The sequence below is a fragment of the Osmerus mordax genome, chromosome 14, assembly GCF_038355195.1.
Source record: "Osmerus mordax isolate fOsmMor3 chromosome 14, fOsmMor3.pri, whole genome shotgun sequence".
In the NCBI taxonomy this organism is placed as follows: Eukaryota; Metazoa; Chordata; class Actinopteri; order Osmeriformes; family Osmeridae; genus Osmerus; species Osmerus mordax.
In genome coordinates, this window is record NC_090063.1 from 13,937,133 (window position 1) to 14,009,221 (window position 72,089).

The 72,089-nt window shown below is 46.7% G+C and overlaps 2 protein-coding genes across 3 annotated transcripts; one reads left to right on the top strand and one right to left on the bottom strand.

Moving 5' to 3' along the window:
- The first annotated feature begins 431 nt into the window (after nt 1-431).
- On the top strand, nt 432-4,150 carry naf1 (nuclear assembly factor 1 homolog (S. cerevisiae)). 2 transcript variants are annotated; one of them, XM_067250795.1, is made up of 9 exons: nt 432-485; nt 886-1,336; nt 1,434-1,557; nt 1,671-1,764; nt 1,863-1,945; nt 2,164-2,324; nt 2,424-2,475; nt 2,664-2,778; nt 3,495-4,150. In XM_067250795.1, exons 2-9 carry the CDS (start codon nt 972-974, stop codon nt 3,857-3,859), a joined length of 1,359 nt encoding a protein of 452 aa, XP_067106896.1. In that variant the 5' UTR covers nt 432-485; nt 886-971; the 3' UTR covers nt 3,860-4,150. The 2 variants fall into 2 exon arrangements, with proteins under 2 accessions (XP_067106896.1, XP_067106897.1); XM_067250796.1 differs by having other exon boundaries at nt 438-485; nt 857-1,336.
- A 6,666-nt stretch (nt 4,151-10,816) lies between these two features.
- On the bottom strand, nt 10,817-28,186 carry vegfc (vascular endothelial growth factor c). Its single transcript, XM_067250767.1, has 7 exons — nt 27,711-28,186; nt 20,616-20,829; nt 20,057-20,247; nt 18,029-18,168; nt 14,482-14,615; nt 12,481-12,802; nt 10,817-11,759 (listed from the first exon to the last, which is right to left on the bottom strand). The coding sequence occupies exons 1-7, from the start codon at nt 27,828-27,830 to the stop codon at nt 11,651-11,653; spliced, it is 1,230 nt and encodes a 409-aa protein (XP_067106868.1). The 5' UTR covers nt 27,831-28,186; the 3' UTR covers nt 10,817-11,650.
- Between the last annotated feature and the right edge of the window lie 43,903 nt (nt 28,187-72,089).

A 72,089-nucleotide genomic window follows, 5' to 3' on the forward strand; every position in this document is an offset into this window, starting at 1 on the left:
TATCGTGGTCTCTTCTGGGAGTACACCAAACCAGCCATAATAACATGATGTGTCTTCAAAACACACTGTTTTGAAGACACTGCTATAGCAGACACGGTCATCATAATCACATACAGCTCGAATAAAAACATCGGCCGAAAACGTGAGCTCTACTTGGGTAGTGATTCTAATGTGAAATTAAATGATCGGAACGGATGTATTACAAATGTGTCTGATATTGAATCGTAATAGACCGGAGTTTTGGCACCCCGTGGCGATTGATATAATTACAGTTCAGCGCTCCGATTCAGGGATATGGGGAACCGTGGCTTGTTAACCATGGTGTTAACGACCTCTTGTGGATTAAAGTGGTGTTGCGCACAGGCCGTTTTTTTTTTTTACTTTATCACGCTGTGAAAGCCCAGGTTGTGCGCGGCGCACACCCGGAAGAAGCCAACGATAACATATTTCCACGTGTGGTCAACTGGAGAGGAAGAAACAACGAGGTGAGATGCATTCTAATCTGAAGTCGAAACATTATGTTTGAGTTAAGATGTGTCCGTTAGGTTGTTAGAAACATTCATGCTTGGTTTACGTGGACTAGTTAGATAACTAACTAGCTACGGCATTATTACAGCAACAGGGTAGCAGACAGGCACGAACAGATAGCTAAAGCCGTGTTCCAGTTTGCTGTGGTTTTAACCTAGTTAGCTAGATAACGTTAGTCCAATGATTTATATGGTGAAAGTAATTGTCTAGCCACGGCAACATGTTTACCGTTTATTCTTTGGCCTTAGAGCCTGTTGGCCCGCTGACGTACATTGTTGTGCAGATCGTAAACTAAGTTCACAAACCTTGTCCGTTTTATTTTGTCCAGCAAAGCCATAACTTACTACCCTTTAACAGTCACTGGAGTCACTACTTTAACGGACACCGACCAGAGACCGTCACGCTGTTCGACACTGTCCCTGGAAACTGAAAGAACCACGGGCATGGAGCAACCCACGAGCATACCGGACGGCGGTTGTAACGAGGCCGCCTGTCCTGAGATCGATGGGGTTGAGAACAGGACTGCAGATGGTGCAGAAGTAGAAGTGACGTCAGTAAAGTCAGAAGACGATGACATGGAGGTGACGGTGACCTCTCACCCTGAGAACCTCCATGTTACAAACGGACTATCACACACACACACCGCAGAAACGGAGGCAGACACGCACGCACACACCGCAGAAACTGAGGCAGACACACACACACTCCCGCCGGATGACACACACACTCAGGTGATGTTGGTGGAAAAGGATGATGTGTGTGTTAAGAAAGAGGGGGGCTACATCTCCGAGGACTCATCATCGGACAGGTAGGTACGCACGCACGCACACACGCACTCACACACAGCTCTACAGTAGTCTCTCTCTGCATCACCAAAACCTCCTCCCCATCTTCCTCCTCCTCAGTGACTCCTCCTCTTCCTGCGTGACTCTGGCCGCTGTGCTGGGTGAGGATGACGATGACGACGAAGGCTTCAGCCAGGAGAGGAAGCCCGTCCCTATCAGAACTATCGATGAGGTCCTGCCTGAGGTGAGTGCACGTGTGTTCTGATTGTGTCCTAGTAGATGGTGTTCTATTTATGTAGCCTACATGGTTGTGTGATAGAACCTGTATATTGTTTCTTACTGTGTCTGTGTGTGTAGGACCTGCCAGCAGTAGAGGAGATATGCATTATCCTCCCTGAGGGGTCGGAGTTACAGCCAATGGGAACCGTGTCCAGCATCATCCAGCAGCTAGGTGTGACACAAACACACACACGCATTCACACACGCAAGATGGCTTTCTCTCTCCTCTGACCTCTTCCTGTCTCTAACCTCTTCCTGTCTCTTGGCCAGTCATCATCCAATCTCTGAAGGACACCCCGCCCCTGAGGGAGGACAGCGTCATATTCAACTCTGATAGGCAGGCTATGGGCAAGGTAGGTGGGGGCCACACAGATGAGGTTCCACCTGGACATGCCTTTTAGAATGGACTAGAACTCTGGCTCTCCTTCTTCCATCTCTCTCTCTCTCTGCTCCCCCCCCTTGCTCCCCATCCCTCTCTCCTCTGCTCCCTCCATCTCTCTCTCTCTGCCCCCCCCCTTGCTCCTCATCCCTCTCTCCTCTGCTCCCGCCCCCCCCCCCCCCCCCCCCCCAGGTGTTTGAGGTGTTCGGCCCGGTGCTCAGCCCGTTCTATGTGTTGAGGTTTAACTCCGAGGAACAGATCACCCAGAAGCAGCTCCAGCTGCAGCAGACGCTGTACTGCTGCCCCGCCCATCAGGACTACACAGAGTACATCTTCATAGAGCAGCTCCGCCAGTATGTGCACACACACGCGCCCATGCAGATGTAGATGTGACAGACTAACATCTAAGACACTTCGCAGTCCCAACTCTCTGATGCGTGTCTTTGTTTCAGGATGAAAGGTTCTGATGCCTCCTGGAAGAATGACCAGGAGCCTCCTCCTGAGGTGAGAACACACACACACACACCCTTACACACACACTTACATACACACACACACTTACATACACACACACACTTACATACACACACACACTTACACACACACTTACATACACACACTCGCTCGCCTTCTGTCTCTCTCTGTCCGTCACCTGCTCTCTCACGCCCCCCCCACCCCCCCCCCCCCCCCAGGAGCTGGACTTCAGTGATGACGAGACCGAGCACATGGCCAAGAAGAAGAAGAAGAAGAAGAATCAGAAGAAGAGAGACTTCCCTCCAGCGGACGCCGCGCCCCCCCCTCCCCCAGGTCAGTCCCACCTTACGCTGGCTGTCAGTGCCAGTAGAGGCTCTGCCGGCCTTGTGAGAATTAAGGTTGATGGCTTTTATTTATATTTTCTAGCTGGGCCTGGCACAGCCGTAGGTCCAGAAATATCCAGCAAATACAACAAAATAATTGGCTGAGATGCATGTGACTATTGCTTATCTGTTGTTTCTGAACCAAAAATTGGGCTACTTTTTGTGTGTAGGTGCTGCAATGTCCATAGTACTAAAATCGGGGAGATTGACTTCATCCTTGCACCGAGCTTGCTACTAGCAATTTATTATAAAAATGTCTTGCTTTAGATCATTGCTGCTGGTGTGAAGGATGTTCAGATTCAGTGACCTGGCTGTGCCTGCGTGTGCGTGTGCGTGTGTGTGTGTGTGTTGTGCATTTAGGCCCAGCAGCTTGGCTGGACTCTGTGGGGAAGCTTGTTGAATCCTAATGGTGTTATTTGTCTTTTCCCCACATTTGCTTGCTTGCTTTGCTGGTCGTAAGAGTAAAGAGGAAACGGCTGTTCTGGTTATTATGTTGCCAGGTCTATGCAAAATCCTATCATACTGGATTATACATTCAAAGGGCGGTTTAATCGCAGGAGGATAGCACTGAAGGGTTCGGTGTAAAACACATGACCTGCCCCTCATATACACACGTGTTTATTCCGTTACATACGTGTGCATGACCTCTCTCTCATTGTCCTCCAGGTGGTAACCTCTATGGCCGACCACCAATATCCCAGAGGCCTTTGCAGCAGCGAGACCACAGGGGTTTCGCACCACGGCGTGAAGGGACTCCGTTCTACCGCCACCAGGGCCCCCCCATGAACCCACACCCTCACACACACCCTCATACACACGCTCACACACACCCTCACGCACACCACGGACACACACCTCCACACACCTACAACCCCCACCCCCAATACCTGCCCCCTCCCTGCCCCTACCCTCCCCCCTTCCAACCCCAGGGCTTCCCCAACTATGCCCCTCCCCCTCCCTGGCCTCCCTACCACACCCTCCCCTTTTCCCACCTCCCCCCTCCTCCCCCACCTCCTCCACCTGGGCAGTGAGCCTCAGGCTACTCAAACACACACACACACACACGTGGATACACACACACACGGCCAAGAAATGTATCATAGGTTCCTATTGTTGTATTCAGTTTTAGTTTCTGTGTAGATATTCTCCACCTTTTGACTCCACAACTAGTATCATGCTTTGATAAAATGTGTATTTTATGGTTTGGTCTGTGTATTATGTTTTTTTGATTGATTGGATTTTTTTTTCTACGTCCTCTGCAGAGGGCTGTAATTAAGGACTGTAAAATAAGACTTATCTGAATAATAAAATCAACATGTATTTTGGGGAAATGAAACTTCTCACTAGCTTCAATTGTTATTTTCTGCAGAGAAGTATAAAAACTGTTCTCTGGTTACAGGTGTCAGATGTGTAGTTTGCCATCTTGTGGATTAACTGTGTCATTGCAACACCGCCAGTAGTTGGTGCATTTTCATCTGGCAGGAGTGTCTGATTATAGAAACTGTTAAAAAAGAAATGTTAGTAAACATTTTACGTTTGGTAAACTTAATGAGAAGGTTAGGCAAAACCCAAAGTACCTAGATAATTCCTGCTTTAACTATCCTGCATGACCACAAGGGGGCGCAAATTCAACACCGTGTCTGACTCGGTAATGCGTTCCAATGCCATCGAAAGAGGCAGAGCGAGAAAAGAGGCAAAGAGGATGACGGAGGGGGGTAAATAATTAATGTCGTTTTGGGGGAACCGGGTTGGCGTTCTCACCTCCCAGATCCCGTCTGGCACCCTACAGCCTTGGCTGCTGCACATTCGTTATGTAATTACTGCGTGGGCAAATATTTGCATTCAGACGGCTTGATCTAATCTGGGAAAATAACTGGAAAATAACAAGTGAAGGTAGCTCTGTGGGTGTAGAGTGGATTGGAGAGTTTCTTGTTCCGCATGCACACACACACACACACACACAGAGCCTGGAGAAATATACAACAATCTGGTTTAAACTTGACAGTGTTTTATGCATAAAAGTGTCTAAATGATATGGATGAAGAGAGGAAAGGTAGAAAGAGATGTAGAGGAGGATGGAGTCAGGAGTAAAACAGTCTAAAGATACACAGTGAACAGAGAGATGGGAGGAGAGGGGGGGAGGTGTGTGGCTGTCTATGCCTGTGTGTGTGTGTGAGAAGAGAAAAAGAACATATTCGGGGAGGTAGAAACACAGGAAAAGACACAAAAATGTGGAAAATATCCCATTGTCACAGACTGCCAACAAGGTCAAACAGGTGTTTCTATGTGTTTGTCCTTAAATGAAGAGGAACAGATCCAATGTCAGCCATTGTGTTCCAGCTGTGACTCATCTGCCCTGCTGCTTTAGGCATGTGTGTGTGTGGAGCTCTGTGTGTGTGTGTGGATCTCTGTGTGTGTGTGGAGCTCTGTGTGTGTGTGTGGAGCTCTGTGTGTGTGTGTGGAGCTCTGTGTTTGTGTGGAGCTCTGTGTGTGTGTGTGGAGCTCTGTGTGTGTGTGGAGCTCTGTGGGGACTAACGCAGTTAGAACTGAATGGAAGTCACCGTTGATGACGGCACCACAGGGACATTCCAGGAGTTCCTTTCAGATCTCTCTCACACACACACACACACACACCTTCTTTCAATCTCCTACCCCCCCCCCCCCCCTCAATTTCTCCTATTTGTTATGTGGCCATGAATGTAAGCCATCATCATCATCATCATCACCAGTAGACTCATTCTTATCAGATTGGAGTACTATCAAAGTCTGTTTGCACACCTTGTTCTCCATTCCACTCGCACACCCACAGAGAGCACAAACAGCTTTCCTCCAACTCTACAGACCTCCATCTTGGTTTACAACCAGAGGGACCCCTGGCCTTACACACACACGCACACACACACACACACTCAGAAACTCTGCCAGCTCAGACAGCAGCACGGCACTACTGAATCTGGACTCAGGGTTTGTATTTCAGTATGATCCTGCATGTCTAATTCAATATCAGTCAGTCAAATAAACTCAGATTAGAGATTATTAATAGAAATATACCAGTCGTAGGACCTTATATTATTAGATTATGTTAGGAAAATAATCAGGGCGAGAAGCAACACACACACACACACACACTTCTTGAACCCTCCATTGTTGTTGTAAGTACCAGACACAACTCATTTACACGCACACACACAGACACACACACACTCTCCTCCAGGTCATAAGTCATGCTGCATTTGAATAGCAGGAAAGCGCTATACAGGGTGAGACTGTGAGAACACCTCTGTGCCACACTGCTTATCTACCCTGCCAATTTGATCCTACACATCCTGGAGGAGAGGAGGAGGAGAGGAGGAGGAGAGGAGGAGGAGGAGAAGAGGAAGAAGACAAGAGGACAGGAAGCGGAGGAGGGTGATGGAGATTGAGGTAAAGGTAGAGTAAAAGGAACGAGAAGGATGAAGGCCGAAGAGAAAAAGAGGTTTAAAAGGGGAGAGGAAGAGGAGGATGGTGGAGAAGGGTAGGGGAAGGGGAACAGGAAAAGGAGGACGTTGGCAATCCTTAAAAAAGCTTGCGTGCGTCAAGACTTGTTGTTGACGAGGCGTAACCACGGAGACAAGCTCACAACACAGTGCAATGGTAAAGGAACGTTATGTATTCGAACAACGGGCGGAGAGAGATGTCGTACCCTCTCCTCCGGCCGTCCCGGCCCCCTGCCCCTTACTAACCTGGTGGTCCTGCATATTAAATTCTACTGATTAATATTACTGCTCAAACTGGAGAAAGGGGGGGGGGGGTGTGACAGAAGTACAGAGAGAGGGGAAAGGAGAGCGAAAGGGGGATGAATAGTGAAGTATGGAAGGAGAAATGGAGGGAGACGAAGGTAGAAGAGAGGGGAGTAATAGGTAGAGAAAGAGAATAGGGAGGGGGGAGTGAGGGGGAGGGAGAGGGAAGGGGAGAAGGAGAGAGTAGGGCAGACTGTAAAAGTCTTGTTTGTAGAACAAACCAGCAGAGTGGCAGAGGGTCTCCTCTCCTCCTCGACTCCGACAATTGGCAGCAGAAGTCATAAAACAACAATGCATGGAGGCTGTTTACAGGCTGTAGCCCCGCCCCCTCGTAAACACACCACACGCCTCCCTCCAAACACCAGCTGGGCTGCACAACTCTTTGTTCTGTTCTGGTATTCTTCTCTGTTCTGTTCTGGAGCTCTCCTCGCTTCTGTTCTAGAACATTCCTCGCTTCTGTTCTAGAACACTCCTCTGTTCTGTTCTAGAACTCTGCTCCGTTCTGCTGTAGAACTCTCCCCGGTTTTGTTCTGGATCTCCCACGTTCTCTCATTTTGTTCTCGCACTGCTCTGTTCTATTGAAGAGAAAACCATCAGATGACCAGGAATATTGCTGACAGCATGGATATGAGAAACATACACACACACACACACACACACACACACACACACGCACACACACACACACATACACACACACGCACACACACACACACATACACACACACACACACACAGCTCTATTATAAGAGCAGTAAACTATAGTGTAATGTAATATACCACTGCAGTAGTATTCTGCCCCTCTCCACAAGGCTATGTTTCTGTGTAAATGGCTGGCTGGTTTGGCTTGGCTGTACATATGTTTTTCCAGCCTTATCACTGTCTACTGCACAAATTCACAGCTTTCATGCTGAGCAATTTTTGTGTATTTGGACATTTAATCAAATGATTTTTTTATGATCCAAAAATATCATTGGTTGAAAGAGGTTCTTATCTTGGCAAGAAGATCATATTGTATTCCCCCCTCCCCCCTCATACATACACACACACACACACACACACACACACACACACACACACACACACACACTCTGGACCTGTCTTGGACTGGCCATTTGACAGTTCAGGCTAATGCCAGATAGGTCGGTTCACTTTTGGGTCAGTCTGACTGTCAGTCCAAAAACGCAACAAATAGGCTTTGGGGAAACATATCTTTGCCAGGCGGTGATTGATACATTTCTAAATGGATTAGCAGTTAGGATCCCGCATGCTAACGTTGTATGCTTGTCAATCACTGCTGTTCTCTGTATAGCCCATTTAACATACAGTGAAATGGTATCCTTTTATCAGGACAGCGGTGAAGAGTTTTTATCCAAACGGACAGGAAGTTTCAGTCTATCTTAAGTGCTGGGTCGTTTTCAGTTCATGTTCGAAGCCAGCATGACTGTAGGTCACCAACAGCCTACGTAAAATGATGATTGCGTAGAGGAAGCAACACATGGACAGGCGTGACCATCTCATCTTGGAGGACTCTCCCAGCCCGGAACTAATGGTTTTTATAACAGGTTATCAAAATTGCCAGAGAAGAACACATTTTCAAAACAGGAAACAATACAAGCAGTTCAGATTTGACACAAACTCTCATGCCATTGTGGGAAGGGGAGGAGGTCGAAACTAATGATTTGTTTTCTTCACAGGTGGATGTACGCATTCAGACAAAAATGTATTTCCCTTTCTCTTTCTCTCTTTCCCTCTCTCTCTCTCCTGCCTTAGCCAAGGTCCACATCCTCTGTTTTTTACTTTGCAGATTAATTTTTCACCCCTTAATGGTTTCCCTTTCCCACAGGCAAGGATCAGACAGACTCCTGCTCTCCCGGGCACACACTCACCAACCCCACACACACACCTGCATGCACACACACAACACCCACATAAGCGCACACACTCCCACACACACAACACACACACAACCCCATTCTCTTCCAAGTCCCAGACATGGCTGAAGGCTCGTGTTTAACTGTCTCACTGGAACCCAAACGTGCAGCTCACCAACTCCTTAGAGCCAGGCCAGGTCTGTAACCTAACCGTTCACAATGAGACATCATTGGGTCGTTGTCAAGGAGACTGACATGTCGTATGGATCCAGTAATTACTGTAGCAGGAAGGAGGGAGGATGTTCTGAGCTGGACCAGCAGAGGTGTCAGCACGAGGGACCAGCAAGGGTTTCACACACAGCAGATAGACTGACCACCTGGTATAATACCAGACAGACAACCTGGTACAATAAAAGAAAGACACCACATCACAGACAGACAATCTGTTTCAAAATACTGGACAGTTGAGGTTGTACAGAGCTCTCAGACCGCACACATACATACACACACACACACACACAGACAATGTTATACCATATCACATATCTGCCTGTCTAAATGTTATGACTGTCTGACTATCTTAGCTTTGGATTCCTAATGGTAATCTAATTTGTATCATTTCATTGTACTATTTACTGTATATTTATGTGATAGAATTATTTATGTTTTTCTATGAGACATGTCTATGTCCCACTCCAGACTGTCCTGAGGCCTGTGATTCTCACCTTAAACAAGCTTTACACATAACAGGAAGGAAAGATTCAACTGCAGAAACACACACACACACACACACACAACCAGAAATAACAAGCAGGTTTATTTAGACGTCCGTCCAGACGTGTGTTTTTGTTTCTCGCTCGGTGGAACACACAAACACCAAACGGATGCTGGGTCCCATGGTGACCATGATACGGCGGAACCTAACCGTGACCGCAAATCACGGTCAGAAAGTCAAACAGGCCAGACAGCTCAACATGGAGAGAAAGCCATGTTTGCTTTCCATCTACCCCCCCTCTCTGTTCCTCCCTCTCTGTTCCTCCCTCTCTCAACCCCCCCTCCCTCTCTGTTCCTCCCTCTCTCAACCCCCCCCCTCTCTTTCTCCTTTCCTCCCCCTCACTTTTTCTTTATCCCTCCCTCCCTATCCTTCTCTTTCCCTCTCTCTTCCTCCTCCTCCCTTTCTTTCCCTCCATGTCCTCTGTCTGTTTCTGGTTAGCAGGTTGTGTTTTCACGGTTAATGGTCACATAGTTGTTCTCTCCTGAGTTCAGCCAGAGACACACACACAAGAGCGCAGGAGATCCAAGATGGAGGGCAATCCACGTGAGCGAAGACATCTAGTAAACCTCAGAGCCGCACCACAACACAAACAGACACGAAATAACCCACGATTTATTATGTTTACAGTTAGTGCTGTGAGTGACTGTCTGTGTATCAAGTATGTGTGTATGTCTGGCAGGTGTGTGTGTGTGCGTCAGGTGTGTTATAGCACAAGCTCTGTAGCTTATAAACACACATCTATTACTGTGTGTGTGATCCCTCCCAGTGGTGACAGGAGGGTAGCTAACTGGCTAGCTGTGGCTGACACACACACACACATACACACATACACACACAGACACTAGGCCCACAGCCAGATAAAGTCACACCAACTCTCAAGTCAAATAAACCCTGACGCTTGGGCTCTCCATCTGCCCTTCTCCTCTCTCCTCCTCCACATTTTCCCTCCTTATTGCTCCTTCAACCCAGACATCAAACCTCACTTTTTCACAAAGTTCGTTCTGATCTCTTTACAAACCAAGGAAGCATACATGTTGATGTCATCCCGTTCAGCATCCACTTCCAGAACACTCATCCAATACACAGTTCTTCCCGCTCACAAAGAAATGACACTTTTGAGCTTGTGTATATAATATCAGACATCCCAACCTGCAGAGACTCATTTCCGGGAGGTGGCTTCTCCACCCCCCCCTCCCCCCCACGGGACGCAATCCGCACGCATGATGTACCCTCTCAACCAGCACGTACACCCCACCCCCCCCACCCCACCCCCCCGGGACGCAATCTGGACGCGTGATGTGCACCTGTTTCGACCGTAAATGGTCATTTACGGTCGAAACAGGTGCATATCTCGCGCTCGCTATAAATACAAAATCCCTGATTTCCGGGAGACTGTATAGTATTTGCGGGCGTCCGGGAGCCGCTATTGAAATGCGGGACACTTCCGGAACTTCCGGGATGTCTGTGATATAATCTGTCAACATGATGATGATATGATCGTGCACAATACGTATTTACAGCCAACCACTTTCAACCAGGAGACACACAGTCAACGTTCAAATGCTTTATTGTATAAAAATATGATGTAGAAATATTTTGCATAGCTAGTCCAGATATGGGATGAAGACCCGTACCCCCCCATCAGGGGTCAGGGTTCAGGGGTCTGTGGGCGGGGGGGGCAGTAACAGGAAACTAACACAGGTGAGCCGCCATATTAACCTGACAGGTGTTCAAGCTCATTGGTTGATGTTAATGAAGTGATTTGGTGAACGCCAAGAAGACTTCCTGGTTGGTGATCATGTGATGGTGTGCGTTCTGCTTGGTCTTCCTGGACGGTGATCATGTGATGTCTTCCTGGTTGAACTTCAGCAAAGCTTTATCACTATAATTCAACATTATATACCAGGTTAGAAATAAGTTAACATTATATAATACAAATTATGTTTCATTTCAAGGGACAGCACTAGATACAAAAATAATGATCACAGTGTATTTTCTTGGAAAAGACTGATATTGCAATGAAGAAGAATAAAGTTGAAAAAACAACATTTGGTGGCAATAAATTATATAATCAATATCTATCACAACAAATAAAAACCATAATACAAAATGACACACACATTTAAAACCACAGTCTCTAGCTTCAAAGTCTGTAGGAGGATCAGGGTGTGACAGTTGGGGTCTTAATTCTCCAAAACGTCAGAATATCGTCCCCCAAAACCCAGAGACAAAACCACTCGGTCTCTCCACACCCTTCCATTCTGCCTGTATCTGGCCATCTTCACAACTGCTTCTGGAGACACTGATCGCCCCAGCTCATCCTCCCCCCCCTCTCATCCTCCATGGTGTGTTGTGGTGGTGGCTGGAGTGGCTGGCTGGCTTGGGCTCCCAGGGCTAGTCCAGTCTTCTCCAGTATGTGGGTATACAGCGACACACCTCCTCACTGAAGTAGAAGCCCTGCTCGCACCTCCTCTTCCTCACATCACACGGAGGTCTGAAACAACTGGATGATGGAGGGATAGAGGGAGGGAGAGACAGAGAAAGAGAGAGAAAGACAGAAAGAGAGAGAGACAGAGCGAGATGGAGAATGAGAGAAAGAGACATTCCAGGTGTTAGACCGGACCCTCCTTAGACATAGTGACCCTGTTCGTCCCAGTTCAGACACTGGATACTGACTGGTCTGTCATGGTCATCAATCATGCTCTACAAGGTCAGACAGGGTCACCTATGAAGGGGTGGGGTGTCTGTGTGTGTGGGCAAGGGTGGGGGTCAGTGCTAAAGAGGAAATGGTTAACTGGCAGCCATAAGTTTCTATTGGCTGGTCCGGTCAGTCAGAAGTCTTGTATTACAGTCATGGGTCAAAGTTTTTCAGAGCTGTAAAGTGGAAGTGTGTATATGCGTGTGTGTAAGTGTCTGTTTGCTGGAGTGTTAGTGTGTTTGTGTGCATGCAAGAGTGTGTGTGTGTGTGTGTGAGAGAGTGTGTGTGTCTACAGTACTTAAAAAATGAAACATGATGCACACGTTCACACACCTCATTCTCTACATGCCCTCCAGTCTCCCTCCCTCCTCGACCCCCTCCTCCCCCAGCCCACCCTCTCCCTCCGTCCTTGCCCCCCCCCCTACTCCCTGTGCCCTCCACCCGCTCCATCTCTCTCTCACCTCCCCTGCTCCCCTGCACTCCCCCCTCTCCCTCCCCCCCCATGCCCTCCCTCCCCCCTTCGTACCTGCACGTAGGCTGGTGAAACCGGCGTCCCTTCAGGAAGCACCTGTTTGGTGACTCGTTGCACTCGCAGGCACAGCGGGCCCGGTCCAGGGGCTGGTGGCGGGGGCAGGAGCGTGTGCACACGCAGCTGCACGTGTCCCTGTTGAAGGTGTGGTGGGCGGGGCAGGACGAGGGCGGGGTCTTGCACACGCACTGACAGGTGTTCCTGTCCAGGTGGCGCTGCAGGCCACAGGCCACGCCCCCCGGGGGCCGGCGACAGACGCACTGACAGGTCTCCTCGTCCAGTTCTCTGTCTGGACCGCACAGGTCCTCATCGAATGAAGCTGGGGAAAGTGGAGGGACAGGATATGATGTCAGCAAGATGACTAGACAACAGGAAATGGATCAGTGCCTGAATCAGCATTGGGAGGTTGCAGCTGACCGAGTTACTAAGATGGTACTGGAGATGACTTCAACGCCACACTAAGAGGAGATCCCAGTCGCGTTAAGATGACATCACTGCCATGTTTAGGCATGATGTTGTATCAGGCTGAACCTCCCATCAGGAAACTGTAGTGTTTACACATCCTCCCTCGGATATGTGCTAACTGCAGATCTGATGCTGGGGATTTCTTGGAACTCTTGGTGCAGTGCGTGTGTGCTAGCGTGTGTGTACGTGTGTATAAGTATGTGTGTGTGCTGGTGTGTCTGTATGTGTGTGTGAGTGCGGGTCCTCCAGGGTTTATGTAAGCTGGTCTATGAGTGGACAGTTGTTTCCTGACATCATAGGTAAAGTATGTAGTGAGACATTCAGCTCTCCATCACGCCCCCAGCAGCTTCACCAGATGTTACCCCTTCACTTTTGGAGAACAAGCTCCATCACAGATAGAGAGAGAAAGAAAGAAAGAGAAAGAGTGTGTGAGAGAAAGAGACAAGGAGGCAAGCAGGGAGATATTTACAGAGAGATCTATCTGGCGTCTGCTCTGCATTCCTGTAGTTTGTGTTGGTTTGTTTACTGATAAACAGGCCACGATAACAGAGGGAGCGAGAGGGAGAGGCAAGGCGTTCTGCTGGGTCAGTTTGTCTAAAAACACTAACACACTGTCTTGTTTATGGGAGGCTTTATGTGTTGAATCTGGAGCTTAAAACATGTTTCTCCCAGGTTATAAACAATGCCGTCACCACAGTGACTGCTTGCTTCTGCTAGTGCTGTTCATGTTCCTATCACCAGTTCCTCTAAGGGATCTGATGCCTATTATGGGATATAGTGTTTGATCGATGATACGTGATGTGTGTGTGTGTGTCTGATTATGTATTTGTGTGATGATTTTTGTTTGATGATGTGTGTGTGTGGGTTTGTGTGTTTGATGGTGTGTGGGTGTCTGTGATGATGAATGTGCAGGTTCAGGCGAGACCAGAACCATCCATCATCAGCAGCGACAGCTCAGAGATCAGAGACCACCTCAACCTCAAGCTTTCACACCTCAAACTCGACCACTAAATCCCTTTCTCACCTCAACCTCGAGTCATGGAGTGTGTGTGTGTGTGTGTTTGTGTGTTCTTATCAGAGAGCTTGTGTAGGGCTTATCTGATGAGGGAGGAGGGCCCTGGATTGGGGAGGGAGGGGTTAAAGTTCATCTGATTGTAGGTATGACATCAGTGTAGAGCTGTCGGCATGGTAGATGGTGAAAAACAACACTTTCACCTCCAACTATTTCACCTCCAGAGTGAAATAGTGTGTAGTACTGACTTGTGTCTGTCTGTCAGGGAGTCAGATGGCTGAGCGGTTAGGGAAGCGGGCAAGGCACTTCACCCTACTTGCCTCGGGGAGAATGTCCCTGTACTTACTGTAAGTCGCTCTGGATGAGAGCGTCTGCTAAATGACTAAATGTAAATGTCTGTGTCTGTGTGTGAAGTTTGAAATCTCTGGTCAGACTGCAGATAGTGATATACGTCTCTACCCGAAACACACACACACAAGTGCACACACACACACTGTGAGTGTGACTACTGGAATACTCACCAGGGTGTCGTTGCGAGGATGAGGATGATGATGATGGTGATGAAGGAGGATGTGTATCCAGCTGGGGTACACATCTACAGAAACGCTCGCTCCAGCTCAGACTACGAGGACACGTCCTATTGGCTGTCGGGCACCTGCAGGGGAGGGACCATGGGCGATTCAAACCAATTGAATATCATCAATAAGCCTCCCCTAATTGCCTCCGTTACACTGCCTTTAGAGTCACGTAGTAGCAAGGTGTGTGTGTGTGTGATTAATTATAGTCTTTACCGTTAACACAAACTCACACGGACTGGACCAGACCAGGTCATTATCCTGGGCAGTTATCTACCACCAACCAGGAACACGCTTCTCACACACAGTTAACACCAGGGCTGAAGATCACTTCAGGGGCTGAGGATGTCATCTCATAATGTCATTCATTTAGCAGACACTTTGAACCTGTGATCTCTTGACCTGCAGTCAAATGATCTTCCACTGAGCCACATTAGTCCATTATGAGGCTGCCATTCCACTGCAGGTCCAGCTACTCCCCAGTAGAAGATCAAAGCCATTCTCAGATGGCCTAATTGGATGAGTCAATCGGTAGACTTTTTATGACATAAATAGTGTTATCTAAAGATAAGAAACGGTGACTCCTCCTCTTCATGCCCATCAAGGAGATAAACTCTCAGAGCTGATGCTGTCAGATGAGAGAAGAGGGAGAGGAGAAAAGGGAGGAGGAAGAATGAGGTGATAAGAGAGATGGAGGGATGAGAAGCTGAGGAGAGAGAGGAGGGGAAAAGGGCAAGAGAAGAAACAAAGTGACAGAGGAGAAAGAGAGAGGAGTTCTGTTCTATTTTCAGTCTAACTCTATACACATGCTGAGGCTGGCAGGGTTGACCATCTTATACAAACCACATGGCACACACACACGCACACACACTTAAATGACTGATAGTTGTGGACAGAATGTTTCACACACTCACAGACCCGAGCCAGACCTAAATAGGGCTGCTTGTTTTGGTCTGTTGTGGATATTATCAGAGCTCAAGCTCCAGGGCAGCCCAGACTCCAGAGAGTCAAACCAAGTGTACCTTCCACAAAAAGCCTGGCAATAATGTCATAGTGAGACCTGATCTCAACGTGTTCTTCCTTTCTTTCTTTAGTTTTACATTCCTTCTTCTTTCTTTTGTTCTCTTTATTTCTGTCTTTCTTTCTCTCAATTAGTTTCCTTGTTTCCTATAATTTCTCTCTCTCTCTCTCTCTCTCTCTCTTTCTTTCTCATGGTTACCCTATTTCCCCTCCCCCTCCTCACCCTGTCCTGAGGAAATGCCAGTCATAGGTGAGCCCTGGAAGAACAGTCTAGAAAACTTTCTACATTTTCTCTTGGAAGTCAAACAACAGTTCCCTCCCCTTCTCTCCCTCTTCCTCCCCTCCTCCACCTCCTTCTCACTTCCTCTTCTAAGTTCAGTCTTCAGAGGTAGTTATTGGTTGATGTATGACCCTGCTACAACATTCTGTCATTTGTGTGTGTGTTTGGGTGTGTGTGTGTGTGCTTGTTTGTATGCGTGTTCAGGTTTGGGTGTTTGGGTGTGTGCATGTTCAGGTGTGTGTGTGTGTGTTTTTTTTTTTTGGGGGGGGGGGTGTTCAGGGGGCTTCATAGAGAAGTGGTACTACAGGGAGAGGGAAAGGAGAAGCTTGGAGGGAGGGTTAAGGGAGAGGGGGATGTGGGGATGTGGGGATGAGGTGAGAATGAGGGTCGTGGTGAGGAGGGTGAGGAGGGGGAAGAGGGTGAGTGGGGGGGAGGGGGTAGAATAGGTCCCTCAGAGCTACATAACAACCTTAATATACATAAGACCACAGAGCTACATAAGAACTGAGGTATGAGTGAATGTGTGTCTGCTAAGCTGTAAACACAGCAGCTGCATAAGAAGCAGAACCAACCCTCTCGGTGTGTTTAGACAGCGTGGATTTCTAATGAGTGTTCGTAACTATTGAGTTGAGTGGTTGGGGATGGAGAGGGGGAGGTGTGTGTGGGGGGGGGACTTGTCTGACTGTCTAACTGCCGGCAAGGACTAAAACAAATTGCTAAAGTCATTCGGAGACGGCTGGGAGACAGATCTGCACGTTCCAGATCGACAATGTGTTCTCAATTACCATCCTACCTTCTACTGAGCCTGAAACTGTGTGTGTGTGTGTGTGGGGGGGGGCTATAGAGGAAGAGAGAGAGAGGGGAGAGAGGGAGAGAGAGAGGGAGAGAGAAAGAGAGAAGGAGGGAGAGGGTGGGGGCGGGGGTAGAAAGAGAGAGTGATGAAGGGAGGGAGGCAGGGGCAGAGAGATAGTGATGACTACCATGTGCTGGTGCACCTTGTATAACTCACACCATACGTGTACGTTCTGATGCAAGTGCAGATGATCAATAGACACGATAACTCCACCAACACATGTGACTCACCCCCACGCATGACACCTAACATGTTTTCCTTTTGACTACTGCTGGGTGTGTGTGTGTGTGAGATTTCACCATCTCTCACTCTCAAACTTCTCTCTCCACCTCCCTCACTCTCTCTCCACCTTCCTCACTCACTCTCTACCTTTCTCACTCTCTCTCTCTCTGCCTCTCTCTACCTCTCTCACTCTCTTTCTACCTCTCACTCCCCCCCATGTCAACCGATTTACAAGGCAGATCTATGAAGTGTGCATTCCAGATAACACACGTCAGCTAGAGAAACAGAGCTCAGCTAGACAGCGCTTTGTCCTGAAACTCTATCCACTAGTCGCCATGACAATGTAGCGTATGTTTCTGGAACCCATCGGACGTTGATATAAACGTCAAAATGCCTCTCCTCTCATTTCCCTCTCCTCCTCCTGTCCTCTTTCCCCCTTTTTCCCTCATCCACACCCTCCTCCTTCCCCTCCTCCTTCCCCCTCATCCTCTTCCCACTCCCCCTCTCCTCCCTCCCTCCTTCCCTTCCCCTCCCCTCTCATTCCCCTCCTCCTCTCCTCTCTGCAGGTGAATGCTGCTCCAGCAGTAAGGTCTTAGCAGCAGAGTGTATTATATTAAGCTGCTTGAGGTCTGAACAATACCTGTTACATAAACTATAACATTCTAACTTTCCTCACACTCTGAAGTGGTTGGGACTCTCACACACACACACACACACACACACACAGACGGAGAGGTCATTAGGACCTCCTGCAAAGTGTTTCCTTTTGGCCCCGCCCAGAGCACCACACAGACAGGAAACTGTCAACAACGGACAGGAAATATAGGTGTCCAAGCTAATTATCCATTAGGAACATGTATATCCTGTGTAGAACACTTCAGCCAAGAAACACATACCCCTACACACACACACACACACACTCCAAAGAGTGTCAGCATTCTAGAATCCCAGCATGCTTGTGTGTGTGTGTGTGTGAGTTCGCATGTGTGTGTGTTTGAGTGCGCGTGTGTGTGTGAGTACATGCTTGTGTGTGTGTGAGTGCGTGGGTTTGAGTGCGTGTCTGTGTGTGAGTGTGTGTGTGTGAGTGCATGTCTGTGTGTGTGTGTGTGTGTACTTACTCTGGCAGGGCTCTTCTTATGATGGAGTGGACCTGTCTGTAAACGTCAAGCTTGGAGAGGCACCGACACTGAGTGTGGTTGGCTACACTGATGGTGACAGGCTTTATGTTCTGGGTCATAGGAACTGTGATTTCAAAGAGCTGTAGGGCGGGGGGGGGGGGGGGGGGGGGGGGGAGAGATATAAGGATAAATTGAGAGAGGCATACAGAGAATTATTCAAGTTTTTAGTTGAGGCTGCAGTCAAACAGTACCTAAAATACACAATACTAATCTTATCCATCCATTGCTCAATCCCTCCCTCCCTCCCTCCCTCCTTCCCTCCCTTTATCCTTCCCTGGTTGAATTAACAGCAGTAAAAGACTGCTGTTGGAGATGAGAGACTGTGATAACCGTGAGCCCTCAGGCTCTGGAGGAGTAATGTTGTGAATAGAAAACCTCATTGACACAGTGTCATTGACCTGCATCCAGACTCCTTCACTTAAATAATCCCTCAGCTGGCAGCTGGGGATTACACTGACCCAGTCTCCCCTCACTTCAACACAGACACCTCTTAATAAACCAGTGAGTCTCCATGTCTTAGACCAATCTCTCCTCTCCAGGTATTAGACCGGTCTCTCCTCTCCAGGGTGATTAAATCTGAGTCTCCCTGACCCGGAACGCTGGTTGCCATGGCAGCCAGGGATCACAACCTCCCAGGATTGGGCCAGACTGAGCAGCTTTCCTTTCAGGAAACGCAGACGAAGCCTCAGACCAGCACAACCCTATGACAACCCAACAACAACCTTATCACAACCTTACGACAACCCAACAGCAACCTTACAACTCTATATCAACCGTGTAACAACCTCATAACCCTATAACAACCTTACAACCCTTTTAAAGCTTCATAACAATCTTTCAAGCCTTTTAAAGCCTTATATCAATCTTACTACAACCCCATAACAACCTGACAACAGCTACCAGAAACTGCCAGAACTGTAACTGCATCAAGTAGAAGAACATTCCGGAAACCTCCAAGCCTCCACATAACCACTGAAACCCCAACAGATATAACTCAGGGAGGCTTTAGAGAGCAGAGTCAGAGGAAAGGAGTGAGTGAACCTTCATCCTTGGAGAGGAGAGAGAGGGGGGGAGAGAGAGAAACAGAGAGAGAGAGGGAGCGAGGGAGAAAGAGAGACAGAGATAGAGAGAGGGAGAAAGAGAAAGAGAGAGAAAAGATGAACAGTAGGTGAAATAGATGGGTGGAATGGGTGTCACACAGCGGCCAAAGCGTGATGCACAGATGATTCTCTCTCTGATTTCTTCCATCCTCTCCCACCTCAGTAGGAGTAACAGTAGGGGAGTGGTGCTTCCTTCCCTCCTTCCATCTCCCCCCGCACCTTCCTCTGCCTCCCCTCCCCCCCCCCCCCCCCCCCTCCCATCCCCGTCTTAATGTACTCTACAATAGACTTCATTTCCTCCTCCCTCCCCCCTTCCTCCTCCCTCCCTTAAGGAAACAGCCAGTAACAATGTCCTGGCAGCCAACCCCCTCCCTCCCTACTGTACAGACCAGTTCATCATCTCCAGCCTGTTTAAACGGTGCCTGACCCCCCTTGCTCTGGGAGGCAGATCCAGTCGTCCACTCCCAGTGCTGGGCTATTGTTACAGCGACTCAGCGCAGATCCTATCTAGTGTGTCCTGCCGGGGGGAGCAACCTTGATTCAGGTCACCTTGGAGATCGTCCTATAGCATGTGCAACACACACACACAAACAAGCACACACACACAGACAAACGCACACACACACACACACACACAGACAAGCACACACACACAGACAAACGCACACACACACACACACACACACACACAGACAAGCACACACACAGACAAACGCACACACACACACACACACAGACAAGCACACACACACAGACAAACGCACACACACACACACACAGACAAGCACACACACACAGACAAACGCACACACACACACACACAGACACACACACACAGACAAACGCACCCCCCCCCCTCCCCCCTCACCGTCTTGCTGATGTAGGAGGTGGAGATGTTCATGCACTGGCGGTCTTCGCTGTTGCAGCACCCTCCACATCTGTAGACAGACACGCAGGGGGGTTTATAGAAGGTGTTTGTGGGCGCGCCAAACTCCCTGGCCACATCTAAACAAGCCTCTCTGGGCATGCACAGGATCGTTCTCCACTCAGTCTCTATACCTGTGGGACAGTGTGGCAGGAAGGACGACACGCGTTAACACAGTCGCACACAACACCCCAAAACACACACAACACCCTAAACTACACACAATACCCCAAATTCACTCCGTAAGACAATTATGATATTATTCTACCCTGCATCCCTCACGTAGGCTACAGTCTGTCGGACCACAGGGGTCCGCAAGTTTGCTGTCAACAACAGCACCAATGAGACTCTTGCTATAATCTCATGACCAAGAAGCTAGCTAAAACCACTATTATCAGACAACTACACACATACCAGAGAGTGTAAACACTACAGGGACGCTAAACTAGACACTGATGCTCCCCTGGACAGTTCAATCAAGTTCCCTGTGAACGTCTCTTACTCTTTAGCACGTCCATGTTGAGGTAGGCAGCGGCGAAGGTGATTGGTTCGTCGGTGCGTGTCTCGGACGAGTGGGCGTGGCTGGGGGCGTGGAAGCGCGAGCCGCGTTTGGAGCGGCACTTGAGGGCCGTCCAGTAGCCGGGGTAGACCAGGCGCAGCAGCTCGTCCACGCTGCCTGCCGACCTCAGCTGCAGCTCCACGTCTGGCTCAGACTCCTGGAGGAGGACAGGAGAGGTTAGGGGTGGAGGAGAGGTTAGGGGCGGAGGAGGAGAGGAGAGGTTAGGGGTGGAGGAGGAAAGGAGAGGTTAGGGGCGGAGGAGGAAAGGAGAGGTCAGGGGCGGAGGAGGAGAGGTTAGGGGTGGAGGGCAGAGGAGAGGGATGGAGGGAGGAGAGAAATGGAGGGGGAAGAGGGGAGGAGAGAGATGGAAAGAGAGGGAGGGAGGAGAGGAGGATGGGTTAGGGATGGAATGAGGGAGGAAAGGCTGGGAATGAAAGGAGTAGAAAAGGAGAGGGTTGGGTTGGAGGGAGGGAGGGATAGGTATGGTTAGTAGAGCATTTGACCGCAGATCTATGCGTCACAGGTTCAAATCCCACTGTACATAGTTTGGAGGGAGGGAGGAGAGGAGAAACATCTGTCTTCTGTTACAATGCTGCTCGATGTCCCACACACCACACATACACACACCACACACCACATACACACACCACACACACACGGGTCGGTCGTGTGTGTGTGTTGTTCGAAAGGGATACACCGACACGTCTCGCATGTTCCCTGCTTCACCACCGTGGGGAAAAAAAACGAGTCTCTGGACGTCATAAATCTGCTTTCGAGACAGACACAGACTATACACAAACTCAGATCCAAATAAACCTGACGTAAAGCACAATGGAACCACACGAGAACAGGAATAGAGCCCATTGTTGCTGTGTGACAGACAGGGAGAACGGGGCTACTCAGGACTGGGCTGTCCTCTACAAATACACTGCACAATGATTGGTCTCTAACAAAAGACAAAGAGAGAGAGAAGGGGAAAGAGAGAGATAAAAGGGGGGAGAAGAGAGACCACATATTTGACGGCGAACTGTCATGTTGCAAATTATAATATCAGTTCAGTCTGTTTATTTTTCTTGCTCTTCTTTGTACCCCCCTCCCAACCTCCCTCCCCCCTCTCCACCCTTCACCTCTCTCTTCTTCCCTTTCTTCTTCTCTGGATAAGTTAAGATCCGGATGTTCCTCATAGGTAACAGAAGTCTGGAATAGCACTCACCTGAGCGAACACACACGCACACATGCGCCGGTTCCAACTGAACCTGCTGTCTCAGACTCACTGATAGTCACTGAGCACACAGCAGCTACAGTCTGTATGTGCTGTTGAATGAATATGTCAACACACACACACTTACACACACACACTTACACACACACACTTACACACACACACTTACACACACACACTTACACACACACACTTACACACACACACTTACACACACACACTTACACACACACTACCACTGTGCCTGTAATTGTTCCAAATGGCAAATAAATGTAAAAGTTGAAATTGAACACACACACAGAATCAGGGGAATCAGGGAAACAACATTAGGATATTTCTCGGTAATGTGTATGAATGTGATTCCTTCTGAAAACTTTTCCCACTGCGCCAAGTTAACTGACAGGATTTTTCCGTTCGCCTCGTTTTTCCAAAAACAAAGTCAAAATCAATAAGACAGAGTCAAAATAATAAAATATTATAACTCTGCAGCATTTTGATTTGATTTGATTTTTTTGCTTGAATAAATACAAATTGAGTAAAAATAAATACCAATCAGAGTCAGTGATGGTGAAGAGAAAGGTTCTAAGCCTGAGGTCACCGCGATTGTCAGTCAATTCAATAACACTCAGGAATATTTTATGTTTTCTATTTGCGCCATGATAAATAAAACATCACTTTTAATGAGATCAACTGTAATCTAAATCTTGTCAAACACAGGATCTCCCGCAAAGACAAAGCAGGGATGAATTCTGCCTCTCTCTCTCTCTCTCTCTCTCTCTCTCTCTCTCTCTCTCTCTCTCTCTCTCTCTCTCTCTCTCTCTCTCTCTCTCTCTCTCTCTCTCTCTCTCTCTCACACACACACACACACACACACACACAGCTGGTCCATACATTTGTTTTCATCTATATTTACGGCTCCAGGAGGACCAGTTCTGAGGTTCTGAGAGAGACCGGCTATGTTCTGCTGGACCTGCAGTGCTGACCTGAACCCTAACCAGGAAAGCAAGAAGGGGTGGAAGGGAGAGATGGAGAGAGAGATGGAGAGAGAAATGAAGAGAAGAAGAAAGGCATGGAGGGATGTAGAGAACAATGGAGAGATGTGGGAGAGGGAGAGATGGGAGGGAGGAATGGAAAATGCAGGTGAGAAATGGAAAGAGGGAAAGAGGCATTGAGAGACATAAAGTGACATGGAGAGGTGGAGGAGAGAGATAGAGCGACATGGAGAGGTGGAGGAGAGAGATAGCGTGACATGGAGAGATGGAGGAGAGAGATAGAGCGTCATGGAGAGGTGGAGGAGAGAGATAGAGCGACATGGAGAGGTGGAGGAGAGAGATAGAGTGACATGGAGAGATGGAGGAGAGAGAGATAGAGTGACATGGAGAGATGGAGGAGAGAGATAGAGCGAGGGAGACGCTCCTCCAGAGCTGGGTATGTTTACGGGCCCTGTCTGATGTCACAGTAGAGTGATGCTATTATGATGTGAAGCTATAGTGGTGCGGAGTCTAGAACGTCATAACACCCATAACATTGTGTTGGTGCTACATGTACTTTTTAAATGACCATAACTTGCTAAATTTTCATTCGATTTTGAAATGGTTTGGTTTGTTATCAACGTCGTTATGCCACTGCATAATGACGTAATGACGTTGATAACAAACCAAACCGTTTCAAAATCGGTTGAAAATTTAGCAAGTTATGGTAAGTGGTGCTTCTGTGCAGGTGTGGTGCTACAGTACTACTGTGATGCTACAGTGATGTCATGCTGCTGCGATGTCAAAATCAGTCAAAATCAGAATCAGAATAGTGTTTAATCGCCAAGTAAGTGGTGTCATGCTACTGTGATGCTACAATGATGTCATGCTACTGTGATGCTACTTTGATGTCATGCTACAGTGATGCTATTGTAGGGGAAGCACCAAAATGTTAGTTTAACACACACCACAGAGTCATTACTGTGCAATCAAGGCTTCCATGATTTTACACACACACACACACACACACACGCACACACACACACACACACACACACACAAAGCGGCACGCGCCACACATGTATATATTTGTCAGAATCTCAGCCCATAACATTACAGTTGATGTTGGAGATTTGTGGTTAAGGCTGGCAGCCCTGGTGTAAACTGAGGAGTGTGTGTGTGTGTGTCTGTGTGTACGTTTACACCAGATATGCAGGTCACACTCCAGAACCTGAATGAGCATACACACTCACGCGCACACACACCGCAGCCCCCTGTCCTGTCTAATCAGCCCTGGGTTTAACAGGGGAGTGATGGATACCTCCTGCTACTGAGTAGTAAAACACATGTGAGGCCTCTGCTACTTGTAGAGGAGAGGAGAGACAGAGGGAGAGACAGAGAGAGAAAGGGAGAGAGAGAGAGAGACAGAGGGAGAGAAAGGGAGAGAGAGAGAGAGACAGAGGAGAGAAAGGGAGAGAGAGAGAGAGACAGAGGGAGAGAAAGGGAGAGAGAGAGACAGAGGGAGAGACAGAGAGAGAAAGGGAGAGAGAGAGAGAGACAGAGGGAGAGAAAGGGAGAGAGAGAGACAGAGGGAGAGACAGAGAAAGGGAGAGAGAGAGAGAGAGACAGAGGGAGAGACAGAGAGAGAGAAAAGGGAGAGAGAGAGACAGAGGGAAAGACAGAGAGAGAAAGGGAGAGAGAGAGAGAGACAGAGGGAGTGAAAGGGAGAGAGAGAGAGAGACAGAGGGAGAGACAGAGAGAGAAGGCGAGGGGGAAAGAGAAAAAGTGAAGGGGAGAATGAAAGAGAGGTTATGAGGGTAGAATTATCAGACTTTTTCCATCCAAACTTGCCATAGTAACTATAGTAACGGGACTACGAGGTAACTAAACCTGTGGACATTAGGATGCAGTGGAGCTGGTTGTGAGCTCTGACCACTCTCTCTCGCTCTCCATTCTCGCTCTCCTTTCTCTCGTATCTCTCTTGTCTCTCTCAGTTTGTGTTTCCTCTTTTAGTCTGACTCTCTCTCATCTCTATGTCTCTCTTTCTCCTTTCTCTCTCTTTTTTTAGATGCAATCTAATAGACATAGCTGAGCTTTGAATGGGCTTGTAGTTACATCAGCCAGAGCAGAGGGTGATCAGATGAAGCTACACACACACACACGCATGCATAAATACACACGGCCTGCAGCAGTGTTATACTGCAGTTGTCATTGACCTGCCTAAACACCTGCAGTGTTTGAACAGGAAACAGGACAAACACTATTTTCCCCCGAGACACACACAGTGTGTGTGTCCTGCATGTGTGGGGAGGCAGTTGAGTTTGCTCTACAGTGTGTGTGAGCGTAGTTGTGTGTGGGAGTCCTGTCTGGTGAGGTGCAATTGTGTGTGTTCAGTGTGAGTGTGTTTTCTGTGCGTGTCAGTGCGGTTGTGTGTGTTTTATTTGCAAGTGTGTTCTCCTAACCTCTCCACTAGTTACAATAACACCATTACAGTCTGGCCCAGGCTCAGATACTTGCCATAGTTGTTTCACAACCGTAGGGGGGAACGTTAGCCGGGCCATAAAAGAACATTTTTTCTTAGACTGTAATTGCAACAGTTGCTTAACTCGGCTCAAAGGACGCCGACAAACTTTTAGCCCCTTGGTTCTCTGTCTCCTAACCTAGAAGGTTAGGTCACGGAGTCATCGCCTCTTTGTAACCAGTCTGACGCCTGTTGTTTCTGGACAGAAACTGAGGAGACGTTGAGAAACAGAGACTATTTGGCTCTGAATTGAAATGCTAAGAGGCTGACAGGATCAAGGCGATAGAGAGAGGTAGAGAGAGAGAGGTAGAGAGAGGTAAAGAGAGAGGTAGAGAGAGAGAGGTAGAGAGAGGTAGAGAAAGGTAGAGAGAGGTAGAGAGAGAGAGGTAGAGAGAGGTAGAGAGAGGTAGAGAGAGAGGTAGAGAGAGAGAGGTAGAGAGAGGTAGAGAGAGAGAGAGGTAGAGAGAGGTAGAGAGAGGTAGAGAGAGGTAGAGAGAGAGGTAGAGAGAGAGAGGTAGAGAGAGAAAGGTAGAGAGAGAGGTAGAGAGAGGTAGAGAGAGGGGAATAAAGGGAGCGAGGGAGATAAAGAGAGAGGGGGCAGGTGGATAGTGGTTAATAGAACAGATGTGTCTTATCTTCTCCACCTGGAGATGATCTGCAGGGTTTAGAGAGGACATGGCTCCGTGTTTTCCCCCGCGCGCTCCCGCCCCCCTCGGCAGCCCGTCATCAGTCTACTGCCCCAGCCTTCAACCCCACTCCAGTCACTTACCCACCCCCCAACACACACACACATACACACACACATACACACACACACACACCCCCCCGGCCTCGTTCGTCTGGCGCTCCTCTGCTGTCTGCCTGGGAGCCTCACACCTCAACACCTTATTTCACACAGCAAGAGTGTGTATGAGAGAGACAGAGAGAGACAGAGACAGAGACAGAGGGAGAGAGAGAGAGAGAGACAGAGACAGAGACAGAGGGAGAGAGAGAGAGAGAGAGAGAGAGAGAGAGAGAGAGAGAGAGAGGTATACTCTTTCATTGCTCTACGATTGATATCTCCCTCTTGGATTAAAGAGCAACAACATCACTAATTTACAGACTACTACACACACACACACACACACACACACTGACACACACACACACACACAGGAACGACACGTTAATTACGACTGATTTCTTGGACGCTGCGGCTAGGGGTTGGTTAGGAGACGTAGAAAAACAGTATAGCCTAATTATAGGACACACACACACACACACACATGCACACACACACACACACACACACACATGCACACACAACACACACAGTGCCTGACCTGTAAATGCCGGAGGAGCCAGAACTCATGGAGACTGTAGACTGTGTTCTGTACATCGTGTGTGTGTGTGCCAGAGGCATAGAGAGTGTGATGTATGTTAGCTCCTTGTGCTAGTTCTTGTTAAAAATGACAGATTTACAAATTCCTATGGCACACAATAAGACACACGCACACACACATAACACACCACACATTTCCAAACAATGGTAGTTCTGCTATGGTGTGTGTGTGAGAGAGAGAGAGAGAGAGAGAGAGAGAGAGAGAGAGTGTGTGTGTGTGTCTGCTCCTCTATTCTAACCAACTCAAGAAGGAACTGCTGGAGAGTGTAATCCCACTAATTAAGTGTATTCATGATCAAATAGCCACGTGTTTTAGCTGATCCCCTAATATCCTACTTATCTTCTGCTGCTGCAACCGGCCAACACACACACACACACACTTTGACACCTGCCAATAGACCCTTTCTCCTGCTAATTTGAGAACTAGCCTATATAATCCCCCCTTTCTTTATCTCTCTGACTCTCCTCTCTCTTCATCTCTGCCTCTCCCTTCCTCTATCTCTTCATTTATATCTGTCCCAATCGTTTCATCCCATGGGTTTTCCTTCCTATCAGTCTATCCCTCCTCTCTCTCAACTTAGTTTACCTCCTCATTCTCCCTCCCCCCTTCCCTCCCTCTCACCCTCTCTTTCGCTCTCTCTCTCTTTAAGTATTTTGCTTAGAGAGCAGATCTCAGTTTAACTCTCCACATCCCACACCATTTCAATAAGGTCCTGTCTGGGTGAACATTAAATAATAATACATATTCTCCATAATCTCGAATGCTGTGTTATTCCCGTGTAATACTTTACACATACAAGTAGCCTATATAAGAGTTAGATATATTTAATTGTCCGCTATATTCAACTCGTAAATTAATATATTATTGAAAGTGATGTACCATTGTGTTTTTCCAAAAAATTAAATTTTGTGGTGAAAGTGAAAGGTTTGAGGCCATACGTACTGTCGGAAATCCATGGTCTTGCTCATGATCATCATAATCTTGACCGAGTTCGTGGATGAATTCACTCGCGATGAGTAAAGCAGAATAAGCAAGGACAACAGATATTCCAAAAATGTGCATGTTTGAAAAAAAAGTTTATCCCGATAAAGTGCGCTTTAGTTGGTTAATCTGTGTACAACGGCGATCCTTGTTCAATCACAGTTGTACTTGTTTTTGTTTTTTTTACTCAAAACTAATATGCGCATCAGGTAGCCCGTATGAGTTCTCTACAAGGGGTTGGGGGGGGGCAGCTTTCCAAAGAAAAAAAAAAGAAAAATAACTCAGAGATGCTGTTGGCGGGATCCCTTCAATCTTTTACTTTCCGTTTTTCAGTTAGCAAAGTTAGTTAGTTCACGGGCATTGAACTCCTGCGGTGGAAGCATCTGAAAACATCCAGCGAGTGGCGGAGAAGAGAAGAGGAGAGAAGTCAGGGTGCGGGAAAGGGCTGCTAGCGGAGAATGGCATGTTTAATGCAATTTCACGGTGTCACTGAGTTTCCTCCTCCCCCACCGAGTTTTTTTTTCTTCCTTCGTCTTCCACTTCAAACCGCCGCTCCTCTAGCTGCTCACCCCTCCAGCTCCGCGCGCCTGGTGTACACTGTCGATTTCGAAGCCGTGTGCGTGCTGCGGATGCGTGTTTGAGTGGAATCACCTGTGTTCTGCCCTTGTGTTCAAATTATTTTCTATTTTTCCTTGTGAGATACTTTTAGTCTTAATTAGAAAAGCGATCTGAGTCACCAGTCTTTGCAGTCCCAAGGAAAATATTAATTTCCCAATAATATTTCATACAGCTGTAGCTGGAGATATAATGCGGTGACCACAGGTGTAGTGCATAGGTTGAACATATTATGTTAGCTGTTTAACAATCCCAAGTGTGGGTTATCAAGGAAACAATCCAAGAACTTAACACAGTCATCTGGCTCTGATTGAGTTAATACAGAGTTATTATGGTAGGCTATGTACTTTACCCCGGGGCCAGTTAAACACTGAACTGTAGATGTGTCTGATATAAAGCTCACTTGGTTTGGTTGCTTTCAATGTTTGCCTTAAACTACTGACATAGAGTGACTTACTATGGCATGTACGTGTGTCTGTGTGTATGTGTGTGTTGTGATCTGTGGTCTGAGTTGTGCAGTGACAGTAAGAGCGAAAAAGAGTGACAGAGAGGGAGAAACAGAAAGAGAGAGAGGCTGGGACAGAAAAAGAGAGAGAGAAGCAGAGACTTGGAGAGAGTTCTACTCCACAGGGGGTCTCTCTCTTGGAACTCTCTGGAATGCCAGACACTCAAGGATTCCATACCCACTTTGAGCTCGCTAAGTGGCCCCTCACGCACGCACATGAATCCACGCACGCATACACGCATGTACACGTGCCCATTCATGCTCGCACACACGCTCCAAACACAATGGAATGGTTAAACAAATACTGTTGTCTTTGTGTACAGTTGTCAACTGTAACCAATAGCTTGTGAAGGTTGTATCCACATGAGGAGAGGTGAGGAGACTGAAAGAAAGAGATACACAGAAGGAGTTAGAGATGAAGGAATGAGAGAGAAAGCGAGAGAGCGACACTGATGGAAGGAAACGATGTCTGGTCATATGTGAGATGAACACTGAGTCTCTCTGAAGGATCAAGGGATTGACCACTCCTGCCCTCAACTAATCACCTCCAAGCTGTGTTATGATTGGTCCAAGGTCAGAGGGCAAACTGAGGCTGCTGGGATTGACCTGGGTCACCTCTGGTCATGTCTGTGACAGCAAGGCAGAGGGAGCACAGCAGCTCGTCACAGTTATACATCCTGTTATTGATAACGGGTCAGCAACATGTGGTACTGATCACTTTTACTGGCGGAGTTTCACTCTCCAGTGAGAGTTTCTCTCTCCTCTTTATACTCATCCCAGACCCTCACAAGATAGCAGTGTGTGCCTGTGCGTGTGTGCAGAGGGAAAGCATGTCAGCTGTGAGATGAGAAGTCTTTGTGAAAATATTGACACCCAACACTATTAATTACATTTAGTAATTTAGCAGACGCTCTTATCCAGAGCGACTTACAGTAAGTACAGGGACATTCCCCCCGAAGCAAGTAGGGTGAAGTGCCTTGCCCAAGGATACAACGTCATTTGGCATGACTGGGAATCGAACTGGCAACCCTTCAGACTACTAGCCGGACTCCCTCACCGCTCAGCCATCTGACTCCCTAATTACCCACACGACAGGTGCCATTGTGCGTGTGGGTAGCAAACACTGTGGTCATTCCCGCACACACACATGCACACACACACACCTCTGTGAATCAGTGTTCCAGGGGTTAGGATTAGACCATGTTAGAGATGTGAGGAGGATTATCTTGGCCCCTGTTCTACAAAACCCTGAACACTCTCTCTTTCTCTCTCTCTCTCTCTCTCTCTCTCTCTCTCTCTCTCTCTCTCTCTCTCTCTCTCTCTCTCTCTCTCTCTCTCTCTCTCTCTCTCTCTCTCTCTCTCTCTCTCTCTCTCTCTCTCTCTCTCTCTCTCTCTCACACACACACACACAATAACAGCCCTGGATGTGTGTGTGTGGGAGGATCTTGCATGTAAAACCATCCGCTAGAGTCTATAAACTATCAGAGTATCAGTGTATAGGACTCCCCCAAGCACCCCCCACCCCCCAAAAGCTAAACGTCAGGATCGTCCAGCCAGTGAGAACTTTCTCAGAAGGAATGTTATGAGACTGAATATTCCAGTCAGAACTAATGTTTTCCATATCTATCAAGAGATGTCACTATAATAGAGGAGTGGCATTCCTCAGAGGAACATACACACACACACACACACACACACACACACACACACACACACACACTCTTAATTAGGGACCCCCCAGGGTGGCTGGTCAAGGTCTCTAAGCCTGACAGATTCTCCAGACTGACCTAGAGGTCTGCAGGCCCCTCATTCTCCCAGGCCACAGTGTGTGTGTGTGGGTCTGTATGTGTGTGTAATTGGCCAACCTTATAGAGGTCATTACCCAGTAGGACAAATGGGGGGATTTATGTTTACCTAACACAGGGGCACCCCTCACACACACACAGACACACACACAAACACACACGCATACACAGACACATACGCACACATACACGCACACACACATACACACACACAGACTCTGACTGGAGCCAGTCAGTTAGATCCAGTGTTGGTGTGACTGAAGAGAAGAGTGCTGTGTGTGTTGCAGACACCCTCATCACCCCACACAGCGAGCGTTGAGAAGGCAGGATGTAGAAACACCAAGTGGGAAACCGTCTCTTCCAAGCCGTCACGATCCCTGAGGAAGCAGGCTCACTACCTTGTAAATCCATCCCTTTAAAGCACTGCTGACCTTTTCTGTCTGTTTTTAGAAGAGGAGGTGGTTTGGAGAACAGACCCTCGGACTGAAGTTGTAGAACCAGCCTGCCAGAGGATCCGTGACCCCGGGTTCAAACCCACATGGGTTTCTGAGGCTTTGTCTGATGCTCTGTTACAGGTTCATTAGACCACAGAGGCCGTTAGAGAGAGTCGTTAATCGCTAAGCATGATTCAGCCCATATAAATACAATCATATACCATGCGTTAATGCAACACATATATGGCCTGTTGTATTTCTTTACGGTTTTATCCAGCTGTTTACGTTGTTCGGTGTTGACCCTCTGTTTATGCTGAGCCCTTCAGCGACAGTAAAGTTTTACTGCTTTGAATGCAAGAATATGATGAGAGCATCCAATAGGTCTCCTGGCACAGCTGCTGAAACACATGAAACACCTCCAACTACTGGGAAAGTGACTCTATAGATCACTGTGTGTGTGTGTATGTGTGAGACGGTGTGTGTGTGTGTGTACGTGTGAGTCTGTGTGTGTGTATGTGTGAGATTGTGTGTGTGTGTGTACGTGTGAGACTGTGTGTGTGTGTGTATGTGTGAGACTGTGTGTGTGTGTGTACGTGTGAGACTGTGTGTGTGTGTATGTGTGAGACTGTGGGTGTGCGTGAGATTGTGTGTGTCTGCCTGGTATTAAGACTGTTTCCCAGGAGTGTGTGCCAGGTCTACTCAGCATGATCTGCAGATCCAAAGCTTTAAGCCATCTCATTCTCACTCTTTCTTTCTTTCCTTCTTTCTTTCACTCACTCACTCACTCACTCACTCACTCACTCACTCACTCTCTCTCTCTCTCTCTCTCTCTCTCTCTCTTTCTCTCTCTCTCTCTCTCTCTCTCTCTCTCTTTGTTTTTGTTTCCCTCTCTTTCATCTCTCTCACATACAATCTTTCCCCTTCACTTTCTCTCTTTCTGTCTCTTTCTTTATTCTTTTCTCTCTATCTCTATCTCTCTCTACCTCTCTATCTCTTTCTTTCCTCTCTATCTCCCACCAGTCAGACATGGAGACATAATTTATCAGTATTGATGGACCTGACACCAGTGATTTACTGTCACACTGTTTTGACAACTCTAAGCTGTGTGTGTGTGTGTGTGTGTGTGTACTAATTGTTTGGAACACCCTGGACATCCTGCTTGTTGGAATGTCCATCTTTTGTCTGAAAAGTCTTGTTCCAAAAAGACCATCTGAGGGAGAAACAAACCATGTCCTGTGTGTCAGCCTGTCTTTGTCACACACACACACACACACACACACACACACACACACACACACACACACACACACACGTACACGCTCACAGCGTATGTGTGTGTGTGTGTCACCTGTTGACATGTGTTGTCATCTATGCAGCTGTTAAACCCATACACTGTAAACTCACATAAACGTATGTAACTCATATAAGCTCATATAAACTAACGCAAACTCACATATTCTAATATAAACCCTATAAATATAGTGTACATGTATACATACGCAGGTGTGACCAGCACTAAACCTGGCCATATCAACACGAACCAGTTTTTTTAATCATGAAAAAATTTACTTTTACAGAAGTTCCTTGTGTGTGTGTGTGTGTATGTATCTGTATGTGTGTTGAAGTTGACACTGTAGTACTAACCCCTTGTACATCTATACGCTGTGGTTCACAGCCCACACACACACACACACACACACACACACACACACATACACACACACTGAAAAACACACACACACACACACACCAGTCACCCGACCCTAGCATACTGAACTCATAATGGTGAAGGTAGCGTCTTGGCAGAGACCTGAGCTGTTCTTTCATTCCAGGGAAGTATAAAAGCTGCGTTTTGATCGGTGCTCTGTACCAAGGATGTGTGTTGTGGTTTCGGTATTGCCTCATATATTGAAAACTGGGACTGTAACTAATACTTGAGGTTACAGGGGAAGAAAAAAACCTGAGGGTTTGTTCTTTTATGTCTGAGTGGAAACGTTTTGTAGACACACATCATTACAACAATCATTAACTCTGGAGAGGAGAGATGGGGGAGGAGAGGAGGAGAGGAGGGGGGAGAGCAGTGATGAGAGGAGAGAAAAGAAGAGGAGGCGAAGTGGGGGTAAGGAGAGGGGAAATCAGAAGAGGGGAGGAACAAGAAGAGGAGAGCATGTGAGAGGAGAGGAGGAGCAAGGAGTGTTTGTTGGTACTCTCTGAGATAAACACTAGGGTTAAACCTTCTGTCACAACATCAGAGATTGGGGCCCTGAAACCTGACACACACACACACACACTGCTTCAGACTCTTTGTAAACCCCATCTCTCAGGAGAGTCTCGTCCCCTTCTCCTCTTCATCTCTTCTATCTTCTAAAATAATAAGCATTCTGGTCCAACCTGTCTGACAGTATATCACCCTCTGTGTGTATCCTGTGGTTGTGTGGTTGTGTGACCTGAGCGTGTGTCTTTGTGTGTGTGTGATCTGAGTGCATGTGCACCATTGTGTGGTTGTGTGACTTTGGGACTGTGTGGTGTGTGTGTGTGCATGTGTGTGTGACCTGTGTGGAACTAAGGAATGTCTACATCTATGTAAGTTTGTCTTCACAGTTCCAGACCTCCACACATCCTGGCTGCTTCACTAGGCTGAGAAACACAGGATTTCTAGCTCCCAGTAGCCTCATTGTGTGTGTGTGTGTGTGTGTGTGTGTGTGTACGTGTGTGTGTGTTCCCAGGCCTCCTGTAGGCTGCCTGAGCCCTTAGACTCCCAGACTGATGTGTGTTCTAGAACCTTGAAGTCTTAGCATATAGAACCATGAGAGTTATATGGGGATGTTCTAGAACCAAGACTCACACCCACTCATAATATGTTGTGTGTGTGTATGCATATGCTAGCTTGTGTGTGTGTCTGTGTGTGGTGAGTAGAGAGCAGCTAAGGTACCTCTACTGTTTGAAGAATGGACCCACTAATGGTGTGCACAAGGGGCCACAAATCAAGTGTGTATGTGTGTGTGTGCGTATGTGTGTGTATGTGTGTGCGTGTGTGTGTGTGCATGTGTGTGTGTTGTCTGATTTAATGTCCCATGCAGTAGTCTTCAGTGTGTTTAAGCATGGGGTCAGGTCAGAGCAGTCAATGTTGCAGTCTGTCAACAAGCTTCTACACTGGTATTTTATGGTCCATAACAACTATCCTGTTACAGACACACACACACGCACGCATGCACACACACACACTCACACACACACACACACACTTGCTTACACTAGACCTCCCAGGACTCATACATCTCTGATGATGACATCACAGATCAATCATTCCACCTTACTTTCATACTCTCTGTGTGTTAATTGATTATCGTTTGGGGCCAACGACAGGCAGAAGATGATTTGTTAAACCACAGAAGAACTATGCAAATACAGAAAACCGCTTTAGAAAGCAGCAGAAGAAGAGGTGTGCACTTCTGGCTTCACCTACTGCTGAACTCAGGATTGTTGTATTTCAACAGTACAAGCAGATAGTCATCAGACATGGAATGGTTTTTGTGTGTGTGAGTGTGTTTCTTTCATATAGTAGTTTCATATCTGTAAATGTGTGTATGCCAGTTTTGGCACTGGTAATGCTTTTACTAACTTGGAGGGTCCTGGCATAGGTAACTTTAGTCTCACACACACACAGACACACATGCACACACGCACAGATTGCAGAATGCTTGTTGAAGGACTATGTAAATCGAGCATTTGGAGTTGTGGAAAGCATTAAGAAGCCCGAACCCCCCACCCCCCTAGCCTCCCTCCGCCCCATGATGGCCCCTCAAGTCTTGTCCTGTCGCCCCTCCACAACCGCCCACTGACCCCCACAGCCCTCCCAGTCCTCCAAGCCCCTCCATGAGGTCTACATTACTATCAATCACACTGCAGCCAGCACTGGTTCATATCCATACTCTGACATTACATACTCACTCGGTTAAACTCATCCCTCCTCCCTTTCCCACTCCTCTCCAATTCCCAGAATAGAACGCTGGAAGTACTTATTACTGTAATTGTATGTGTGTCTGTGTTTGTTGGGACCAACAAAAATATATTTGGGAAACCTATTTCTAAGAGATTGACATCTACATTGGGTTCCAAACTTTGACCCTTTGGATGCATGGGACTTTGGAATCTGTTCCTATTTCCATCCATCCTTCCATCTATTCCTCCAGCCTTCCCTCCCCCCCTCCCTCCCTTCCTCCCTCCATCATCCCTATCTCTATACATCCATCCATCCCTCCATCCACTCCTCCATCTCCGTCCCTTCCTTCATCCCTCTCTTCCTCTTCTCATGCGTACAGCCATGTAGAGAGGAATGTGTTGTTGTTACAGCAGGGTGAATTCCCTTGGTGCTGTCCACCAGGAGAGGCAGGAATGCTGCTCCACTCTGCCTCCTTTTCTCTCTCTCTCTCTCTCTCTCTCTCTCTCTCTCTCTCTCTCTCTCTCTCTCTCTCTCTCCTCTCTGTGCGTCCCTCTCTCTCTCTCTCTCTTTCTTTCTCTCTCTCTCTTTCTCTCTCTCTCTCTCTCTCTCTCTCTTTCCCTCTCTCTCTCTGTCCCTCTCTCTCTCTCATCCCCCCTCTCACCCCCTCTCTCTCTCTCTCTCTTCTCCAGGCTAGTTGTGTGTGAACTACACTCCAGCCTGATTCACTATTTGTCATGTCCTGCTTGTGGTCATTCCAGAGACAGGGAGGGAGGGGGGGGGTTAATAGTCAGGGACACAGCCTTCTCTTCAATGTCAAGCAGAAATCATTTAGCATACAGAGGAGTTGTCCGGTCATCACTCAATACGGCTCCTCACCCGACCTTGTGTGTGTGGGTGTTTCTGTGCATGTGTGTGTGTTTCTTCTGGGAAAACTTCATGTAATATTTCTCATGTGACCAAAGAGAAATGTCCTGTTTAATATCAAGATAGAGAACTCATTTATAAACTGTCTGAAAGCTAGAGAGAAGAGATTGAGAGGGACAGAGACAGAGAGAGAGAGAGAGAGAGAGAGAGAGAGAGAGAGAGAGAGAGAGAGAGAGAGAGAGAGAGAGAGAGAGAGAGAGAGCGCAAGAAAGCAAGAGAGAGAGAGAGAGAGAGAGAGAGAGACACACAAAGAGAAATGGAGGAGGGAGAGAGAAACAGAGAGACAGAGACAAAGACAGAGAGAGAGAGAGCAGAAGAGAAGAAAGAGATGGGGGAATGAGGAGAGAGACCCCTGTAGAATAATCTAATGCATTGTTGATGAAGAGCAGTGTTGACCCCATTTATGCTCCATCTTGTATGTTTATGTATATGTTCATGTGTGTAACTGTGTGTGTCTGTGTCTGTGTGGTGATTGTAAATAAAAACGTCATTAGTTATCTCTAATTGTCAGAGGAAGTCAACCTTAACCCTTCTGCATACTTTGGATACCATTCCTGTTTAAGGAGAGGAGAGAAGGAAGAGAAAAAGAGGAGAAAAGAGAAGAAGAAAAGGAGATGAATGAGAGGAGAGGAGAGAAGAAGAAAAGGAGATGAATGAGAGGAGAGGAGAGAAGAAAAGGAGATGAATGAGAGGAGAGGAGAGAAGAAGAAAAGGAGATGAATGAGAGGAGAGGAGAGAAGAAGAAAAGGAGATGAATGAGAGGAGAGGAGAGAAGAAGAAAAGGAGATGAATGAGAGGAGAGGAGAGAAGAGAAGGAAAAATATGAGATGTTAGGTTACAAAAGTTCAAAATAGATTTTCAGTTTTCAACTCTCATTTACTAAAATGAACCTCTGCTGCCACCTAGTAACTGCTGCTAGAAATGTTTATTCTCTCCATTCCATCCTTTCAGTCGGTAAAGTGGAGAGACAAGATGAGTGCCTGCCTTCCTGTCTCTGTCTCTGTCTCTGTCTGTCTGTTTGCCTATCTGTCTGCCTAACTGTGTCTGTCTGTCCATCTGTCTGCCTGTCTGCCTGTCTGTCTGTCTGTCCATCTGTCTGCCTGCCTGTCTGCCTGTCTGTCTGTCTGTCCATCTGTCTGCCTGTCTGCCTGTCTGTCTGTCTGTCCATCTTTCTGCCTGTCTGCCTGTCTACCTGCCTGCCTACCTGCCTGCCTAACTCTGTCTGTCTGTCTGTCTGTCCGTCTGTCTGCCTGTCTACCTGTCTGTCTGTCTGTCCATCTTTCTGCCTGTCTGCCTGTCTGTCTGTCTGTCCATCTTTCTGCCTGTCTGCCTGTCTGTTTGTCTGTTTGTCCATCTTTCTGCCTGTCTGCCTGTCTACCTGCCTGCCTGTCTGTCTGTCTCTGCTCTTTGATAGAGAGGGTGTGGTAGATGTTTGATCAGGGGAGCGTGTCGCGTGTTCCTCCAGCCGCCCCGTGTTCTGTGTTGTGATTGATCCTGTAGAGTCGGCTGGCGTGTCGACTGGCGTGTCGGAGGGCGGTGGAGCGAGGTAGCGGGTGGGCGCGGGGCGGGCGCGGGGCGGGCGCGGGGCGGTCACGCCTGTCAGCTGACGACTCAGTCTGATCATCTGAGGGCAGGCTGGGGAATGTTTAGTTCTACTGCATTAACTACTCACACACACACACACACCACTCTCTCTCGCACAAACACACACTTAGACACACCTACTCACACAAGAGCACACACCCGCAGAAGAACACACACGCTTAGACACACACCTAAACTCTGACACACTCACCAGCTATACACACACACAGATAGGCCCCCCCCCCCACACCCACACACATTGTCCACATCCCATCCTCTCTCTGTCATGTAGAAGGTGTTTTGGCAGGACCCAGAGAGCCAGACAGCAGGGTGTACTGAGGGTTGACAATGTCACAGCTCTGCTCCGATTTACACTTCAGAATCACACCAAGCTGTGGTCCAACACTCCTTTCCTCTATCTCTCCGCCCCCCCATATATCTCACCCCTCCCTCTATCTCTCACCCCTCCCTCGATCTGTCACCCCTCCCTCTATCTCTCACCCCTCCCTCCATCCTTCAACCTCCCTCCATCCTTCAACCTCCCTCCATCCCTCAATCTCTCTCTATCCCTCACCCCTCCTTCTATCTCTCACCCCTCCCTCTATCTCTCACCCCTCCCTCCATCCCTCAATCTCCCTCCATCCCTCAATCTCTCTCAATCTCTATCCCCGACCCCTCCTTCTATCTCTCACCCCTCCCTCTATCCCTCAATCTCCCTCTATCCCTCACCGCTCCCTCTATCCCTCACCCCTTCCTCTGTCCCTTTCCACCCCTCCATCCCTTCTATCCCTCACCCCTCCCTCCATCCCTGTCTAGCATTCCATCCCTTCTGTTCATCCACCCCTGTGTCAACTGCAGCCAAGTGAACAGACTGGGGGGCGCAGAGTGAACAGACCTGGATCAGCACCACACATGGCTCCCTCCATCCCTCCCTGCCTCCTTCCCTCCATCCCTCCCTCCTTCCCTCCATCCCTCCCTCCTTCCCTCCATTGCTCCCTCCCTCCATTGCTCCCTGCCTCCTTCCCTCCATCCCTCTCTCCTTCCCTCCATTGCTCCCTCCCTCCCTCCCTGCCTCCTTCCCTCCATTCCCCCCTCCTTCCCTCCATTGCTCCCTCCTTCCCTCCATTGCTCCCTCCCTCCATCCCTCCCTCCATTCCTCCATCACTCCTTCTCTCCATCCTGCCTGCCCTCTAGCCCATATTTCCACCCTCCATTCCTTCATCCATGTCTGTGTGTGAAGTTGGGAGAGCAGAACAGACTGATCTGGCCAGGAATGCTGTTTCTCTGACGGACCACTAGGGGAAGCTATAGGATCTCACATGATGTTTTTAGGGGACCCGTTCACTGGAGTCGCCACACATCTATAAGTGGCCCTTAAAATAAAGTGTTATTCTGTCATCATTATCTCACCCTATCCACCCCTCTCCCTCCATCTCTCTTTCTCTCTCTCTGTCTCCCTACATCTCTCTCTTCCACCGTCTGTCCCTCTTTCTCTTCACGGGGGCGTTTTCTCATCACCTTTCGTAGGGACTGAAGAGAGATCTCATCCTCCCCGACACCTGACGCAGGATCGGTATGTGTGTGTGTGTGTCAGTCGTGCATTGGCAGATGACATGTCAGCTGGCTGTCAGCTGGGTAAATGAGTGTCAGCTCTTCGGTAATAACTCTTCTGTCTCCTGTCACGGCGTGGGAGGATGTGTGTGTGTTTGCGTGCATACGTATGTGTGCGTGTGTGAGTTAGCACGGGTGTGGATGTGTGTGTGTGTGTGTGTGAGTTGGCAGGCGTGTGCACATGTGTGTGTGTGGAGGTGGGCAGCGGTCAAGGTGTGAATGAGATGCGTCCCACTGGATACCTGGAGATATGAGGAGGCGTGAGGAGATAGGAAGGAAAGATCCTCACTAATAATGCAGCCACTGTGCTCGTGAGCACGGCAGGAAGGCCTCAATGTAGTCAAGAACCCCTCCAGTAATGGGTCAGATGGTCAGCAGTCAGCCGTCAAAAGTCAGAAGATAAATGGTGGATACAGATTGTTCCTTGTCCCTGACCACCAAGATACTGTAAAACTATACACTTCTGATGCTTGACCTTACTACTGTATTTTCAACATGCACTAATTGTTATCCCTTTGGATAAAAGTGCCTGCTAAAGTGGCTGTTACTAAAATGTAAAAGATTTGCTGTTCAGTGTACATTGGCCATGAGAACTGACCTGCGTTTGACATAATCAACTAAATAACCAGCACAGATCCTGACATGTAGAGTTCCAGTAATGCATCCAGTTTCAGTAATGCCCGCAAGATGGACTCGTTTTTTAAATTTCCACGGCAAGACACGCACACGAACACACACTCAGTGGAATTTGTCTGCCTGTCGGTTTGAAATATCATGTGGGCTTTAATATGTTAATGGTGTGTAAAGCATGTGTGCGTCCCAGCTCTGAGGCAGGGACAGGGAGGGTGACAGGACACTGCTGTTGGGAACATGTTCATGATTCAGCTGCTCCAGCCAGCACCGTTCCGTATGATGTTTTATTCATTATGCAGCTCTGTCTAAAAACACCACTAACTTTACAATCACGAGCCGTGGTGTTTCATCGCACACTGTCCGTCGCCGCAAGGCCACAGGAGAGAGCTCCGAGAGAAGGTCTGCTTCTTTGGTGTGGATGTGTCTGTGTGTGCGCGTGAGGAAGTTTGTGTTTAATGTGGGGTGTGTGTGAATTTGTAATATCAACAAAAGTTGAAAACTATTCATCAGGATGCCTGTGTGTCAGAAAATGTGCGTGTGTTTAAGTGATAAGTTGATAACTGAAGTTGAATTCAATACAAAGCCTTCCATTATCCAGTTGAACGTTTAAATACTGCTTTTAGTCTCTCTCTCTCTCTCTCTTTCTCTCTCTCTTACACGCTCTCTCCATATTTCTCTCTCCTCTCCCTCTTTCTGACAGCACTTGACTTTCAACCTCAGTTTATTTTATCCATTCTCATTTCCTTCTCCTAGAATGACAGTGTTCATATCAGCCTGAGTGGTTAATAAAGGAGCCTTACACACACACACACACGCATACACACACACACACATGCACAAATGAGCAGAGCCTTGTCTGATGTGATATGAGTTTCAGAGGGCTTCTCACCAGATCAAATGGTCCTCTGTAATTACCAAGGCCAGAGTGTGACTGGTCTGAGTGAATGTGTGCATGTGTGTGCGTGTGTGCGTGTGTGTGTGCGTGTCTCATGTGAAACAAAGAGCAAGCAGGAGAGAACATCATGATTGTCCGAGGACATTTTGTCGGCTAATGGTCTGATGATCGCTGTCACACACAGACATACACACACACATACACGCACACACACACACACACACACACATACACACACACACACACGCACACTGGTACAGCGCTCCACAGTTAAGAGAGGTGGGATGGTAATAACATTAGAACAATGATCGTCCTTGATGGATCTGGACAGGAGAAGACGAGGGGGGGGGGGGCTTCACATCATAATTGTGAGACCTGGAAGCCAATGCCACTTGCCATGTACCCCTTTTGGCTCCATTCTGGGAGAGACGGGGGCTTATTGTTTCCACGGTGATTGGATTGGAGGTTCGGTCTCCAGATGTCAGGCGTGGAAGAACAACCATCCCATCAGTAAAAACCAGGGTGTTCTTTTGTTCCACTCGCGTGTCCTGCTGTTCTGTTCTCTGAGGAGGAGGAGGAGGAGGAGGAGGAGGAGGAGGAGGAGGAGGAGGAGGAGGAGGAGGAGGAGGAGGAGGAGGAGGAGGAGGAGGAGGACACTTCCATGTCTGCCTGGGGCTGGGAGGAGGTAGGTCGGTGGTTTCGACAATTTTTGAGGAATTTTACTTGTCATTTACTCTTCAGCAAGGCTGTTTGACTTTGTTACCTCCTCTCCTCTCCTTTCTTCTTTTTCTGGGTTTTCTGGGATGGTACCTGCTTCACTGCAGATCTAATCATGTCACCTGTTGGTTCCCTGCTGGTTCTCCTTTTGAGAACACTAAGAGGCACGAAGTTCCATTTACTCTGCCACTGTGGAACACTTCAGCTTTTTCTGGCTGAAAGAAAAACATGTGTTCTTGTGCGTGTGTGTGTGTGTGTGTGTGGTCGCTGGTTTCTATGTTTGTCTGTGGCAGTCAAAAATGACCTTTGTGTCCATTGTGAGTGCCATTTAGGCAGTCAGTTGGACAGGGCTGACACCCCCCCCCACCCCACCCATGGGGTGATTTGGTATGACCCACTGGAGCCTTGCCTGCTAATGAGGACCCTGCCATTCAGAGGGATAGGGGGGGTCGACTGGCCTGGTGGGAGAGATGTGGCTGGATAAGTCCCAAACCTTGCACTGTAATTAGACCCTCCGGGATGAGATTCACTCTGGAAATTGACCCAGGACCAGCTCTTATATCTACACCTAACGGAGAGCCAGTCCTGCGACCAGGGTTGACATTGACCCAGGACCAGCTATTATATCTGTTATACACTTAGATCAGAGTCAGGACTAAGGCCAAACACAAATGTAACTACTCAATCTCTACTCTTTTTCTCTCTCTCTCTCTCTCTCTCTCTCTCTCTCTCTCTCTCTCTCTCTCTCTCTCTCTCTCTCTCTCTCTCTCCTCCTCTTTCTTGTTATCTCCTCTTGCTCTCTAGTCTCTCTCCTCTCTTTCTTTCTAATTCAGACATACACATTCACACACGCACAAACAAACACACACACCAGAGTGGTTGCAGACCCCTATCTGATCTCCACCATCAGGCCAGTCTTATGCTTCCCCCATGCTCTCAGTGAGTCAGAGGAGGTGGAGGCAGTCCTCCGCTTCCCCCATGCTCTCAGTGAGTCAGAGGAGGTGGAGGCAGTCCTCCGCTTCCCCCATGCTCTCAGTGAGTCAGAGGAGGTGGAGGCAGTCCTCCGCTTCCCCCATGCTCTCAGTGAGTCAGAGGAGGTGGAGGCAGTCCTCCGCTTCCCCCATGCTCTCAGTGAGTCAGAGGAGGTGGAGGCAGTCCTCCGCTTCCCCATGATCTCAGTGAGTCAGAGGAGATGGAGGCAGTCCTCCGCTTCCCCCATGCTCTCAGTGAGTCAGAGGAGGTGGAGGCAGTCCTCCGCTTCCCCCATGCTCTCAGTGAGTCAGAGGAGGTGGAGGCAGTCCTCCGCTTCCCCCATGCTCTCAGTGAGTCAGAGGAGGTGGAGGCAGTCCTCCGCTTCCCCCATGCTCTCAGTGAGTCAGAGGAGGTGGAGGCAGTCCTCCGCTTCCCCATGATCTCAGTGAGTCAGAGGAGGTGGAGGCAGTCCTCCGCTTCCCCCATGCTCTCAGTGAGTCAGAGGAGGTGGAGGCAGTCCTCCGCTTCCCCCATGCTCTCAGTGAGTCAGAGGAGGTGGAGGGCAGCACAGTGGTTCTGTCTGACCAACAGTCTGGGTACTCTCTTATTAAAATCACCCCCAACCCCCAGTCCTGACGGCCATGACACATCCTGTCTGACACACGCACACACACACACACACACACACACCCCAGGCCAGTGTGAAATTGTCATTTATAAGACGTTCCGCACGACAGGGGTATTCATCAATCTTGTTTACACACACCCCCTCACACACACAGCACATCATAACTAGTTGGACTTCTCTTGAGTCTAGCAGGCCACAAGCCATAATACGTTAAACCATTAACGTTAGCTAGTAGCTGGCTTCAAATTTTACTAAAGACTAAAGTGTTGTGGATTAGTTTCACAGAGTCTCACACACACACTGAGTGACGTGTGTGTTTGTCTGCAAGTGAGTGAGTGTGTGTGTGCATTCATGTGTGTGTGTGTGTGTGTGTGTGCATGTGTGTGTGAGCTCTGCTCAGCAGGTAACCTCAGATCACCACCTGATGGCATTTCTCTAAAGGTTGGTTTAATTACCCAGGATACACCTGTCCAATCAGACCAGACCAATCCAGCAACGACACAGAGGAGGAGCCAAGGGAAGAAATGCCAACTGCTAATTAGTTACCAACTAACTTTACAAATAACTACGTGAAGTTACAATGTCTGACTATTCTATGTAACGGATTATATCAAATCTTATTTAATTGTTTTCTCGTAAGGGGAGTCAGGTGGCTGAGCGGTGAGGGAATCGGGCTAGTAATCCGAAGGTTGCCAGTTCGATTCCCGGTCATGCAAAATTACGTTGTATCCTTGGGCAAGGCACTTCACCCTACTTGCCTCGGGGGAATGTCCCTGTACTTACTGTAAGTCGCTCTGGATAAGAGCGTCTGCTAAATGACTAAATGTAAATGTAAGGCAAGTGTATTGCATCAAACACACTCCTCTCTGCTTCTCTCCTCTCATCTTCTCTCTCTTATCCTCAAACAGCAGGAAGACAACAGCTTTCATTTTCTCCAGATGATCACTTTCACAATTATCTCCCAGAATCCAACCACTTTACTAACGCTTGACATTTACTTAGAGAAACCCAACTGCTCATTGTGTGTGTGTGTCCTACAGTAGACCAGCAGGCCTTGTCTTGCTGCCAGGCACAAGGGCATGTGGGACGTGTGTTGGATCTAATAGGAATTTCAATCTTCCCTCCGAACCCCAGACAAACACTCTGACCAAGAGGGTGTGTTACCCTCTCTCTCTCTCTCTCTCTCTCTCTCTCTCTCTCTCTCTCTCTCTCTCTCTCTCTCTCTCTCTCTCTCTCTCTCTCTCTCTCTCTCTCTCTCTCTCTCTCTGTCTCTCTCTCTCTCTCTCTCTCTCTCTTTGTCTCTCTTTCACTGTCTCTTTCTCTCTCACTAATCTGATGTAAATCTTGTCTAAATCAAAGTGTGTTATGGACAGTAAACAGCATGTGGCTCATCTGGTGAAGGGATAACTCTCCTCACTCATCTTCCACCAAACACATGACTCTATCAAGACAGTCTGGGCGACCGGGAGAAGTTTAACACCCTCACATTCTGCCAGCAACAGATAACTATTCACAAACAGCTCAATACGCTTAAGTGATAATCTGCCTGTAGAAAACCCATGCAAACACACACGCACAAACTCACACCAAGGCCATCCTTTCAGTCCTGAAGGCAGGCTAGAATACATTGTCACACACACACACACACAGTGTGGTCTGCATAGTGTATCAAGAGGGGATGAAGGAGAGCAGGTGGTCATGTATGCAGAGACACGGACACAAGACTAGCTAAGTCAACACACTCCTTCACCTCTCTCTCTCCATCTCTAACCCTCTCTGTCTCTTCCTCTTTTCATCTCTCTCCCTCCCTCTCTTTCTCCGTGAATAAAGATCCGATTAACCTGCTGTGACAGCAGTTATTCATTATACATAAAGGAGGCCATGATACACAATGCGTCTGTGTGTAGTTGCATGAAGGTTGGTGTGTACAGGCGTGCAAAGGCGTGCGAAGGGGTGTGTGCTGCCCAGACACGTGAGCAGACAACCTGCCTTCACACACATCTGTCCATCTGCTTGTTTGTCCAAATTCAACATGGTATCTTGTACATTTGTATTTTTAGTAATATTTGTATTTTTGTATTTTTATATTGTAATTGGCAACTTATATTTTATTTTATTGTATATTTAAGTATATTCTAATCCCACTTAGTACTGCTAGTTTATGTACCCTTAGTATAGTTAGTCCACATATTTAAATTTTAGGTATATGTTTATTGTATGCACCTTCCTGCCAAAGCAAATTCCTTGTCTGTGCAAACTTTCATGGCGAATAAATCCCATTCTGATTCTGATTCTGATTCTGATTCAAATCCTTTGATTGTCCAATGAGTTCCATCTGATTTCCCAATCAAACAACTGGGTTTGAAAACCACTACCGGAGTGGCACTGCAGGAGTCAGACCCTCTCTCTCTCCCCACACACAGCTGTGGAGGGAGGAGGAGAAGGAGAGAACAAGAGAGGGAACGAGAGAGAGACAAAAACAGAAAGACATAACACGGGAGTGTGGAGGGAGAGAGAGAGGGGGCGAGAGAGAGATAGGAGAGAGATGGAGACTGAGGATGAGTACGGAGAGAGGGAGAGACATTGAGGATGTGTGTGGATGGGAGAAAGATAGAGAGAAAAGAGAGAGAGAGCATGACCAAGAAGAGAGAGCCAGAGAGAGAGTTTGAAACCGATTATGGAGATGGAGGGTGAATGTTAGGCAGAGAGAGGAACTATAACCAATGTTGAAGAGGAGACAGCAGAGACACTGTAACAGGATGTTAATATGAATGGTTGAGTTTGTTTACCCCAATTACTGCTACATTACAATGAACTGTGGAAGATAGATACTGGACCCCATCTGGTCCCTCTCTCTCTTTGTTTCTCATTCCCTCTCTCTTTCTCTAAGAGAGTAAGATGGATTCGAGAGACCGCAGATAGAGTGCGGCTAGTTTGGTTTGTTAAACGTTTTAAATCAACACTTGTATTATTGTTTTTGTTGATTTTATGTAAAGCACTTTGAGCTGCAATTCTTGTATGAAAAGTGCTATATAAATAAAGTCTTACTTACTTACTTACTCTCTCTCTCTCTGTTTATCTCTCTCTTTCTATAACCGCAATTCAATTTGACTAAGTTGATTTATTTGCCACAAAACCAGCTTGATTGAATGAAGGTATGTGTTTGAGAGAGGGAGAGAGAGAGAGAGAAAGAGAGAGGAATAAAGAGAGAGGGTGAGGAGGAGGAAAGCTACACCTGCCAACTCTCACAATCAATTCCAGATTTTAGTGAGCGGGAAACCAGGCAGGACTATCAATGGCTCAGACAATGCTCGTTCCACGGGCCTCCTGCCTGACTCTGTCTGCGCGCAGGAAGCAGAAACACGCACACAGATGTGCCTACAATGAAGAGAAGCAGGAGGAGGAGAAAGAGGAGGAGCTGGAGGAGGTGGAGAGCCAGAGCAGATGTCTAGGAGAGGTTCGCATCCTGAGCTGAGAGGTCTAGCGGGGTTCTGTTGTTCAGCGGCAAAGCCTTGCTTCTTGTGGAGATAATACAAATTGCAAAACAAACTTTGGTGGCTTGGATCCATTCAAAGTCTTCGCTAAACGGGTTTGGTGTTTACAAACTGTTCAAACATCCCAAACGGTGGCCAAGAATGGTCCTTGGAGGTTGTCTTAACTGTTGCCTTGAAGGTTGACTTAACCGTCCAAAATTTGCGGTGTGTGTGTGTATGTATCCTGGCCAGAGAAAGACCTTGAAGCAGTGTAGGTTTGGATCCAGCTAGTGAGGCCTATACTTAGTCTCCCTGAGGTATGTGTGTGTTAGAGAGAGAGAGAGAGAGAGAGAGAGAGAGAGAGAGAGAGAGAGAGAGAGAGAGAGAGAGAAAGAGAGAGATAGAGAGAGAAAAAAGAAAGAGAGAGAGAGAGATGGAGAGGGAGGTGTTTACACCAGTGTCAGAGCCAGGATACAGTAGCTTCATCCCCAGAACTAGAATATTGTTTCTCTTCCAGCCAGGAGAACACTGTGTGTGTATGTGTGCGACCCCCTTCCGGAATACATAATTCTAGCTTCTGGAACACCCACTCCACGCGTTCTCCTTCCTTTCATGTAGAACTCCCAGGGTTTTAATTAGACTGACCTTTTCTTCAAGCTGATTGGCCTATCTTCAGAATGCCAGGCCACGATTGGTTGTCTGTTTAAAAGTCCTGGTAGATTAGCTGACAGGACTTTCCGCACCGCGACGCTGTGAAGGTCCAGACTTTAATATCATGCTACCAACACAACCACCGTGGCAGCTTGTGGCATTCGAAGACATTTAACCGTAACATTTACTGCACATAACCTTTCACCACATGAAGAATGTGCTAAATGACCATTTAAACCATAAATGCCATGTACTGTTAACCTGAGAAATCGTTTAAAACGAAAGTTATGTATTTATTCCATTGGATAGATAGACACATGACGTAAGGATGTAAATTGGAAGTAATGTGAAAGATCCTTCTCCCCCTTGTGAAACATCCTGAAACTTTACTCTTTTTACTTTACTTTAGGGACTTCAGTTAAACCAGTCCCTGATTCTCAATGATGGTTAAAACATTACATATTAATTTGAGTTCAATCCTCAGAGTCCATTAATACATTAATGCCACCTTATTGTATTAATAATTAGATGAATGCATCCCACAGTGTCCTTGTATGTGAATACAATGCAAACATCTATACAGAGAGTAATTCCAGATATACATATTAGGTAATACAGCTAAATAGATTAGCATTATACAGTTGAATGTATTTGATGTGTGGTGTAACACTTAATATGGAGCATTTATAATTCATAGTTAGGTGCTCAGGGTAGGATGGCTTTTATAGGTATTGATTATGAGAGGTGGTAATTAAAAGAAAAACACTGAATAACTAGCTCATCTATTATTACTGTCTGGAGCCAGGGTGTCTCTCCGACTCCCTGACCACCTGCCCCCCTCCTTTGTGTAGACAAGCACCAGACGCTTCTAATGTCCTGTCTAAGGAACCGTGTTCATGATAACGGCTGAAATAACCAAGACATCATGGTGAAATCCAATGTTCTTGTTTGCAGCAAGCGGGACAGATGTTTGAGATGCACTTGATCTGACTTTAACGCAGGCTGTAGTGTTCTGGGAGGATGCTGCGCGTTTCACCGTTTCCAGGTGTGAGCATCAAGCATGCCTGGTTTTCAAAAAAACATGTGTGTGACCCACGTGTGACTGACAGGTAAGGGTCAGGGATCAGGGGTCAGGGGTCAAGTATGCGTGGGACACAGAAGATAAACATCACTGGGATCCCCAGACAGACAGACACCTGCGACCCTCTGAGTGTGTATGAAACCTTGACCTCCTTTCCAACCTGCCATGAGTGTGTGTGACCGTGTGTGTCCATCTGGGAGTGTTTACCGATTTGTCACTGGTCCACCAGTTGCTGCCAGGTTGATTACAGGGCTGTGGGGTCCTCCTAGGGATCTAGCCGTCCCCTGAGACTGCCTGTCCAAAACAGGGGTCCTAACAGGGAGACAGATAGGAGGGCTGGTGACAGGCGTCTAAAATAATGCCGGCTCTGCTCTGGGGCCTGGAGAGATGAAATATTAATGATCAATCACTGCAGACCACACACACACACACACACACACCCATCATTGGTCCTGGCAGTCCCCTAGGGGGTCCTGAGTAGCCCCCTCTGATCTCCCTCTCACCCCCTCTCCCTTCCTCCCGTTCCTCTTCCTCCACCACCATCACCATCATCTTCATCTTCATCTTCATCTTCATCACAGTGGGGGTCCAGCTGTCCCCCAAAGGGACCAGCCCCTCATCACCCAGACTGACAGCTCAGCTGCAGGGTCGTTAGTGGGTGCTACACACACGCACACACACACACACACACACACACACACACACACACACACACACTGCTCTTACCAGGGTTTTACCAAGGTTTCACACTCCATCCCACTATACACACACATATGACCAGGTTTTTCCTTGGTTTCACATTTTATGCCAGTACATCCCCAGGACTCCCCCCCCCCTCCCCGTTCCCCACCTGCACCCCTTCAGCCCATCAGCCCCCCTTCACCTCCACCTCCACCCTCCCCTCACCTCCACCCCACCTCCATCCCAGGAGAGCTGATGTCAGGGTGAGGGATAGAGTCTTCCGGAAGCTTCAGGTGGCTCACAGCTACCTGTCATGGAGACACGCTTGATCACTGAATGGAGGAGAAAGAGATGGGGAGAGATGGGAAGAGATGGAGGAGAGATGGGAGAGAGATGGATGAGAGATGTGGTGGAGAGATAAGGGAGAGAGGGAGGAGAAATGGGGAAAGATGGAGGAGAGATGGTGAAAGGTGTGAGATGGTGGAGAGATGGAGTAGAGGGGAGGCAGGACAAGGGGCAGGAGAGGGGAGAGGGTATAAAATGGGTACGAGTGATAGGATACTGGTAGAAAAGTGACTGTTGTTATCCACTAAATGAAAACAGAGTTCCAATGTTCTGACACATTGATGGTCTTTAGCACGAAGTTAGAGAAGGACTGCCCAACCTTTGTTCTGCAGTTAGTACTGTCGGCTTTCTGTCTCTCTGGCAGCCCTGCAAGCCCTCCCACTGCCAACTGGCTGGCTCACACAAATACACAAACGTATGCACACACACTCACATACACACCCACACACACACACACACAAAAGCACATGCACACAGCCTCAGACATTGCCCTGTCATTTAGGAAGTTTCAGCCAGATGACAGACAATGCCAGCTGTATGTCTGAGCCAGAGAAAGAGTGGAGAGAGACGGAGGGAGAGAGAGAGAGACGCCAGGTTTCAGCCAGGTAGTGTGTGTGTGTGTGTGTTGCTGGGGGCCACAGCCATGTTAGGAAAGCCACAGGGTCTTGGAATGATTGTACATGCATCTCTTCACAGTGCTTGTATGTTCTGTCTCCAACTGAAACGTGCCGTTTTGTAAGTTTGAAGTTTCTCAGAAGTTTGGGTTTTCCAAAAGTGTGTGTGTGTTGCGTGTGCCACATTGAGGGATGGATGTGACAGACACACCCCAAGCTAATCACAACGCAATGCATCCTGGGAACACTGGGGGTTCTGTGATTATGATTTATAACCAATGAGGGATGGAGGGATGGAGGGATCGATTGATGGAGGGAAAGATGGAAAGATGGAAAGAGGGATGTAGAAGAGGCAAAGAGAAAGAACTGAAAAAGAGAGATAAAGGGACACTGATGAAAAAGTAGGAAAGAAGCAAAGAAAGAAAGAGACAAAGAAACAAAAGGGGTAGAATGACCAGAGGAGGAAAGAATAGGAGAAAAGATCATGTGTGACAGCATGTATCTGGGAGGGAGATGCGAGGAGAAGGGGATGAGAGGGGAAGGAGAGGGAGCAGTGTCAGACAAGCATCGCCATGGCATCGCCATGGCATCGCGTGCTCATCATTCAGCTCCGTGATTCTGATTGGTTAGTTACACTCAAAGCTAAAAAGCGTTCCTATATCTCTCTCTCTTCTGCTTCAGCAACTCTCCCCCCTGCTCTCTCCCCACCTCCTCCCACCTCCGCCCTTTCCTCCAACCTCCCCCCTTTCCCTCCACCTCCCCCATCTTTGTTTTTCAACAGATGGCAAAGACTTTTTAATCTGGTGTTTTTATGTCCTTTTTTAGGTTTTAAGGTTGCAGAGAACCTGGAAGCCGTTCAAATGTGCAGGCAGAGAGATGGAGAGAGAGAGAGAGAGAGAGACAGAGAGAGAGAGAGAGAGACAGAGAGAAAGAGCTATGGAGAGAGAGAGACAGAAATAGAGAGAGAGAAACAGAAATAGAGAGAGAGAGAGAGAACAAAGAGAAACAAAGAGAGAGAGAAAGAGAGACAAAGAGAGTAGCAGGAGTGCTTCACGTCAATTCGTCCTCCATCATATCAAGCAGATCCATCATGTATACTAATAATAAATCCTCCAGAGTTTGAGGATGTTTTTCTGTTTGAGAGAGGAAGAAAGATCATGTGTGTTTCAATAATGTTCCCTCAGTGTCCCGGAGCTACAATCAGAGCAGGACACATAATGAATCATTTCTATCCAGAATGATCTTTTCATGATAATGCTTTTTCTTTGCCTTACCCCCCTCTCCCTCTTTCTCTTTTACTCGCTCTTTCTCTCAATCTCTCTCCATCGCCCACTCTCCATTTCTCTCTCTCTCCATCTCTCTTTCTGACTTTCTCTCTCAATTACTCTTTTTCTCTCTCATTCTCTTTCTCTCTTTCACTCACTCTCTCACTCTCTCTTACTCACTCTCTCACTCTCTCTTTCTCTATCTCACTCTCTCATTTTCTCTCTCACTCTCTATTTGTCCACTCTATCTCTCTCTTCCTCTCTCCCTCTCTGTGTTATTACAGAGCTCTGAAGAAAACATGCCCAGAGTGGTGCACGACACTGATGTGAACCCTTTCTAGAACACGGCAGGACACACTGTGTGGGTATACCAAGTGTGTACATTACACTGTGTGTGTGTGTGCCATTTGTCAACCGTGTAAAGTGTGTGTGTGTGAGGGGGGAGGGGGGATGTGTGCGCGTGTGTCTGTAGAGTATGTGTGTGTGCCCTAATCTAGGATTTATTGGCCATTAGTGAAGTCAGAAAGTCATTACAGTTGATTCTGCTGGAGGCCTGACGTTTTATTAGAACAGATCTCTCCATAGAGGGAGGGGGGGGGTCACATGATGTGCCTGATGGGCGACCCCTTCCGCACGCTAAAAGCGTGTCAGAGTCGGGGTAGGAGGAGACAGGGAGAAGAGAAGGAAAAAGACTAAGAGCAAGGGAGAGAGGGAGTGAGAGAGAGGAAGAGAGTGAGGGAGAGAGAGGTAAAGAGAGAGCGAGGGAGAGAGAGAGGGAGAGAGAGGGAGAGAGAGAGGGAGAGAGATAGTCCAACACTAGTCCATTATGGTAGGTAGGTAAAGAGATCCTTCTACCATCTCCATGATGACATCCAGCCTTTCGGCTGTTAGATGTAAATCTACAGCAGAGCACTCAGCCAGACATTACACACACACACACACACACACCTTCTCCCATTACCGTGTGATTTGATTGTATTTTAGGAGGCTGGTTGATGTGGTTGAGGGTGTGAAAAATGACAGTAGAGCTGAAAATACAAGCCTAAAGTAGTTCTCCAATCACCTTCTCTCTCTCTCTCTCTCTTTCTCTCTCTCTCTCTTTCTCTCTCTCTCTCTCTCTCTCTCTCTCTCTCTCTCTCTCTCTCTCTCTCTCTCTCTCTCTCTCTCTCTCTCTCTCTCTCTCTCTCCCACACACACACACACTTACGTACGCACACATTGTGTTCTCTTTATCCTGTCACCATCCTTATTTCCTCAGGGTGAACAATTCTGACGGACAGCTGTGTGTGTGTCTCTTCCTCGTAGACGAGAACAACAGATTTATAGAGAACAGAGATTTGAAAATAAATCCTTTCACAATGTATGAAAGGGCACGGGTTTGTTTTGGGAACCCTTTTTTGAGTGTTTGAGGAAGCTTAAACAGACAGATAAGGTTGGATGTGTGTGTATTCGTGTGTGTGTGTGTCTGTGTGTGTAAGTGTATGTGTGTGTGAGTGTATGCGTGTGTGTGTTTACCTAGGCTTAGGTGAGTGTGTATTCAGCAAGAATACCTGCTAATGTCCTGATGCATCATAACTATGCACACTCAGGTCTCCCTCCCCAGAAAAACCTACCCGTCTGTCTGTGTGTGTGTGTGTGTGTGTGTGTGTGTCTATGTGGGTGTGGGTGTGTGTGTGAACATCATCCTGCACACAGCTAATTGTGTTCTGACACAGTGTCAGGAAATGATAGCTGATTTAACAGCCTGGTGAATTATCTGTGCTACACGCTTTCACACAAGGTACACAAACACTTGCACATACACACCCACACACACACCCACACACACACCCACAGACACGCACACATACAAACATGCACACACAGACAGGACAGGTTTTACTGGCAATTGAATTATCCTAGTTAGGGTGCATGAGGTCTTACCTGAAAGCTGGTTACAAATAGGCTTTGAGCACACACACACACACACACACACACACACACCCACACACACACACACTGACACTCATGCACACACACTCATGCACAAACACAGGCGTACATACCCACACAACACATGCAGAGACCCATACTCATACAAACAGAAACATATAGACAAGGCAAGACTGATATTTTCATCAATAAGTACCGTAGCATAAAGTTAATAAAAGTGCTACACTTTCAATAAGGACATATTATGTCTTTAAATAGTGTCAAACTACATCAACACCAACTCAATCAAATCAAACCATCAATCCACAACAAGCAATGAAGAAGAGTGCTTCAAATGTAGTCCGGATAGCCAATCCTAGCTCAGGTCCTTGGTGCTTCCAGCCAATGGCTCTGAATGTGTGCAGGCTTTCTAACCAATAGTTGGTCAGATATCTGGGGTTGCCGGGGTAGAAGAAACATCAACACCGTAACCTTGAGATGCGATTGGACCAAAGTTCACCAATGTACTTTATTGGTACAGTAATTACTGTAAATATGGATGTTTTTCCAGCTCTTCAGTTGTTTTCTTCCTGCTCCTCTGTGATTGGTTCAACTGGCAAACTCGACAAACAATGGGCAGAGGCAGGCATGTATTACACACACACACAGAACAAACTCTTTCTCTCTGTCTATTTTTCGCTCAGACACACACACACACACACTCACACACTCCGCCCCTCTGCCAGACAGCTTGTTAGGGGCTCTGGCGGGGTGTGCGCAGTGAGACCACGGTGCTGAAATGCATGATGGTCCTCTTTGATGAGGACGGCTGCTGAATAAACATGGCCGCCCTTCACCTCACAGCGCTCGCCTGTCGTAAACCCGGTAACGCCCGTCTGGGCCCGTCACGGCAGAAGAAGTGATGCGATGCCCGGACGACTCTGTTTCCTTTTCCCCCAATGGAGCCTCTTATCAGTGTGATGGGTCTCTCTCTCTCTCTATCTCCCTCTCAAACACTCCCTCCATCTGTCCATCCCAGTGCCAATTCATCCCTCTATCGCTTGGTCTCTCTCTTTCTGTATCACTCTACCTCTGTATCTTTCACTCACTCACTCACTCACTCATTCAATCACCCACTCATTCAATCACCCACTCATTCAATCAATTTCTTCATCCTTCCTTCCTCCCTCCATCCGTCCGTATTGGTATGGTGATGATGGGATGAGGACATTGATAACAGACTCTATATGAGTCATTACGCAAGATCCAGACAGAAAGTTCAGAGATCACACATTCTGTCTGCTCTGTTATCACTTCTCAAGTCAAAGGTTATTGCAATATTCAAGAGGAGTACGCACGCGCATGTGTGTGTGTATGTGTGTGTGTTTGAGTGTGTGCTGTTTGAGCATGCGTTTCGTGTGTGCAAGAGTGTGCTGTTTGGGTGTATGTGTGTGTGTGCTTGAGAGTGTGTTGTTTGAGCATGTGTTGTGCGTTTGAGAGTATGCTGTGTTTTGCTGAATGTGTGTGTGTGTGTGTGTGTGTGTGTGTGTGTGCGTGTGTTTGTGGAGGTAGAGCAGGTTGCAGTTCTTTGAGCTGTCCCTGTTTGTCTCTTTGTGGGTGATGGGATTACTGCCTCTGTTTAGACACAGCCTTTGTTAGTGGGAATCTGTGTGTGTGTATGTGTGTGTATGTGTGTGTATGTGTGTGTATGTGTGTGTATGTGTGTGTATGAAGCGTGTCCTGTATGTCTAGGAGGATAAGTGTCAGATTGGGAGAGTTTGGGAGTCTCAGGGTGACAACCATTTAACCCAACAGACAGATCAAACACCAGAGACATATGTGAACATGCTGCATTAGGGGACCTGCCCATGTGGATATCCTGGAACAACAAGGATTATTCACCACCTACCCCCCCTTCCCTTTCTCCATTTGTGTGTGTGTGTGTGTGTGTGTGTGCGTGCGTTTCCAAGAAACCATGGAGCAGGGGAATCCAGCAGGAGAAAGAGAAAGGACTGATGGAAGAGAATATCTCACACCTGCATGTCATGGAAAGAGGGAGAAGGAGGGAGAGATGGACAGATGATAGGAGAGATGCAGGGGTAACAGCCACACATCTACCTACAGGGGAGAGAGTCTAGAGACAGAGAAAAATAGAGGGAGTGTGGGGGTGGGAGAAAGATAGAGTCAGATGCAGTATGAGAAGAGAGAGATAGAAGAGAGGAGGAGGAGGAGGAGGAGGAGAGGCCAGAGAAAGATAGAAATAAATAGAACGAGGTGGAGGGGGAGGAAAGGCCAGAGATAGATAGATGCAAACAGGAGGAAACAGGCCGCCTAGAGCTTTTTCTGGTTCTTGTATCAGTTTTTACTAATTAAATGTTAATGCTCTTCTCCACTCTAATAGAACATATGGCATCACATAGACGATTTGCAAACACAGAATCGCTATCCGGAATCTCTAGGTGTGTGTGTCTGAATAGAACATCTCCTGATATTAGTAAGAAATATCAATTTCAGATACCTCTTTAATAATAAAGAGAGAGAGAGAGAGAGTGTAGAACAAGAAAAAGTGATGAAATGCATGAATCTCTTTCTCTCTCCTCTCCTGACCATGATAGAAGGGGTCGAAGGAGAGGAGAGGAGTCAGGGTGTCCTGCCTTAACCAGACCCAGAGATAAAAACAAGTTCCCTGGAAACGCTTTTCAACTTCAACAAACCCAAACAGTCGATGCCAGATCAGTGGACCTCTGGACTGTGCACTAAGTCAGGCATCCCTAAGTCTGTGTATACAGGGAAAATAAATGGATCACAGAGCGTTGCTCCAGGATCCTTTACACTCACACTCATAACACCCACACACATTCACATGCTCATGCAAAATACGTTTACGCAACTCACACACGCGCTTCACACAATCAGTGACCCAGATCTCAGGTTATAACTATCATTCCGCCCCATGCACGAAAGACAGGGAGGAGAAATAGTCGGATAGATGTGGAGATGAAAGAAAGGAAGAAAAGAAAATGAAAGGTCGTATCTTTATTAGAAACTGTCAGAGGTGGAGGAAAAGGGTTTATTTATAAGAATAATACTAATAAATCAATAAATAGTACTGTCAATGTTTTTTTTACATGAGCTGTTTCTCTATCATCCAACAAAACTGTGTTTGAGGTCTCATTTAGAAGGTACAATATGAATCATCATCATTAACAGGTGGCTTGCTGAGACCTGATCTGTCTGTCAGTCATTAGAAGACAGTCAGCGGACGCCTGCTGGCTGACTGGGTACGTGCGCGCACCACTGAGGCTAAGGCCTAACGGGACTAAAGGCACATTTATTTGCAAATTGTATATATTTTACTGTGTGTTCTGTTTGTATATTTATGCTAAATGTTTTTTTTATCATTATGTTCTTAATAAAAAATTCATTTTTAGAGGTTTGTATTTAATTGTTCTTGCTCTTGTTGCTGCTTGTCAAATTAAATGTAGTTATATTGTGTACAAAGACAATAAAGTATTTTCATACTAAAATACTTTTTTCAAATATTTCCAGTATATCTCCATACACTCTTGTAATATGCAAAAGCATACTTGCAAAAACAATTCTGAAAGAATGTATTTTTCTGTATGAACGTACTTATTGCCAGTTAATTTGAAAACAAAACAAATTAACATAACATATCTGAACTCTCTTCGGGCTTGATATCTCACATTACAAAAATAAACAGTTATTTATGTAACGTTAGCCTTTCTGAAAGTTGAACAAAGTAGAGTTTTAAAAACCAATAGCATCATTATTTTCACTTAATGCAGACGATCCACCTCCTCCATTTCCAGTCGCTCAAACACACACACACACACACACACACACACACACACACACACACACACACACACACACACACACACACTCTCTCTCACACCAATACACACATACCCAGTGGTTGGGCAGAAGTATACAGTATAATGTAAATGACGGTGTATAAACATGTCTGGGGGAACTAAGGCTTCACCCACCTGACAATTACCTAGAGAGTACGCCTTCCAACACACACACACACACACAAACACATAGAGACACACACACATAGACACATACTCCCACACACACAGGAGTTGTTATGAACAGGGCTGATGCTGATTCTGGAGATGAAACGTCAGCAGCGAGCAGAGGGTGACTAAGAGAGATGCATGCTGGGTAACAACCAACTCTGGCTAATATGCAAATGAGCAAAATTGGTATTCATTGGCTGAGAGCTGAGGAGAAGAGAGAGAGAGAGAGAGAGAGAGAGAGAGAGAGAGAGAGAGAGAGAGAGAGAGAGAGAGAGAGAGAGAGAGAGAGAGAGAGAGAGAGAGAGAGAGAGAGAGAGAGAGAGAGAGAGAGAGAGAGAGAGAGAGAGAGAGATAGAGATAGACTGTGTGTGTTCACAGTTACAATAGAAATTCTTCCAGATGAGGTTGTTGTCAGGCTGAGAGGACAACAACCCATCGTACTTTGTCCATATGTCTGTTTGTATATGCGTGTGTGTGTGTGTGCGAGCACCTATACTGTTCAAACCTGTCAATCTATCTCAAAGTTTAGCTGTGTCTACCTTGTCGAGGTTGACTAAAAGAACATAACTGGCTAAAGTATGTACAAATCAAACTACTTGTAAAAGAAACAAATACTTTTATCAATTTATCTCCCACTGAAACTTGTACACACTTACACCATGCGTGTGAGTGTGTTTGCAGTCTCGGTGTGTTTGCAGTGCATTCGTATACGTTTGTGTGTGTGTGTGTGTGTATGTGTGTGTGTGTGTGTATGTGTGTGTGTGTATGTGTGTGTGTGTGTGTATGTGCGTGTGAAGCCAGGTAAACCTCTGCCTCCAGCTTGCCCCAAGGACCATGTGTTATTCTGTTTGACCACATCACCAACTCGACTGGCTCCCTAGATGCATGTGTGTGTGTATGTGTGTGTATTATCCTTGTCCAATTCAGCCCTCCAACTGAGTACTCTCCCCTTGTACAGAACTGAAACAGAAAAAGAAATAGCTTTCACTGAACCCAGAGAGCTGAGTTTCTCACCTTTAAGCATTGTTGATAAGGAGCATGGTGGAATGTCCAGACTCCCTACAGTGACATCATCAGCCTTGATGAAAACTCAAGTTCTACAGCTGCTCTGAAGTATTTGGAGAACGTGACCATGTACCATGGTGCAGGAGCAAACTTCAGCCAATCCCAATCAAGTCCCATTCTCTTGCTTCCGCTTCAGTCACACTGGACCAAAATTAAATCTGTTCTAACAAAAGATGTTAGGGAAAAGTTGGCTATGTGTGGGTGTGATGCTCTGGATGAGAGTGTCTGCTAAATTACTAAATGTGACTGGTTGTTTAAATGTACCGAGGCTGTGTGTGTGTGTGTGTGTGTGTGTGTGTGTGTGTGTGTGTGTTTGTGTGTGTGTGTGTGTGTGTGTGTGGTTGAGAAAGCGAGACAGAGTAAGTGTGAGTGTTTCACTAGCCCAGGGAATCATTAAAATTACATGATACTGTTGGCCCTGTGTTTCCACTCATAGGCTGCCAGTCAACACTACGTGTGTGTGTGAGTGTTGTATACATATAAATGTGTGTGTGTGTGTGTGTGTGTGTCACTGGTCACTGAATTAGCAGCTGATGTGATGATATGCCACCTGTCAGAATTCTTGTCATCTTTCTGACCCTTTGTCTCAGAAAGCCTGGCAGGTACACACTCACACACACACACACACTCACACATACAACCAAGTTTCTGCACACATGCACACTCCATGCACTTACACATGCACACACACATACACACACAAAAACATGTTAACGTACACACACACAATATACACACACATCACGTTGGCAGTTATTTTGCTCTTCTCTGTCACTCTTCCTTCTCTAAGTTCATTACCCAGAAGCCACTGCTGACAGCTTGCAGGTGCCCCTATACCCTGCCATTGCTGACATGGGAGTGTGGGAGTGTGTGTGTCTGTGTGTGTGTGCATGTGTGTGCGTATGTGTGCGTGTGTGTGTACATGTGAAGGAAATGTGCGTTTGTGCATTTGTGGGAGTGTTTGTGCGTGTGTGTGGGTGCATGTGAAGGTTTGGGGGTTAGGAGAAAAATATAGAGGGACAGACCACAGACTCACCTGTCACCCTAGATAATGGAATGTGTCTTCAAACACACACACACACACACACAGTCCATACAGTTAGTAGCACATATCTGGTGTGTGGTTTAATTGCATGTCAAATTCAGTATAGCCCAACTCTCCCTGGTGTCTGTTCCAACCCCCCCCCCCCCCCCCTATTTGGGACTGGCATCCACACACACACACACATACAAACTAACACACACACTGAGCTGGTCTAAGCTGTCACTGTGTTCAGGCTGGGTGTCATTCCAGGCTAAATAAGCCTCCTTCAGACCTCTCTCTCCCTCTCTTTCTCTCTTTCTCTTTCAGGCCTCTCTCTGGGGTGTGAAAGACATTTAGGATGTATATTACAGCAGGGCAACCTTTTGTGTGTGTATGTGTGGGTGGGTGGGGGAGTGTGACAAGATAAAAAGTTGACCACAATTTGGGTTAGAAATCCCACTTCGAACTAATGTTACCCGTGTGTGTGTTTGTGTGTGTGTGGTTTAAATGTGATAACATGGAAACAAATATGCAATGTAGTTTAAACTGAACATTGTTATTCAGCCAATTCATTACTGTAAATCATTGATGTTGGCTCGCATAGGCCTACTGTGTGTGTGTGTGTGTGTGTGTGTGTGTGTGTGTGTGTGTGTGTGTGTGTGTGTAAACATGTTAGAAGCTGATAAAACAAATACAGTAACCCTGGAGAGAGCAGTGTGTCTCCATCCATCTCTCTATCTTTCTCTGTCTTCTTACTGCATCCCTCTTTCCCTGGAGGGAGCAGTGTGTCTTGATCCCCGTCTCTCTCTCTCTCTCACTCTCTCTTGCTCTCTCTCTCTCTCTCTCTCTCTCTCTCTCTCTCTCTCTCGCTCTCTCTCGCTCTCTCTCGGTCTCTCTCTCTCTCCCCCTTTCTCACTTTTCTCTTTCTCTTGTTCTTTCTGCACTGGTTGTCCTTCTTTCTTTTCCTCTCTCCACGTCTCTCCACCTCTCTCTCTCTCTCTCTCTCTGAATGAGAGAAAAAATTTTTTCTAAAGGCCTCCATAGAATCCAATAAACAAGCAGATAAAGCAGTAAATAAAAACAATCCTTCAGTAGACTGGAGAGATTCAGCCTCAGATCAATGTTCCTGCCTGAGCCTGCTGGGTCTGTAGCCTGCTGTGGAGGTAGGCCTGGGCACACACTCTCTAACACACACACATACACACACAGACACAAACAGAAGAACACACACACTCCAGCACACTATTTCTGTATAAGATATGGGTCTGGTAAATGAAAACAACAATACACAGATATTGATAGAAATTAGTCTAGGGAAAAGAAGCACTGAACTGCTGCCTTTTACTTTCACATGTGTGTGTGTGTGTGTGATTGTGTGTGTTTGTGTGTCAGGAGTATTCAACTTTCTGTTGAATGATTGTCTATGGGGACTACAATCATAACAGTATTTTATCTAATGTTCAAAGACTTTTCATTGTTCCATAAAACTTCAGAAATAACAGTAGTGAAAATGAATTTGAAAATACAGTTTTGATTTAGCTTAAAACTCAGTGCTCTATTAAACTTCCCTAAATGCTAAATAAATAACTAATGTGATATTGCTCTTTAGTGTTTTATAAGATGATGCATTCAGGGTTAAACAAATAAACACACATAATAAAATGCAGTAATTTTAACTAGATGTATTTACTTTTATCTCATATTCAGGAATAAATAGGCACACGCACTGTCCCTACTTTATATGTGTAATTATTCGTTTCCTGTCGGTGACACTGTATGTTCCCACCTCAGGCCGTACTGCAGGAATACCATTAGCACGGCTTTTACTCAGCAGGACTGTTTGAACTGACACTTCTCCTGCCTAACTGACATATTTATACTGTTGTCATATTTATACTTTTGGCATATTTATAATATTGTTATATTTATGAGTGTTATTTATCATAATGTTGATATTCTACAAACCGCTCTGTGCTCTTTTCTTGCTTTTTGCCGAGCAAATATTAGACTTCTCTGCAGTCAAATACCCAAATAAATATGACAATTAAAACAATTGTTATTTCATGGGAAGGAAAGTATTCATACAAATTGTAATAATATAATATCAAGTAATATATAAGAGTATGAAATAATAAAATATAAAATAATTATTGCAATCATATAAATAACAATATCATTAATAGCCATAATAATTATATGTATAAGATGATACTATACAAACAAAAAAAGGAAAAGAACAAGTTAGTCAATATATATATTTATTTTATTATGTGTTTTTATTCAGGTTATATTTACCTGTATTTTTAATCCTTGGACACATCATTTAATAAATGATCATCTATAGTTGTAATAATGAATTTTTAAATACATGATTGTCACTCGTCTGACAGAAATAGAGCTGCAAAATCCTGAATCAGACAAACTACAAGAAACAAAAACGGCAACCAACAAGAGATATCCACCCCCCCCCACACACCCCCCTGACTCCCTCCCCCAGAACCTCTGTTTGCCTCTGAAGACGTAGCCCTGTAATGATCAGAGAGACTAATGATCGCTCAGACGATTCAATATAAGCTACAGATTATCCTCTAATGTGATTTAGACAAGAAAAAACTGGCAAAGTAAGCAAAACAAAGCAGAGATAATGATAATAAATGTAGGGATGACCGTTTCACCCCTCATCTTTTATTGCACTGCCGAGCAAATATTAGACTTCTCTGCAGTCATGTGACCCACGCAGAAACACAGGGAGGTGCAGAGAACGGCTTTACCACCAACTTGTCCTGTTTAATAATGGACTGTGTCTGTGTGAGTGTGTATGCTCAGTGTGTGCGTGTGTGCATGTGTGTGTTTGTTGTGTGCATATGCGTGCACATGTTCAGTGAATGTGTGTGTGCGTTTATATGTTTGGTCTGTGTGTATGCGTATGTATGTTCTCCCTGTTTACATATGTGTATGTGTGTGTGTGTGTGTGTGTGTGTTTGGTGAGTGGAAACGGTTTATTTTTCCATGTTTCCGTGTGTTTTCAGATAATACATGTTCTGAGGGAGAATGTTCCCTCAGCTCATTACTCCTCCAGTAAATGATGCTGGGAAAATTCTCATAAAGCCCTCATCTCTGCTCTGTAATGGTGTGTGTGTGTGTGGGTGTGGGTGTGTGTGTGTGTGTGGAGGGGTGAGGGATGTAGGGGACTCAATCCTGGGGGGGTCTCACGAAGCATCTCTCATTAGACAGCATTAGGAGTGATTGAGCATGTGGGGCCCTTGTCATGTGGGAGCAGTGGGTCACGCCTTCCCCAGGTCATACCTACCTACCCAGACATTTAGACTCTGGCAGGAGGAGTTTTGTATCGCGGTAACACAGTTGTTATGACGACGAGCGATCTGGTTGAACCAGGTCTGCATGGGATTCTTTCCCACTCTTAATCGTTCTCGTCACCTCATTCCTCTCTCGGCTCCACGTTTCACCTTCCTCAACACATCCCTCTCTCCTCTACACGTTCATCTTTCCTCTCCACATCCCTTTTCTCTCCACATCCCTTTCCTTTTGACATTTCTCTCTCTTCTACACATTCATCTTTCTTCTCCACATCCCTCTCTCCTTTCTTTCTCTCTCTCCTCTCCACATCTCTCTTCTCATCTCCACCTTTATTTCTCCTCTCCAGAGCGGACAGAGCTGCTGTCTTGTGCAGGTTCAGCCCAGCAGTGAGACAATGAGTCCTGTGAGGTAGACTGGCTAGCATCTGTGTGTTTTACTCTTCTACCAAAAAGACTCACTGCCTCCTGTCTTTGCAGGATGTTGGATGTTGAACGTTGGCAGGCAGGTAGATGTTCTAAGCTCATAGTTCTGAGCTTAAAGTTCTGAGTTCAGCTCCCGTAGCTTGGCAACAGGAGAAATAACTGCTGTAGTTAAGCTGAGAACATAATTTCACTTGCTCAGATCTTTAACTTGTGTGCGTGTGTGGAAATGTGGGAAAGGAGAGGAGATGAGGGAGGAAGACAGGAGAGGAGAGTGTTCCTCCACACTTCATAAAAGCAATAAAATAGCCCCACATGAATACTCATAGAGAAAAGAACATGTGCGACAAAACATAATTGTAATAGTTATTTTTGAGGAGCTTTTTCTTTCTTTGTCCCTGGATTGCTGCTGTGTACACCAAACACCAAAACTTGAAGCACACGGCATATTGTGACAGTGAAATGAAAAGTGTAAACAGTCCAGGTGAGGCAGCAGAGACTGCAGCTATGTAGAAGGGTTGTTGCACATCATTGAGACTGGAGGGTTCCAGTGCTTCACCTGGTTCTAATCCTGTTTGTTGCAGGGTTTCTTTTCTAGTGGTTTTACCTGTTTTTTTTACAGTTTACCTGGCTACCTGGTTCTTGATGTCTGATTCTTGCGTGAGCCAGGAATGTTGAATTCCATGTTATTTTTAGAGCCAATCTGTCAGGATCTCATGAGGACTTGTCCTTTTCCTTTTCCTTTTCCTTCTCCTTCTCCTTCTCCTTTCTCCTCTTCCTTCTCCTCCGCCTCCGCCTCATCTGTTTTATACTCCTCTTCCCCCTCCTCTTCTTCTTCCTTCTTCTATTCCTCCTCCTCCATATCTCTCCCAGACATGACACTCCACACACCAGGACAAATTAGCCATGGAGGAATTCATCTGAGTGCTATGCGTCTCTGAGGCAATGTTTCTATACGTGAAGCACAAACACAGAGACACAGAGGCTGTGTTATTCCTAGAGGGATTGTCATTGTCTGATGAGTTACCTAAAGACAGCCGACACACTCCACTCCTCTTCCTGTATCAGAGGACCCACAGTTCCCCGGAATGACAGACAGGCAAACAGACAGACATGCAGACAGGCACACTGGCAGACAGGCAGGCAGGCAGGCAGGCGGACACGTGTTACGTGATGTGGCTGTTTATCAGTGTGTGTGATGAGAGGTGTCTCAGTGTGTATGTGTGTGCGTGTTTCAGTCAGTGTTTCAGGTGCATGCAGACAGCAGTAGTGTCCATGACTTCAGACATTTCATTTTTCCTCATAGATGGGGCTAAAGACTGTACATCATCAAGACGGCTGTGTCCCCACACAGGCCCCTGACTGGACTCACACAGGCCCCTGCCTGGACCCACACAGGCCCCTGCCTGGACCCACACAGGCCCCTGCCTGGACCCACACAGGCCCCTGCCTGGACCCACACAGGCCCCTGCCTGGACCCACACAGGCCCCTGCCTGGACCCACACAGGCCCCTGCCTGGACTCACACAGGTCCTCCTTGCCATAGTAGATGGCTTCTATTGTCTGAAACAGAAAAACACACACAGAACATCTCAAACAGAACATCTCAAGGCCACATACTTTCTATGGCCTGGAGAGGGAGGTGGAGGGGGAGAGGGAGAGGGAGAGGGAGAGGGAGAGAGAGAGAGAGAGAGAGAGAGAGAGAGAGAGAGAGAGAGAGAGAGAGAGAGAGAGAGAGCTGGAGTGACAAAAGTAGGTATGTTTTTAAAATCCAAATGCCTGCCATGTCACACGCACACGAACAGACACACTCAAACTGGGTAGATAGCTGCAGGGTCAGTGTAACCAGGGCCTATTAGAGTGTGACCCCCCCAGGGGACAGCTGAAGAGGGTGAAGGGTGTCAGGACAGGACAGACAGATCCTTAGGTACTTGACTGTCCTGGACTCAGTAGCTTTATCTCTCTCTCTTTCCATCTCACTTCATGGACTGTTTCCTTCTCTCACTTGGTCCATCTTTCATAAATGTATACAGTCACTCACTCACACACTCACACACACATACACACACTCTCACAGAAACAAACACACTCACAGTAAATGCGAACAGCTGGTGTGATGAGTGTTAATCTGTGTGGATGAGAGTGTGGGTGTGAGCTTGTGCGGATGAGAACGTTTTTCCTTCATATGGTCCTCCTGCCGCAGCTCACTGGACCAATCAGCTGACACACACATACACACACACACAGACACACACGGAAACACACATATACGTACTCACTCACTCGCACACACACACATGCACATACACACAGGCATCATTACCACCACCACATAAAAACATATGGTAATACACAGCTAATGGCAGTGGGTGACACTGACTTGCTCACCCACACACACACACACACACACACACACATACACACTGAGGGAGATGAATCTGTGAAACTAGCAAAGTTAAAATAAACAACTTAGTCAACAAATAGAGTGTGTTGGAGACACTCTGATGTGGTGCTGAGTGACGCCCTCTTCTTCCTGTGTCAGCAGAACTTCCTGTTCACTTCCTCTTCCTAATGAGCCAACAGCCTATCAGAATCTTTCTCACGCTCAATACGGCTTCAGAGTTAAACAGTCCAAGACTGATTTTTCATCTGAAAACCGATACGCACACATAACCCACAATAACAAACACAAAGACTTAACCCACACAGGGACTCCAGGGTTTCCTCGCTTGCATAAAGAGAAGAGATCTGATCAGAAAAGGAGAAGTGAAGGAGAAAAAGTGCAGGAATAAGCACATCTGAGAGAGAGAGAGGTAAGGGAAAGAGAGAAGGGAGAGAGTCTCCTGTATAATAGGTAAACAATTAGACAGGTTCTTCTCTTCTTTCGTCTGCAGTAGAACTTGAGCATGTCAGCTAGGGTTGACTGGCCATGACTGTTAACACACGCGTGTGTGGATCTTCAGGACTTCAAGTTCCGCCTACTCACACTGGCAATGCTCAGTCAAGCCTGGTTGACACGCGTGCGATGTTAAGTGTGGAGGAGATGCGCTCACACACACCTGCACACATATACACATACATATATAAACATAAACACACTCATGCACTCTTGTATACATGCACACACACACATTCCAAGTTCAGCACGTCCAGTCAGATGTCTGGGATGAGATCCAATATTTATGGTTGTAATATCCCAATGCTTGAAAACATCCCCAACATCCTCATTCAAAGGGGGGGAGGGGCTTCTTACATATCTGATTGGTGGAAAGATCCTGTTGTATAAAACCACATCATTAAACTTATTCTTACCGTATTCCAGCCACATGCCAAACATGTTTCAACCATATTTCAGACATTATCCTACTTTAACCATAGAGCAACTGTAAGTCCTGAAAGGCAAATACGTCAATTCAATTAATAAATTATCCACTATTCCCGTTATCTAGACTGCATGCAGCAGCTAATAGCTTACAGTGTTCTTCTGTGCCAGAGAGAGACCCTTTACCTGCAGCATACACTACACGAACATGAGTGTTTTATTTATTCATGTATTTATGAACTCTGCAACTATAAGCAACAAGCCTCCTTGCGGCATATGATTTAAAGACCTCTCTTTTCCTTGCAAATTCAGCGCTGAAAATAAAACGATCAAAAAACAAAATTTATGTATTTTTTTCCTTGAAGGAGAGTAGGCTAACAAAGGCTAACACAGCCTTCATGTGCACCTGCATGTGCGGTTTTAGTGTGTTTATGTGTGTGTGTGTGTCCTCGCGTGCCTGTATGTATCTACAGCCCTGTGTGGTTGTGAGTGTGTTTAACTCTGCATTTGTTTGGATGTGCACATGTGTTTGTGTGTGTGTGTTTGTGTGTATTTTTGTGTATGTATGTGTTTGTGTGTTTCTGCGTGTGTAGCACACATGTACCTCAGTGTTTGTGAGTGTGCTGCTCTCTGTGTGGGTGTACGTGTGTGCCTAAGTGCTTGTGAGTGTGTTTGTCTTTGTGTGTGTGTGTGTCCCTCCATGTGCCATCGTGTGCTCTGCCAGGCAGAGTTATCCTGGTGACATGATGACACAAAGCCCCCTGACATGGCTGATCATTCAGCCCTGCTTTGTTACAGATGGCTAGACTGTGCACGGATCAGAGGGTGTGTGTGTGTATGTGTGTGTGTGTGTGTGTGTGTGTAGGCTGGACCAGTGGGGACAGCAGCATTATCGTGTGGATGAAGGAAATAGAATGAGCAACACAATGGAGGAGAAAGAGATGGGGCGAGGAAGGAAAGAGACAAGGGGAGACACCTAAAGTGTCTGTGTGTGTGGGTGTGTGTCTGTGTGTGTGTGTGTGTGTGTGTGTGTGTGTGTGAGAGAGAGAGAGAGAGAGAGAGACAGAGAGAGAGAGACAGAGAGAGAGAGACAGAGAGAAGAAAGACATGCTAACAAACACAGAACAGACACGAACATACGTGCACACTAACACGCTAACGCACGGGGACACACACACACCTACACGCGCACACAGCGCAGACTGTGCAGTTTAGAAAAGTACACCCTCCAAACTTATTCAGTACACCTTACATAATTCTACAGGTAATACCCATTAGATTCAATCATATTCATCTTAGAGGGAAATTACAGCCTGCCAGGGACATGCACCTTCCACACTGTAATTGGCGTGAGTGCTGAGCCTCTCAATCCTGGTTTGGCTCCTAGAGTTGCATTATTTCATGTGTCAGAAAGAGAGAGAGAGAGAGAGAGGTTTTATATATAATGCATATAGTACATATATAATAGAATGTCTTCATATTGTCTGGAAGCTGCCATTATCTAAATTCATCTGGAGTGATGGGGGTTTCCACATTCAATTTACTGAGGGTAAAATGTCACCTTTTTAGAGGGGTGACAGTCACAGAACCTAGCATCCTAATTGACATCCTGCCTAGAAATAGAGAGAGACTGAGAGAGAGGGAGAGAGATAGGATAGGAACAATTTAATATCGAACATGAAAAACAAAATAAAATTGATTTGCCCAGCAAAAATATTGCAGGACTACTTTTTCTAATATGTGTTTAATACATAAATACAATGATTGCTTCAATACTTAGTTTTAGTACTTTAAAGAAAGGGAGAGGATTCAAAGAAAAAGATGGAGAGAACTTGGAGAGAGGTGGACAGAGATGGGGAGAGAGAGATGGAGAGGGAGAGAATGGGGCAGGCCCGTGTGTGGGTATGTGTGTGTGTGCATGTATGTTTGTGCACGCATGTGTGTAATGGCACTGGGGGTCCAGCTCTATTCCTTCGGATAAACACCCAGTGTGTGTGTGTGTGTCTGAGCGCGTGTGTATGAGTGTGCCTGTGTGTGTTTGTGTATGTGCCTGTGTGCAGGTGTGTGTGTATGAGTGTGTGTGCGTGCATGTGTGTATGCCTGTTTGTGTGTCTGTGTGTGTATGTGTGTGTGTGCGTGCATGTGTGTATGCCTGTTTGTGTGTCTGTGTGTGTATGTGTGTGTTCAGGGGGTCTGATGAGCCTGGAGGGGCAGATGCAGTGAGCATCTAGAGAGCACGACCAGATGGTTTTTAATTGGAGGAAAATCTGAAGAATATTGGCAAATTATGGAGTTGAAAAGACAATGAGCACACATACTGTGACACACACAAACACACTGTGATCCACACACAAACACACACATGCACTGTGACCTCCCCCCAACACACACACATGCACTGTGACCTCCCCCCAACACACACACATGCACTGTGACCCCCCCAACACACACACACTGTGACCTCCCCCCAACACACACACATGCACTGTGACCCCCCCAACACACACACATTGTGACCCCCTCCCAAGACACACACACACTGTGACACACTCACTGTATTGCCATCCAACTAAAAACATAGTTAGTTCATATTTCATAAATAATACATCACCAGCACTAAGGATAACTACTTACCACACTCTATGACCAAGTAAATAGGAAATACAAAATGAAGGGGAAAAAATACATATATATATGTATGTGCGGTTTGTGGTATGCTCTAGACTGCTGTCATACTTGTTGTGTGTGTGTGTGTGTGTGTTTGTTTGGGTGTGTGCATGTTTGTTTTTGCCTGTGCAAGTGTGTGTGGTGTAACTGTGTGTGTATGTGTGTGTGTGTCTGTCATAAGCAGGGCTGAGAACTTCAGAGAGGAGGATGTAAGAGGAGGTGATTCACCAAGCAGAACTAACAAAGGCCCTTGGTGGACAGTACTGTCAGCAGCTACCCAGGAAGGAAACACACACAGGGGTGTGTGTGTGTGTCGGCAGTAAATTGTCAAAGTGTGTACGTGAGTCAGTGTGGTTTCAGCCCACGCTAGTGCGTACATTCTCCATCAATGTGTGTGTGTGTTTGTAGAAGTATTCATAACTGCAGCATGTGTGTTTGTATTTTTTTCCTAGCTACTGTACGCAGATATGTGTGTCCACACAAAGTGTGTGTGTGTATGTTTGCGTGTGTGTTTACGTGTGTGTTTACGTGTGTGTTTTGGCAGCACCTTGTCATAAACAGTGCTCATTTAGCAGCTGCTGGACGAGGGAATTTCAATAAAGATAAAAACCAACTTTATTTTCTCTGTATGAGCCCAGTTTTCTCAAAGGTCCCTACACTCCACACACAGACACACACAGACACACACAGACACACACAGACACACACACACACTCAGACACACAGACATGCACACAGACACAAACACACACAGAACCAATCTCCCAAACTTATTATTCTGCTGAACGGCGCTCCATCGTCCTCGTTAGCGGACGCTTTACGAGAGGGATGAGCTGCACCGGCCCAAAATGCTTTGCACTAGAAAAGAGGGATGGTAAAGGAGGGAGGGATGGAGGGATGGAGCGATCTCAGAGGTGTGGTAGAGAGTTTGATTTTTAATAAGCACAGCAGGTTCTTTAGTCAGAGAGGCACCAGAGGAAGAGGAGGAATAAAAGGAGGAAGAGGAGGTAGATAATGAGAACACTCCACTGTGGGACAGTTAGGAGGAGATTCCAGGGAGTCGTGCAGGAGAGGGAGTGTGTTTGTGTGTGTGTTTGACGCTTTTGTTTTGTGTATTTGTGTGATGGCTTATCGTGTGCCTGCCTTTTTGTGTGTGTGTGAATGTTTTATATGTGTTTATGAGTCTGTGTATGTACGAAAGTATGTGTGTTTGTGTGTGTGTGAGAAAAAGACACACAGCCCTAGCTCCCTTCCCATTACCTTCCCTGTGTGAACAGGCCAGGTTAATCCCCAACACAACCCTGTGTGTGTGTGTGTGTGTGTGTGTGTGTGTGTGTGTGTGTGTGTGTGTGTGTGTGAATGTGTGTGTGTATATTCAGCCAGAATCTCGCTCCAACCTTTCCCTTCATATTGAATTCTCTTCTCATTTGAAACTTTGTCTTTCCAGCCAAAATACCGAGGGAGATTGCTGACTGGAGTGCCATCAAAACGCGCTACAATATGCCCCAGTAATTAGAAATCACAGTGCGCTTTAAAGGTTTGCGTGTGTGTTGTAGCCTGTATGGTGGGTACCGAGCAGTGTAAATGCAATAGGCCTACGATAGAAATACAGACCACAACTTCCCCAAATCACTGATGTTTATTTCTTAAAATAAATATGATACTTGAATTGTAACTTCTTATGAACACTTAACGCAAAATTTGTTTCACCATTTGGGATTACGTTATCATTAAAAAATAATACAAACAAATGGAAAAAAAGTATTGTTTTCTGAAAAGAAACGTTCCTCATTCAACTGTCAATGAGTCTTTTGCCAAAGGTTGACTTTCGCGCCTCCAGGGTTAACCTTCCACGAGCTCAGCAGTCTTTAGATCCTCAGGAGTTAAAAAGGCAAATCTCTCCGGTAGACGGAGACGGAGTCGCTGTTTCCCCTCATAGAAACAACCTGCGCATCCCTCACCACAGCTCACCTCAACCGGCGGGCGAGTTCACTTCTTTTTCCTTCTCAACTTCCCGTTATAGACACACGCAGTCACCGGGGAACGGTGGCGAGAAGCGACAGCCGGTCTGAAGTCTGACAGCTTCTCACACAGCTTCGCATCTCTAGGGGAAAGTGGCGGAAGTTCCTCACGGCGTGTTTTTGACTACAGTACACATCGTTAAAAAGGACTCGGTGACCGAGGTGGCGAGAGAAAAGCCAGATACGTCTGACAAATCACTAACATCAACCATCAAACCGGACCGGTAGACTTCGCTTTTTCTTCGAACATCTCACCCCAGTGCACCTGCTCACACGAAATCAGCTCCCTAACCGACGACTGGAAGGCAGAGAACAGAGACCAAGCCTCAGCAAGGTAAGCTAGACTTTTATTGGTACAAATTACCTCAGTGGCGATAATGATTTTTCTGCCTCATTAAGTCTCGCTCCAGAGAAGTTATTTCCAACCCACCATATATTTCACTTACAACTTGCTAGAGTCACCTCTAAATTAAAAGACGTAAAAGCTTTTGTTGTCGTACAATTTTTATGTTATTGACTCGGGAACATGGAACTGTTGTCAGTCACCACAGTAGCCTGGATATATATATATATTTTTTTTACCCCTAACAGTGACACATCACTGATTTTGGGGGAGTCTATCGAAGGAATGGTAGTTCCTTTATTAGTTCCAGTATTAGTACTAAAACTGCCACGGACGTGGCTGTAGATGTTTCCATGTGTGGTAGCCTATGGTTCGGTGTCAAGGTTCGGTGTCATACTTCTGATCAACATGACCTGGTTTCGAACAGTGAACGTGCTTTAGACCCAGATTAGGCTAACCTAACGAATCACCCATATGTGGGAAATGTGAAGCACTCCGCGCTCGGAGACTTGTGGACTGTCTCGTTAGGCACCGAGTGAGCGTGAGACATAATGAAAATAGGCTACCTGACTTCCAGGAGCTGTGTGAAATGCCATGAATCATATAAAGCTACAGTTACAATTTGCATAGGAACAGGCCTAAGTATTTCTTCTAGACCTATAACTTCTGTTTAAAGCCGGGGTAGACGGGGTCCTTTACATTTTAGCATTAGGATTTGTAACATCATGATAATGTTTCTTTTGTTTTGTTACACCTACATTGTGACCTAAAAATGAATGACGCTTATAGGCCTATTAGATCACATACTTTCTATTGCGCATGTGG

Excerpts from the sequence above, each read along its gene's own strand:
- naf1 (XM_067250795.1), top strand. The coding sequence starts at position 972 with ATGGAGCAACCCACGAGCATACCGGACGGCGGTTGTAACGAGGCCGCC. Across the intron at positions 1,558-1,670 it reads TCGATGAGGTCCTGCCTGAG|GACCTGCCAGCAGTAGAGGA; the intron begins GTGAGTGCACGT and ends CTGTGTGTGTAG. Across the intron at positions 2,779-3,494 it reads CGCGCCCCCCCCTCCCCCAG|GTGGTAACCTCTATGGCCGA; the intron begins GTCAGTCCCACC and ends ATTGTCCTCCAG.
- vegfc (XM_067250767.1), bottom strand. The coding sequence starts at position 27,830 with ATGCACATTTTTGGAATATCTGTTGTCCTTGCTTATTCTGCTTTACTC. Across the intron at positions 14,616-18,028 it reads ATAAGAAGAGCCCTGCCAGA|GTGCCCGACAGCCAATAGGA; the intron begins GTAAGTACACAC and ends CCTCCCCTGCAG. Across the intron at positions 11,760-12,480 it reads TTTCACCAGCCTACGTGCAG|TTGTTTCAGACCTCCGTGTG; the intron begins GTACGAAGGGGG and ends TCCATCATCCAG.